The sequence below is a fragment of the Mytilus galloprovincialis genome, chromosome 14 (assembly GCF_965363235.1).
Source record: "Mytilus galloprovincialis chromosome 14, xbMytGall1.hap1.1, whole genome shotgun sequence".
Lineage (NCBI taxonomy): Eukaryota > Metazoa > Mollusca > Bivalvia > Mytilida > Mytilidae > Mytilus > Mytilus galloprovincialis.
In genome coordinates, this window is record NC_134851.1 from 16,783,930 (window position 1) to 16,856,018 (window position 72,089).

Consider the following 72,089-nt stretch of genomic DNA (forward strand, 5'->3'; position numbering starts at 1 on the left):
AATGATTTCTGGTAACACAGAATATTCGTACGCAATTATGCATTAAAATATAAATAATAAGAATTAGCATACTTTATTAACTTTTTTTGTTTCAAGCGTCACTGATCAGTCTTTTGTATATGTAGCTCCCATCTGGCGTACAAAATGTTAATCATGGTAACGATGATGAGTTTATAGTCCCCTTGATATTTAAAATATCAATAAACAATACATTTGCTACATACTAGTACATGTTGGAAGTAATAGTTTCTAAACTGTATATTTGCAAGTTTTCAAGAAAAACAAAATTCGAGATTGAATGACAGATGGATTGATTATTGTTATTCGGTCAACGATAACATTTTCATACAACGTCTTTAGCATGGCTTCAACAGCCACAAAAGGTGTACTGATAACCATCTTTTTGTAGCTGAGTTATAAATGACATTGATCACAAAATTAAGAATGAAATTTAGAAACAAACCTACCTTGCTGGAAGGCAGACGTTTCTTTTGTCTTTTCTTCCTGTGATACTTTTCCTACAAAATCAAAATAAGGGTAATATAAGAATAAGGTGATGTGGTACGGTTGTGAATGAAACTATTCAATACAGCACGTGAATTTGTTGATGACCCCTTAGTGGAAATCTCTGTTTTCTGCTCCTTGGTCGGGTTGTTTGTCTCTTTCAAAATTGACACAATCTCTGCTTCCATTTTCAATTTCAAGAACGCATTTGTAGGGCCTTGTACGCTATTTGACAATGAGCAAAACATATAACAGTAATACAAGCTATGAAATTTGACTCTATATGACACATTAATGATGATTAATGTTTAATAGATTAAGTGGGAAACCAAAGACCAGTTTTAAACAATAAGCTTTAAGCAAAAGTACAAAACAACTACAATACAGACAAGAGACACTATGATCTAGGAGTACTCAGAGGTTTTGTTTAATCCTAGTCCAAAGCCAATTATAACTTATGAATACACCAGGATTCTCCAGACTTTAAAAGTATCAATCAGTACGTATACACATCTTTTATCTTTTGGTGATTTCCTAAGACAATTTGCATGTTCCAAAGGTATTTGAATTTGATCATGTCTCAGAGATAGACAAGAGGTATGTATCAGTCTGATTTTAAAGAATGCAAACCCTTTGGATATGACTCCTCTGTGAATGCTAACTCTTCTGCATTACATGACTTCACTACTGCCATTCAGTGGAGTTTTCTTTGTTCAATCTTTCTTTTGTGTGGTTTTTGTGAACTGTTATTGTCATTTCGTTGTTTTTCTATGCTTTGTTCAATCTTTCTTTTGTGTGGTTTTTGTGAACTGTTATTGTCATTATGTTGTTTTTCTATGCTTTGAACAATGTTTCTTTTTGGTGGTTTTTGTGAACTGTTATTGTCATTTCGTTGTTTTTCTATGCTTTGTTCAATCTTTCTTTTATGTGGTTTTTGTGAACTGTAATTGTCTTTATGTTGTTTTTTTCTAATTGTTAGAGATGTTGTCTGATCGTATTGAATATTTTAATTACCACTTGGTATATTCTTTATCTGTTTAGTTGTCGTCATAAGTTGTATCTTTTAATATTTATTTATACACTAATTAATATGAAATACTTATCATAACCGTATATGGTAATAAAAATAGTAATGTTAACAATATGCTTATTGTAACTATATCATACACAAGTCATAAGTGACTATCACTATCATAGTAGATGACAATACAAACGATAACTGTTTAGAATGATATAAGTGAGTAATATGTGTTCTAAGATGGATAGAACTACTATTGCGATTAGACAAACAAAAAATAAAAAATGATTATAAAGATATGTAAAAATGTAATCATATTAATGGGCCTACACGAACAACAAATGTGTAAAAAACATATGCGAGTAATATATGTTCTTACCACTGGCTAAGACAGACAGAACCCCTATTGTGATTATACAAACAAAAAATGTCTATAAAGATATAAAGAAAATGTAGGCATATTATGGACCTACGTAACAAATGTCTTAAGAAAAATATTCAAGTAATATATGTTCTTCCCACTGGCTAAGACGAAAAGAACCACTATTGCGATTAAACAAACAAGAATATCTATAAAGATATGTACAAAAAAAGTAAAATCACAAAAATACTGAACTCAGAGGAAAATCAAATCGGAAAGTATCAAATCATGGCAAAATTCAAATGACAAAACACATAAAAAACGAATGGACATCAACTGTCATATTCCTGACTTGGTACAGGCATTTTTAAATGTAGAAAATGTTGAATGAAACCTGGTTTTATATGACAGTCTCATCAAATGCTGTTATATTTACATTGATGCGTGAACTCAACGACATAATAAATAAAATAGTTAAATTATGGGTACAGCAGTCATCATCGTGTTACAATTTTAAATGAAACAATTGCTTCGCGTGTCTGACTTCAGAAAATTTTATACGTCAAATTGTTTTGTCGTTCAATGTTTATATAAACAATTTAATAATTTCACATGGGCAATGTTAGCATACAGGGTTACAAAATCAAAAGTATGTAAGAATAAGTTTCAGAAATAGACTGAGATTTAAAATAGTCCAAAAGTTCTATAGAATTTATAAGAACCCACAAATGGTTCATTCCACTACGTGATTAAATAATTTTGACGTTTGTGGTTCAATGTATTTTCTAATTTATAATAGAAATATAACATAATGACATATTATAACACACTGACAGGATCTATTAAAGTACAGAGTCACGCCACAAGAACCAAAGAAACACAAAAAGTCGCATATACAAAACACACTATCAAGTACCAAAGTAGGCATATTATGTGCTTACACGAACAACAAATGTCTAAAGAAAAATATTCAAGTAATATATGTTTTTACAACTGACTAAGACGAACAGAACCACTATTGCGATTATACAAACAAAAAAATGTCTATAAAGATATGTGAGTTTTATATGTTCTTACAACTGACTTAGATGAACAGAAGCACTATTGCGATTATACAAACAAAAGTATCTATACAGATATGCACAAAAGTAGGCATATAATGTGCCTACACGCACAACACATGTCTAAAGAAAAGTGTTCAATTAATATATGCTTTCACCACTGGCTAAGACGAACAGAACCACTATTGCGATTAACACAACAAATGTCTATAAATATATGTACAAATATAGGCATATTATATGCCTACACGAACAACAAATGTCTGAAAATAAATTGCGAGTAATTTATGTTCTTAACACTGGATAATACAGACAGAACCACTATTACGACTATACAAACTATAAATGATTATAAAAATATGCGAGCAATATATGTCCTTGCCTTTTATCTAAGACGGACAGAACCACTATTGCGATTATACAAACAAAAAATGTCTATAAAGATATGTACAAATGCAGCATATTATGTGCCTACACGAACAACAAATGTGTAAAAAACATATGCGAGTAATATATGTTCTTACCACTAGCTAAGACAGACAGAACCCCTATTGTGATTATACAAACAAAAAATGTCTATAAAGATATGTACAAATGTAGGCATATTATGGACCTACGTAACAAATGTCTTAAGAAAAATATTCAAGTAATATATGTTCTTCCCACTGGCTAAGACGAAAAGAACCACTATTGCGATTAAACAAACAAGAATATCTATAAAGATATGTACAAAAAAAGTAAAATCACAAAAATACTGAACTCAGAGGAAAATCAAATCGGAAAGTATCAAATCATGGCAAAATTCAAATGACAAAACACATAAAAAACGAATGGACATCAACTGTCATATTCCTGACTTGGTACAGGCATTTTTAAATGTAGAAATGTTGGATGAAACCTGGTTTTATAGCGCCAAACCTTTCAGTTTGCATGACAGTCTCATCAAATGCTGTTATATTTACATTGATGCGTGAACTCAACGACATAATAAATAAAATAGTTAAATTATGGGTACAGCAGTCATCATCGTGTTACAATTTTAAATGAAACAATTGCTTCGCGTGTCTGACTTCAGAAAATTTTATACGTCAAATTGTTTTGTCGTTCAATGTTTATATAAACAATTTAATAATTTCACATGGGCAATGTTAGCATACAGGGTTACAAAATCAAAAGTATGTAAGAATAAGTTTCAGAAATAGACTGAGATTTAAAATAGTCCAAAAGTTCTATAGAATTTATAAGAACCCACAAATGGTTCATTCCACTGCGTGATTAAATAATTTTGACCTTTGTGGTTCAAGTTATTTTCTAATTTATAATAGAAATATAACATAATGACATATTATAACACACTGACAGGATCTATTAAAGTACAGAGTCACGCCACAAGAACCAAAGAAACACAAAAAGTCGCCTATACAAAACACACCATCAAGTACCAACGTGGGCATATTATGTGCTTACACGAACAACAAATGTCTAAAGAAACATATTCAAGTAATATATGTTTTTACAACTGACTAAGACGAACAGAACCACTATTGCGATTAACACAACAAATCTCTATAAATATCTGTACAAATATAGGCATATTATATGCCTACACGAACAACAAATGTCTAAAGAAAAGTGTTCAATTAATATATGCTTTCACCACTGGCTAAGACGAACAGAACCACTATTGTGATTAACACAACAAATGTCTATAAATATATGTACAAATATAGGCATATTATATGCCTACACGAACAACAAATGTCTGAAAATAAATTGCGAGTAATTTATGTTCTTAACACTGGCTAATACAGACAGAACCACTATTACGACTATACAAACTACAAATGATTATAAAAATATGCGAGCAATATATGTCCTTGCCTTTTATCTAAGACGGACAGAACCACTATTGTGATTATACAAACAACAATTGTCTACAAAGATATGTGAGTATTATATGTTCTTACCACTGACTAAGACGGAAAGTACCACTATTGCGATTATACAAACAAAAAATGTATAAAGATATGTACAAATGTAGGCATATTAAGTACCTACACAAACAACAAATGTTTAAAAAAAAAATAATAGGCGAGTAAGATATGTTCTTACCACTGGCTAAGACGGACAGAACCACTATTGCGATTATCCCAACAAAAAATGTCTATAAAGATATGTGAGTATTATATGTTCTTACCACTGGCTAAGACGGACAGAACCACTATTGCGATTATACAAACAACAGATAACAGTCCCAGTGCTAAAGATAAAGTCCTCCATTTTCTTCTATCCTTCAAAAGGGATTGTGTTCCCAAATCATCCTCCTCATTAACTAATCTGCTCATCTGAATTTCATCACTGCCTTTATACACAGTGTTGTAGGAATCCATCTTGTCGCATAGAATTCCTAAACCTGTGACATACTGACCAAAGCTAGTCTTAGTTAATGTGTACTTATATCAAGTACTTTCGTCAACTAGTATGTATATCCGATGTTTAAGTGTCTAGTATACGGTACTAGATATAGACATCTTGATTTTGTATCTTCATAAGAACCAAATGAATGTAATTGTTATGGTTTGACACCGTGTAACATAGGTTAATGTCCTACATTACAGATGATAGTTCAGTTAAAAATCACAAGTTTATCACAGTGATTGCTTGTGAATGTGAGTGCTTTACTCTGTAATATTTTTTATAGATTCAGTGATGTATTACTAGTATGAGTTATGACAAGTTGTACATTAGAGTGTTCATCACTCTAAATCACCTGCAATTAGTGGGCTTAACTCAAAGCCCTCAAAAGTTATTTTAATCAATTCAATTCAATTCTCTTATGACTTTGAGCAAATAATGCTCATCAGTACAAATATAATCTATATGCAATACAAATATATCATAAATACATACACAAAACATACATAACTGATAAATGAATACATCCTAGGACAATAATGATCTATATTAATTATTGGTAACTTATAACATGTCTGTTCTACGTTTAAATGCATGGAAAAGAAATTTACAAAGGTTACATATGTCTTTTACATTTTCTGTGCTCAACAACTGTATACGCTTAAGAATGTACTTAGGTGAAGTTAGGTAAAAATTAAGAAATTAAAATTGATACTATAAGCTGGTAGAGCATCAATTAAAGACAAAGATAAGCTAAAAATATTGATAGGTCATGGACCTCCTTTTCGAGATTTTTGAGATTTAAAATATGACGGGAAAAGGCTATCTCTGACTTTTACCTTATATTTGCAATGGTATTATTGGGTCTCAAAACAAAAGAAAGAAAATCAAGAATCTTCTAAAATTCTGGTAAAGGACTTTTCATGAGATATTAAGTCTTATATGAAAAAATAAATGGGTGTTATGGGGCAAAATATTTTACATTGTATTGTATGGAAAAACACCAAGGAGTCTGAACATTTGACACAAATTCCAAAACCTCACCTAAGTACATCCTTAAATGACGATGAACTCTTAAAATAGCATGGCTTAATATACTGTCTCCTTATTGGATTATAACAATCACACGGTAAAATGAAATGAAACTTGTCTTCTATAGTATTTAAAGTACAGAGGGTGCATTTTCTTTCTGATCTATTAACACCGTGATATCGTCCTGTTTCAACAAATAAGTTACATGTATGTGAAGACAATCTTAATATTCTCGTTAAATACACTCTAAAATTCACATGTTAAGTAAGGTAAAATTGTAAACAAACATTATTTACACAGTATTTATACAAAAAAAAAAAACACTTTGGCGAGCCATCCAATAATTGATTCAAGTATTGATTAGCTTGATCAAATTTTCTAGTTTTGATCAAATATTTAAGGTGGTAGACCTAGGTTAAGGGAAATAACTCTTAAAATCATCAGTATGTTTGTGTCAACCATTTTCATAAATATATTCTAAGCTTCTAGGTTACATAGATTATTTTCAATCTGTTTCATGTAAATGCTTGAAAAACATTGATGAAACTTGACTTTTACAAACGCTTAACTGATTTAAAGAGTTATCTCCCTGAACCAAGGTCTACCACCTTAAGAGTGTCATTTACAACTAAATCAAATGAGACATGATATTTACCTCAAAAACATCAACACAAATAAACACCCAAAGTTCAACAATAGATAGTGTATCTATACTAGTATAACAATCATGTGTTTAAAAATACGGGAAACACTTTTTATATAGAAATTATTAAAGATCTGGATTCATCACAATTGATCAATGAAAAAACAGGTAGACATTATCATTAAACTTTCTACGAGAAATGAGCATTGATTGCATTCTTTTTACTCTAAACTAATGTTATATAAAAGAGGAACGAAAGATACCAAAGGGACAGTCAAACTCATAAATCTAAAACAAACTGACAACGCCATGGCTAAAAATGAAAAAGACAAACAAACAACAGCACACACGACACAACATAGAAAACTAACGAATAAACAACACGAACCCCACCAAAAAACTAGGGGTGATCTCAGGTGCTCCGGAAGTGTAAGCAAATGCAAAATCACAAACTACAAAAAAATATTCTATCAAACGGTATACCCGAACTCCGAAACAGCGGTTACGTCCTCTTTACTACGCTACGTTGACTTTATGATAGTTTAGCGAAGCAACGTCACCACTGTTTCGGAGTTTGCGGTATACCATGCAACTATTACTGAAAGGAAAGGCTCAAAGTACATAATTAAACCATGCCGTCATATACTCATGAATTGACGACTCTACAGCAACGTCAATAACAGGAGAAGAAACTACACAACATTTTAATAGAAATACACAAAAAAAGGATTTATATTTAATCCTACTTTTAACTGCATATAAATACGCAATTTTGTTCAACCGCAATAAAGAGGAAAGGATTAAAACAACGATTGGAGAAGATGTATGTTGGATAGAGTCAGAAATGTTTTCCTATAAAGACCACATATCAACACCGCAAAGTGGTATTGCTTATTTGTAACAAGAAATTGGAAAATGAAAGGCGAAAGATAGTTGTACCTATGTATACATTCATATAACAAAAACCTGCCCAACTCATTAAATGGACACTCCAAGTGAGCATACTTTTGTAACCAGATAGTTCTGTAGGAGGTATATAAACTGAACTTTGGTTAATCACTTTATTTGATCTGTTTAAGTTAAATAATTGCTCGCTTAGTTATTCAATTATATCTCTTTTTTATTGAATACTGCCATTGAAGGGGAAATCCGAAGAAGACTTTTAATATTGTGCATGCCGGATACCACAGCTGAGAAGGATCTGGTTACCCTTCTCGAGCACCTATTTAAGATCAATCCCTTGGTTGTTGTTGTTTTTTGGTGGGGTTCGTGTTGTCCAGTTTAAAGTTTTCTTTCTTATGTTGTGTGTACTATTGTTCATCTTTTAGTCAATTTCGGGTTTATTATTGGTGGTTTTTGTTTATTTTTAACTGATGAGTTTGAATGTATCTTTGGTATTGTAACGTGTAACCAGGCGTTTATATATCAAAACAATTCGTTCCAGTAAATACTTGGATCCAAGTTGTCCATAAACAATACGGCAATACTAAAAACTACAACTATCTATGTTATGCACAATGAACAATGAACTAGAATATACACACCGACTCTTTGTCGATATAAAGTAACCATGGGACGGTATGTCACTATAAGATAATGTGGCTGATACAGCTTGTCCTCCGAATAGGACAGTCTGTCACTACCAGACTGTGAGTGTGGGCTTGTACAGTCTGTCCTTCGAGTGGGACAGTTTGCCTTGTCAATACTATCAAAGTGTACGTTTACTTTGTACCCAGTACAAAGTGTCCTCTGAATATTAAAGCTCTTCTAACACTTAATATAACCGACGTACGCTCGGTTGACTTATGACGGCTAATGACGGCTCGTCGACAGACAACCGACAACCTCGAGTACCGCTTCTCATTCTCTTATATACCCGTGGTCGAATACATTATTCCCTTGATATTGATGTTCCCTAAATGTTTCCCTTACGGATCGTAGATAGTCCCTTTTACGATCTACCCTATAACCTTCGACCATGCCACTAACTTTCACGCCAAACCTCTATATCTGCCTAACTCTACCTCAGGTGTAAAACAAGCATTGATACAACAAGTCTCTACTTGTTTGTAGCCATAACTACCAATTAACATTACAGTATGTTTCGTCTCTCTTTAGTTAACAATTGACTAATTAAAACTTTTTTAGCCGTATTTGGCACAACTTTTTGGAATTTTGGATCCTCTATGCTCTTCAACTTTGTATTGTTTGGCTTTATAACTATTTTGATATGAGCGTCACTGATGAGTCTTATGTAGACGAAACGCGCGTCTGGCGTACTAAATTAAAATCCTGGTACTTTTGATAACTTTTTACACGTTAGGTCATTTATAAGGTAAGAGTTTGCAGAAGTACATGTCACCTTAATTGTCCGTCAAGTCGTCAAACCCCCGACCCCTTTTCATCATAGTGATCACGAGACCTCTGAATCATTTTTTGTCTAGAGTAATAGGTAGCCTACATTCTTTTTTCGTTCCTAGTTTTACAATTATTTATCCTTGTAGACTATTCTTGCTTTTTCTCTTTGTTTTCTTTTATTCTGTCATGGCGCTTTCGATTAAGTGTCTTCAACTTAAAAGTTTGAAAATCCCTTTAATATCTCCCCTCTCTACCTTCTTATCAAATTCATTTATGTTACATAATAGCCTATTAGTATTTATATTTCAAAACAAATACATTTATTCATCCCATAACAACGCAAACCAATTATAAATATTTCAAAATAACCACTCAAGGTTAAGAATCGTCTTAAGTACCTGTAAAACCACTTAAAATAATAAGTGTTGTGTTCAACTGTAAGAATATGTCAATGTTATAATCTTCATTTTGGAATTTGAATTGTGCAGGATTGCGATTTTTTTATTCATTGTGATCTCTATTACAATAAAAGAGAGGCGAAAAATACCAGCATAAGTCTAAAATAAACTAACAACGCCATGGCTAAAAATAAATAGACCAAAACACAAACAATTGTACACAAAATACAACAGAGAATATAACAAGTGAGCAAAACGAACCCCGCAAATAAAACTAGAGGCTCTAAAGAGCCTGTGTCGCTCACCTTGGTCTTGTGCATATTAAAAAATGGACACGGATAAATTCATGACATTATTGTGTTTTGGTGATAGTGATGTGTTTGTAGATCTTACTTTACTGAACATTCTTGTTGCTACAATTATCTCTATCTATAATGAACATGGCCCAGTAATTACAGTGGGAAATATTTTCTAAAAATTTACAAAAATTTATGAAAAATGTTAAAAATTAACTATAAAGGGCAATAACTCCTTAAGGGGTCAATTGACTATTTTGGTCATGTAAACTTATTTGTAGATCTTATTTTGCTGAACGTTATTGCTGTATACAGTTTATCTCTATCTATAATAATATTCAAGATAATAACAAAAACGGCAAAATTTCCTTAAAATTACCAATTCAGGACAGTAACCTAACAACGGGTTGTCCGATCCATGTGAAAATTTCAGGACAGATATATCTTGACCTGATAAACAATTAAACCCTGTCAGATTTTCTCTTTATGCTTCGGTTTTTGAGTTATAAGCCAAAAACTGCATTTTACCCCTATGTTCTATTATTAGCCGTGGCAGCTATTTTGGTTGATTGGCCGGGTCACGCCACACATTTTTTAAACAAGTTACCCCAATGATGATTGTGGCCAAGTTTAGTTTAATTTGGCCCGGTAGTTTCAGAGAAGAAGAGTTTTGTAAAAGATTACTAAGATTTACGAAAAAATGGTTAAAAATTGACTATAAAGGGCAATAACTCCTTCAGGGGTCAACTGACCATTTTGGTCATGCTGACTTATTTGTAAATCTTACTTTGCTGAACATTATTGCTGTTTCCAGTTTATCTCTATCTATAATAATATTCAAGATAATAACCAAAAACAGCAAAATTTCTTTAAAATTACCAATTCAGGGGCAGCAACCCAACAACAGGTTGTCCAATTCATCTGAAAATTTCAGGACAGATAGATCTTGACCTGATAAACACTTTTACTGCATGTCAGATTTGCTCTAAATGCTTTGGTTTTTGAGTTATAAGCCAAAAACTGCATTTTACCCCTATGTTCTATTTTTAGCCATGGCGGCCATCTTGGTTGGTTGGCCGGGTCACGCCACACATTTTTTAAACTAGGTATCCCAAAGATGATTGTGGCCAAGTTTGGAATAATTTGGCCCAGTAGTTTCAGAGGAGAAGATTTTTGTAAAAGATTACTAAGATTTACGAAAAATGGTTAAAAATTGACTATAAAGGTCAATAACTCCTAAAGGGGTCAACTGACCATTTTAGTCATGTTGACTTATTTGTAAATCTTACTTTGCTGAACATTATTGCTGTTTACAGTTTATCTCTATCTATAATAATATTCAAGTTAATAGCCAAAAACAGCAAAAATTCCCTAAAATTACCAGTTCAGGGGCAGCAACCCAATAATGGGCTATCGGATTCACCTGTAAATTTGAGGGCAGATAGATCTTGACCTGATAAACAAATTTACCCCATGTCAGATTTGCTCTAAATGCTTTGGTTTTTGAGTTATAAGCCAAAAACTGCATTTTACCCCTATGTTCTATTTTTAGCCATGGCGGCCATCTTGGTTGGTTGGCCGGGTCACGCCACACATTTTTAAACTAGATACCCCAACGATGATTGTGGCCAAGTTTGGTTTAATTTGGCCCAGTAGTTTCAGAGGAGAAGATTTTTGTAAAAGTTAACGACGACGGACGACGGACGACGACGACGACGGACGACGGACGCCAAGTGATGGGAAAAGCTCACTTGGCCCTTTGGGCCAGGTGAGCTAAAAATGGTGGTGATCTCAGGTGCTTCGGAAGGGAAAGCAGATCCTACTCCACATGTGGCACCCGTCGAGTTGCACATTGTAACAAGAAAAATACGGCAGATCACATTCGGGTGAAAGCAGAATGATATGATTGTAATTATGACATTGGAACATATCCGCTATCATCTGTGAAACGGGTATTTCATAATATTTTAACCAACTCGTGGATGGCGTCCGTATAATTAACGAGGGGATGATTTCAACTTCACCACTTGGAATAATAATAATAATAAATTCTTTATTTAACGAATGTAACTCATTTAACATACAATTGTTAATCTGACAAGGCCTTCACACATTTAAATGAATAATTCATATAACAATCAATGCATATAGAACAATAATCAATAGATATGTACACAATTACAAATATATATATACACAAGCATGAAAACAAACTGTAGAACTAGCATGGCAAGAATGTCCAAAAAAAAGTTTGTCTACTCATTTTGTTTTATGATAAAGAGGTTAGCACATTTCATCTTAAAACTTTCTATATGTCTTAAATCCTTTATATCATTTGGCAAATTATTCCAAATGATTAGACCAGAATATTGAAAAGTCTTTTCGAAGTATTCAAACTTTGGCCTTGGTATATGAAGATGTCCAGATGTTGTTGACCTAAGAGAATAGCTGTATAGATCACTGCATGCAGTACTTGTAAGATAATCTGGCGCTAGTCCATTCTTGGTGTAATAGCTTCCTTGTGAGCAGCAACCATCTGTAAAGTATAAATCGTGGTAGAAAATGCAATATCGTATCAACTGGGAGATATATACTTCGTGTGCAGATTCTGCTGGCATCATGCTACATAGAAAAGGAAAGTTCACCATTGGGAAGGTGAAATCATCTCTTTTTGTTATAAAAGAATTACTTGATGTATAAAAAAAAGTTGTGGTGTGATTGCCAATGAGACAACTCTCCACAGAATTAAGAGACCAAATGACACCGAAATTTACAACTATAGGTCACCGTACTGCCTTCCATAAAAAAAAACACGAAGAAAGACAACAAAACTAGGATTCAGTAAAAGAATATCAAACAGTCTACTAAATACTACACAGAAAAAAATATTTTTGAGCAAATTAAACAACTGTGTGAACTCGTGCTAGCGGATGGTTAAATTATTCCCTCACGCACTGTGTTGCTCTCTTTATTAGAATAAATACAGCTCGTTCGGTTATTTTTAGGAAGAGTAAACGTCGTGATGTTTTCGCTACAAGTGCAACAAATGTGGGTTGATCTGTGACAAAAATATTCGATTCCGATAATTAAATTAAATCATAAAAGTGGACTACCAAAAGAGAGGCTAAGGATACCAATACCAAATTGACATTCAAACTCACAAATCGAAAATAAACTGAAAACGCAATAAAGGAAAAAAAAAACAAATTAGCAGTAAAAAAACAGCAGTACACAAATATAACACAGAAAACCAAAGACTGAGCAACACGAACCACATTAAAAACTGTAGGTTATCTCAGGTGATCTGTGAGGGTAACTTATCTTACACCACATGTGGCACCCGTCATGTTCGTCGTGTCCCTTTGATAAGGTAACTTCAATATTGAATATTTATTTACGTCGAATTGAAATATTTGCACATTAGTATACTACTATCGATAGCTGTAGATTATATAGGGAATGATACCACTGAAGCATGACTGTAGCCCCCCCCTTTTTGGGATCAGTCAGCGGGCCCCCTCATGAAAAGTTCTGGATTCGCAACTGGTCCCGAGGAAAATTTTAATGGGAAAGCCCATAATCAAATGCCAAAATTAAACCTCATGTAAACAAATCAAACGAATTTATGACAACACTGAGTCATATTCCTGACTTGGTTCATACTACATTATTGACATTATGAAAATGAAAATTTACATTGAGTAATGGGAGAAATTGTGTAACAGAATCTACAAAATAGTATTCATTCGATTTTTAGGAATATATAATATACAGAATTAACGTTTGCAAAGGCGGGTTTGTCAGTTTACCGCCGAAACTGGAGCAAACGGCGTTTTCAAGAAGGTAGAAACAAGTAACCCTGAAAAAGTGTCGTATGGTAAAAAACAAAGAAAACCGAAAGGAGGAAATAGAAATTTAGCGCCATAAACACACCAAACAACTCTGACATAGTATTTTGATCGTTCTCGATATTATAGATCTTGAAAAGAAATATAATAACCTTAGAGACGGTAAAAGTGTTTCACAATCTTAATTGATGAATTTATAACTTAAATCTGTAGGATATGAAGGAGGTTTCTTTGTTGTGATGATATTGAAATTTTAATTTCCCAAATTTTATTGTTCAAATCAATTTACGTAAACAAAGAGATCTGATATAAACCCAGCCTATATACATTCATTCTCATTAAAGATGTATAGAATAATACTTGTTTTAAAAGGCAAGACTACACGAATGAATTTTATTTTTACAGGACATTCGGTCTGGTAAGCATCCTAGCTTTACCAGACCGAATGTAATTTTACCAGACCAATTTTTTTTACATCTAATTGTATATTATCCGACAAAAAACAACAAACATATGACTTTGTTGTGCCCTACTCCTCCCCAAAATGCACAAATTAAAACAAAATGATGTAACTAGAGGGTATATTGTTATAAAAGTTGTGCGCAATTGCTTGAATGCATTTCAGCTGAGATTTCAGTGAAGAGTAATGTCCATTTTTATTGGATTTTGACAATGTTTGTGAACTAAAACATAAATTAGAGTTTCTGTATAAAATATTATTTCCTGTTTCTTCTTTCTTTTTCATATATCTTTTGGTTTTTAAAGGCAGTGCTTTAAGGCCTGACTTTTAAGTCATGAGGTTCATCTTTTCATACGCAATCTATGCTGGGGGTCTTTTGGCCAGAAATAGATCCGGAAATGTTCGAATTTCTCCTCTTCTTTTTATGGTATGATATGGTTTTTGTTTCTTTCATTTACATTGGGGACTAAAGAAACGATCAGTGTGTATTGTTCGTTTTATAGAACTTGTTATTAGTGTGTATTTTGCATTATAAGCAGTCAACCTGACTACAAACTATCATTATTAGTATATTCCGTGTGGAAAGAGGTCGGGTCAATTTCAAGTGTTATCTGACATCTAAAGATTCTTTAATTAGTTCAGACGTTGCTATAACAATGAAAAGTCGACTGAACATGATTAATATTGCACCTTCTATAATTCAAAGCGGAATTCGGTTTATGAACGAGAAACCGTAAAGCGTTTTCAATTTCGGTATTAGTTATGTATGTTGTCTACGTATTATCCTGGTTCCCGGTACTACGTTCCGGGTATTAGCTATTTGATATATTTGATGTGTAACATTACAATCGGGTACCAGCCAATCTACGTGTGTATGTGTACATGATTTACCGCCAAAATGACCGACTTAAAAAATAGTCCATAAACGTTCCGTATAATGATATGCAAATTCATAATTAATCGTAACTTTTTTTATCTTTGTATAATTAATATAACAAAATGGATTCCACAAAATTGAAAATAGCATTATTTTACGAGGATTTCTCATATTTTTTTCACTTCCGGGCGCAGTAATACGTATGTTTTAAAGAAGCTCGAAGAATTTGACAAAGTGAATTGAGAAGGAAACGGATAGATATACGTCCTTGCTATCAGGTAAAACAATTTAAATGTTCAGAACAAACACATTTACTTCACACAAATAGTACAGGCTTAAGCTTTTTATTGTCTAGCTTAAACACGACTGTAGTCAAGTGTTTAAACGACGGCGATGACCTACAAGGTACGGGTCATACTGGGTCAAGTCTAAATATGTAAACATATCCACGTGCTATTAGGTAGAACGCATCGTAATGCAATATCTACAATTTTTTCCTCCTTTATACATCGTTTAACCAGATATATTTCTCCTTTTTACATCGTTTAACCAGATTTATTTCTCTTTCAAATACACTTAAACACGGGTTGTATGTACGTATCTTTTCTAGTGTTTTAAAATTTCTTGTCCTTATTAAAGTTCATTTGTTGATGTTTAAATATTTTTGAACGACTGAACACAGGAGTGAATGAATGCAACAATTATATATACTGAAGACTTGGGCTGTACAATGATAGTGTACGTATATCATACTGATAATTATTCTAGCAGTAATTATGTTAATTTAGGATGTAATGTCTAATGACAGGAATTCATGAGCTATGCCTCAGGCTTTCTGAAAAAATATCAATGACAATGTAAACAGGAACAAAACATTGACACGAATGATGCTCTCTTCTATGTTATATTAATATATAGTTATTTAGGTATATGTGTTGCACAAGTTTCAAATAAACTTAAGTTATAAAACTTTTTTTCAGGGCACAAACCCACTTTAAAGAGACTTGTCTACTGCCATACCCATCCTATTTTTATGCACCATTTGCAAGCAAGAGACTGAATGGTTTGCAAAATTTAAAATCAGGACGGTGTCCAATTAAAACAAAAGAACTAAACTGGATGAATATTGTAGGAGAAATCTAGAGGAAAGTTTTGATTTGTGAAATTGGTTTTCCTGAAAAGTCATTCATCCTAGCCTGCAGAAAGGAACTATAACTGTCCACCACCAACTGACGAGCTAATGTTGAGCTTCACATATGGAATTACTCAAATACCATCAATGTCTAGATGTTTTCAGCACAGATTTCACAATTTATGACACAGCTGTGCTTTTTTTTATACCTGTTAAAGAGTTGTATACTAAATTTTATTTTTTTATCAATAAATATATATTATATTAATTGTGTCATCTAAGAACTTGTATTTTGCCAAAAGATGCATACTAGTGAATGAAAGTGGTGCAGTTCATTTTGCTTTGGTATATAGAATTGAATTACAATTGTTCATGTTATTGGAATGCATATAAAAATAAGGAGATGTGGTACACTGTATATGATATTTAGTGAGTTTATCAAGCAAAAGTGAATAAGAAATAGGTATAAGCAGTTACAGGTACTACTGTACAATCTCAAACAATGAGAAAAACTCGTACCGTAAAGAGAATTTCATATTTACAAGTAAGTTTTGTTTTTGCGTTGAATAATTTTCTTCTATTGTTTTAATTGCAAATATGGGAAGTGGTTAAAATGCTAATGAGACAGCTGTTATGGCCACAGAGCCTTAATTGAAAACTTCTTTTTCATTCATACCGGTAGATTTTGCCTGGAGTTAGAAACATATCTGCCAACTTTTCAAAATGCACATGGGGGTTTTACGTGAAAGATGGTTCATATAGTCATACAAAACCTTCAAGGGGGCCTTCAAATGGAAGCAGGACAAGTCGCCCCACTTTAAAAAAAACACCACAAACTGATTTATCAAATCGCCCCACATGTGAAATTGGTTAAATCATGTTTAATATTACTCCTGCCAACTCGCCCCACATGTGAAATTGGTTAAATCATGTTAAATAAGGGTTCTCGCTAAGGATTTTTGAAGGCGAGTCCAGGGACTCGTCATTTTTGGCCACGGTGAGTCATGGTAACTGGGTTCAGTTTATACAAAATATTTCAATATTGATGTATTTGTGGACTCACAAGTTTTGAAAATGGTGAGTCCAGACAGATTTTGATGAGTCCAGGACTCATGGACTCGCCTTAGCGAGAACCCTGTTTAATATTACTCCTGCCAACTCGCCCTACTTATAAAAAAACGGTAATTTTTAGATTAATATATATATATATAATTAAAAATAAAAACTCGCACCACTTTTATGAAAACTAATCTACACAGAATACAAACAAACCGAAAATTAATTTAATTACTATTATTGATATATACTGAATTTATAATTCTAAAAAAAAACTGATTGTTGAAGAATAAATGTAAGTTTTGAAGCTTAGTTATTTGCATAACAATTGAAAAGAAACCTGTTAATTGTATCATAATGCAATAGAAGGAATTGCACTAATATTCAATGGGATAACATCTTTTTCCATACATGGGGCGAGTTGGCATTACTAAATTCATCCTGGTTAATCAGTGGTCTCGCTAGCCCAAAATAGAAGGGCGCCGCGCCCTGGGTGCCCTCAGTCGCGCCCTGGGTGCCCTTAGCCGCGCCCTGGGTGCCTTCATCCGCGCCCTTCTGCCCTGACGTCTTTTCCCAAAATTATCTTGTGCCGTTTTGGTAAAATTACGTTTCATCGATTTCTGATCTCCAAGTTAATTACATATATGACACCTGTGTGATTGCCGGGCCCCCAGGTTAATCATGTCATTACAATCAATTACAATGATAAAGACTTCAAAGGTGTTAATAACTAGGTAATTTAATTAGGACAATGTATCTTTTTGTCATACTTTTGATGAATGTGTTAGCGAGTGTCTTTAGCTTGGGTCGGCATTTTCGATCTCCAAGTCACAATGGAAGAGCGTATATAAATGAAGACTTTCATGACTTTAGAATTGAATTTAAGTCATCAGAATAAAACTATGCCTTTACAGAAATGCCTTCCATCTCAACTTGTTAGCGACAAGCACAGTTTTTAATTAACCCAAACGTGGTGGAAATTGATTTTGGAGTTACTTCCCCTGTTTTAGCTTATTACAAATTTGTGCTCTAAAAATATTATCTAGTATCAAAAAAAGGAATAAATTACCAATTGAATATATAATAACATAATAATGTTACCTTAAAGATATTAACTGTCTTTGGACATATAAAAAATATATATTGCAATTTCTACTTGATAATTATACTTTTAGCAATCCATGTTCTAAACATTGTTAATTTAGTAATGCTCTCAATTTCTTGAGAAAAAATGAAAGCTGTAATTTTTATATAGATAAAAAAAAAACAACCCCACATATTCTTTGATAATGGGTAGAGTGAAGTTAAACTGTAAAAACATAATATGTTGATGAAGATGTACTATATCATTCATAACTACACAAACAATGAAATAAAGACTATAGTTGAAAAGCATCTTTATTTAAAAAAAACAAAACATATACAGTAAAAAAAAAAAAGAGATTCGTTAACTCGTGATACACACAGAAACGTAGACAAAAAAATGAGCAGTGCCTTTTCTTATCATAAAAAGTGCCCTGCCCTCCAATGGCACCCTGCCCCTTTTGATTTCTAGCTAGAGCACTGTTAATAATATATTTATCTAGATATCACCGATTTCCATTAGGTGGGACCAGTTGGCAGGAGTAATATTAACAGAATTTAACTTATATACAACGGGATAACATCTTTTAACATAAGTGGGGCGAGTTGGCATTACTAAATTCTTCCTGGTTAATAATATATTTATCTAGATATTATCGTTTTCTATTAGGTGGGGCGAGTTGGCAGGAGTAATATTAACAGGATTTAACACAGTTCACAAGTGGGGCGATTTGGTAATCCAGTTTGGGGCAGTTTTTTTTAAAGTGGGGCGAGTTAGTGAAAAAGTGGGGCTATTTGCTAATGGGGCAATTGTCATGGATTCCCTTCAAATATATTCTAATGTGGTTTTTGGCTTCTTCTTGCATTAACAAGCTTATAGCCATTGTTGAATTAATTGTTTTCTTTAAATAGTCGACAAAATTGCTCTTACAAAATTTCCATTTGGGAGCCTCGAGCTCGATGGGGGAAATACTCTGCAAATACTGACAGTTGGCAGGTATGGTCATCAAAAAAGTTGACATGTTACTTTGTACATTTACCATTATGTTACTTGATGTTCTTGCTATACACACAGTACAGAGACTAGTCAATCTTTGTGAACTATTTTTTATGGGAGTCATAGAATATGCGTATACAATCAATAATTAAAAATAGTCTATTTATATTGAAAAGGAAAAGTTCTTATATGTCTAAAGAAGAGGGACGAAAGACACCAAAGGGACAGTCAAACTCTTAAATTTAAAGCAAACTGACAAGGCCATGGCTAAAAATGCATTTCATGGCGAGGCACAGAAAATATACTGTAAACAGTAGACTATAGATATAGGTGAACTAGGTACAAAAGAACTCTAAATCTTAAATTCTACAAACCACCTCTGTTCTATGGAAGATAATGATATAACTGGACTAGAAATACAAACAACCTGTAATTAACTGCCTTTACAGCGCTTTCGCGCTTTGATCAATTCTAGTGTTTATATTTCATAGCTAAATTTTGTGATCTGCTTGGATTTTTATTCATTTATTGTATTTAATCGGCAAACCCGGAATTATCCTTATCCGTTCCCAGAATCTGATCTGGTTTTATTTACATTTCCGGTTGTGCCAATGATGGCATCCATTGTTGTTTTTGATAGTCAGATATGTTTTTACCCGGATTTACACATTACTGGTTGGCGATGTTCGGCATAAAGCTAGCGGTTGAACAAAATAAACATCGCTGTGATGAATAATAAAGATGAAAATGAATTTGAGATCATTTGGCAATTTTGCTAGAATGTTAGAAAAATCCATGAAAAAAAAACACCAGACATTTGGACCAGAATTCAACCAAATTTTACCAGACCGATCCATTATTCACCAGATTTGTCCGACGGTCCGACGTATTTCGTGTAGTCTGATAATTAATAATTCCCTCCACTCCCATTTCGATGTAATAAAACAAAACTCAACACATAAGTAATGATAATCATATTTTGGCAAAATAAAAAATTTACAATCATACATATGTCATAAATAATTTTTCATTTTAAGTCCATATTCTTGATATTTATTAATTTCCAAAATATATAAATGCACCAGTCACTTTCCAAACAGACATCACATTCATCAATCTGCATTATCTGAAAAAGACTAACTTCTTCGATTTAATAAGGTATAACTCATGTACAAAAATCAAATAATACAAAATAAAATGGGTGGGAGGGTGGGTAAATTTAACGTGTTGAATTGACCAGTCAACTATTCGAAATGACCATGGAATATTTGAAATATGAAAATTTACCTGGAGTGAACAGGTATTTCTATTAACCAATCAAATGCGGTTAAATTACGAACGATAAATTGTGTACAAACAGGTAACGAGTAATGTCGAAAGGTAATGAGTAATGTCGAAAGCATCTGAGATGGAATTAAGTATTTTTAATTAATTAAAAATTTACCAATGAGGTTTCACATTGAGTTGGAGTAGGGGACGCAAATTCTTCCTTTATGTTTTAATTGAATATATAATCATGATAATGGGAGTGGAAGTTTCCACTGGCTTCGTTTTCCCATTGTCTACCCAAGTACTGGGATATTGGACAAACTATGTACAACACTTAAATACATGTATAAACTAGATGTTTATTTAAAGGCATACATTATGGTTGAATATAAGTTACATACAGTACGCCCAGAGAGTATGTAATCGCGAACTCTAATCACTGATTTCCGAGTGTATCGGTGTGACACCGCGAATCACGGATTATACTCCCAATTTCCTCCAAAGATTCTCTCCCAACACAGGGGTTTATCTGGGTATTTTGGGAAAAAGGACCCTAGCCACTTTTGGGAATTTTTTTACGCGATTTATACAGAAATTGGGAAAACTACAAATAAACCAGAAGTCAGTTTTAGTATCATCTCATGTTTTTGTAATTGTCTTGTTAATGTAGGATGATCCCCTAAAATTACCCCTTTACTACTAAAGTCAGTTTTACCAAACGGAAATAACTCACAATATTTGCAGACGTATCCCTCTAAGGATTCATTATAGTATAACCATTTATATGTCATTTCATACCTCCTTGCATCAACAAGTCTTCTGTCTGATACATCATATACTTTTAATTTATCATTAAGAGCAGTTTTACTGTCAGTACTACCCAACACAGTCATGACTTTACTACTACTAGGTTTCGTTGTTGGTATTTCTTTATTTGGTTTACAGATTTCAGTTTGAGTTTGGAATTTACAAGCTTGGTCCTCAGTTTGTATCAGTAGCGAATCGGTATTGGTTTGACTTTGATCATTATTTGAAATTAAATTGTCATTGGAAGAAACATCAACAACATTGATAACATTTTCAATTGATTCAGTCTCAGATAATGCTGCCTCAGCTGACTCATTACATGCAGTTGCAGCATCGTCAATAACAGCTCTTGGTTTGAAAAAAGATAAGATTTTACGGGATTTGTTGCCGTCTGTGTTTTTCAATTTCTTCACATATATAGTATTTACTAATGTGAGACGACATGTTTACAAAAGGAAAGAAGTTAAAAAATATTTTATTTTATTATCAAAATTCGGGGCTTCTTAAAGCGCACATGTGATAAGGATTTCCCGCTTTTTTTTACCTTTAAAGTGAAGAGCGTAGTTTTGGAAAGGTTAAATTGCGGATTTCAATCCGGACTTTTTGACTACGTTTGGGAATTTTTACACCTGAAATTGGGAAAAATATAGGGGTTTTGCCATATGGAATGGGTCCGAATACCAGACTCAGTGGAATGCTAGAAAAATCCATGAGGCTAGGGTAATGGGGAATTCTTTTAAAAAAAGTTAACAATATTAGGTTCATAAGCTATTGTATTGATTTTGATTTTTTTTCTTACTGTTATTCAGGACTTCTTCCTCATATTCCTGAGGTTTGATTTAAAAAAATCTAAATCCCAATCTCCCGAAATTAGAAAAAAATGAATTCCCGGATCCCGAAAGGGTCAATCCCGAAAGGGTCAATCCGGAAATCTCGAGCTTAAAAACACCCAATCCCGGAGTCCTGATAAAGGTCCTATCCCCTCATATAAAAACTTATTAAAAGTATGAGTTACTACATGAAGATGACCTTCCTAAGGTTATTGTTGCATGTTGTTTTATTTATTATTATTTTTTCAGGCAATTTAATGCTGCTTGTTAAATAGCAATGGAGGATATAAACATTAAAGTTGAGCCTGTAGAATTAGAGACGTTAGAAAAACCACTGACAAGAGAACCACTTAAAAAGTCCAGAAAAATAGACTGGAATAAAAGGGTCAAGTCAGAATTTCTTAGAATTCATAATCTGAAGCGCTTCAAAAGAGCTGATGAAGTTACGGTAAACAAGTTTTAGCTATTGCTTGTATATAAATTAGATGAAATAAAACTCATCAGGCTTATAATTTAGTTACCAGGTGCCTTTTATGTTTTCAAAGCACTCATCAGTGACACTCAAATAAAAAAGAGTTGAACCACCAAATAACAGACTAAGATTAAAGCAAGGTTTCCAAACAATACAGCTAAGAAATCTATTTTCGAGTAGAAAATCCTCACTATTTGTCAGAGGCGGATTTAGGGGGGGGGTGGGGCAGGGTGCCCGGGCCACCCCCCCTTTTTGGGATAAAATTTGGTTGCTTATACAGGGAATCACTGAAGCGTGACTGGAGCGGGCCCTCTCTTAGGTCAGTCAGTGGGCCCCAACTTATGACAATTTCTGGATCCGCCACTATTTGGAGCAACTTGATCATGTTGATGTTATGTAAATATATATAATTTATATTAAATATTACCATATCAATGGACGTTCATGTCAACACATTATTGTTAATTGTAAACTCAAGTAAAGGGGTTTAATTTTGATAATTTTGTGAATGAGATTTGCTTTTGTAAATATAATTTTAAAGGAAGATTGGAGTTTGCAACAGCAACAAAAAAACATTAAAAAAACTGCATCACGAAAAAAACAAATAAAGCTTCTCAATAATCAAAATTAGCATTTGTCAAACTGCTATATATATGCAATAATTTATTCCTGTGCATTGTGTATTTCAAATTTATTTAAAGATTTATTATTTTGTTCAAATCTCATGACAATTAAATGAGCTAAATATATTTCATTTAAAGTGTTGGGTACCTTCCATAATAAGCTTAGTTAAATGTAATTTCTTTTTCAAGGCTGCTTTTGATGCAAACAGAGAAATTTTGAAGAAAGACTTGGAAGAGTTTAATGACTGGTTTAAAAAAGAAAATGTTCAACCTGTTCTGGTACCTGAAACAGTTGTAGATGCACCAATCAAAAGAAAGGTAAAAGTTTGAAGATAGATTTTGTTTGTAAATTATTGTTGAAAGTTTACAATTTTTAAGGTTTGCTGGAAAAATAAAAGGAAGGGGAAAAACAATTCAAAATACATTTTCCTGATACATGTTCTTAAGTTTTGTTTGTGTCTCCACTGATGCTGGGTTAACAACACAATTTATTTCAGTTCTTTTGTCAATATTTTAAACTTGGATATATATAAATGGTTGGATTTCAAGTTGTGTTTGATAAGATAGATTGATTGTTGTTTGCTTGAGATCCAAGGACCAACCTTCATGCATGTTTAGGATGGGATGGAACAAAATAAACAATATATCTAATTAGGTAGTGCAAAGTGGGATTGCCTTAATAGTTTTTGGAAATTTGCACTTGCACAGGGAAAAAGAATGAAATATAAGAAAGATGTACAAAAAAACATGACATGTTGATACTGAAACTTACGAAACCATGAAATCAAAATAATAACTGAATTACTTTTATTTATTTTTTGCAGTGTGAAATCAAAGGAGGTGGTAAAACACAGGCCACAACCCTTCGACTAATGAATGCCATTAAAGCCATCCCTACCATGTATACATGGTCAACTCTGACGCAAAATTATATGGTAAACACATTATCAGTATAGATCTAGTATTAACTTAATTAACATTGTATTTTGTCTGATAACTTACTTAAAGATGGAAATTATGTATTTTACAAAATGAAATATTTGTAAGTTTAATGATGTTGCAGTTAATGCTGTCAAGTAAGACTATATATATTATGAACTAATTGATTGTTTGGAATCCTAGTGAAATAGTACAATTTTTCATTCCATGTAAATTCTTTTGTTTGTTTCTAGATACACAATATCCCTAACATATAATTTATTATACCAGGTTGAAGATGAAACAGTCCTACACAACATCCCTTACATGGGTGACGATATTCTAGAACAAGATGGGGCCTTTATTGAAGAGTTACTGAAGAATTATGAAGGGAAAGTCCATGGTGAAAAGACCAGTACAGTTCTTGATGATGAGACATTCGTAGAACTTGTGAACTCAATGTGGCTTAACTATCCTGATCCAGAACTAGAAGATGATGAAAGCAGTTAGTGGTTTAATTATTTTGTGTAAACTCATAAATGTTGCATAAAATTGAGAATGGAAATGGGGAATGGGTCAAACTCAAACAGCCCAACTAATGAGCAAAAAAAAAAAACAGAAGTTGACCAATAATTATATGTCTTCAACAAAGCAGAAAAATCCCACAGCCTAAGGCGGGAATGTGTCAATAGCACAATAAACAGACCAAAAAGCAAAAACAAACGAAGTTGACCAAAGGGTCTTCGACAAAGCGAGAAAATCCTGCATCCTAATGTGTGCTTCAGCATTATTTATTTATTATGGTGATTGTTAAAAAATAGACAAAAATGTGCTGGATATGAGTTCATAAAATGTTGCCTCTTTTTACTGTCTAGACCATAAGTCATAAAAGTTATTAAAAAAAACAACATTATTACCTGAACAGAACAGCTACCAACAAGATGACCACTAAACCTGAACACGGAAATGAAAGAAAACATGTAGTTTGGGAAGCAGGGTCAAAAATTAAACTCAATTATTTTTGTTTTGTTACTATGACAAATGTCTTTCTTTTTCTTTGCCTAATTGTTTGTTTGAATAGAACAGCTCTTAATTTACGGACTCAAAAAAAAATGATTACATATGCTGACATTGTACATTATGTAAACCAAAATATATTTGATTACAGATGCTGACATGATAACATCAAATGATGAATCTAAAAAGAGCATTTTCCCAAGTAACTCTATATTTGAGGCTATATCAAATCAGTTTAAAGAAAAAGGATCACCTGATGAACTTAAAGAAAAGTAAGTCTGTAGAAACAATAGACCTAATCGCGATTTCAGAATCCACGTCACTCTAAAAGAGATTTCCTACAAATGAACTATTGGTGACATATAACAGTCTGTTATGCATTTGAAAAGAAAGTAGAAGAGAGCATTGTTAGATCCTTATTGGTAATGTGTAATCACAGAATCTGTAATTCAATTTGATAGGGACATCTAAATATTAAATTCACTCAGAGAGGTAATTGTAGATTCTTTATGGGATTTAATTGTACTGAATGTTTTTAATGGGATATAGAATTTGTGAGAAGTTCAGGATTTCAGACACTTTTCATGTATAAAAACATCTGCCCAAATCTCAATTTTGAGTCTCATGTATAATTTTATTGAAACCATACCCTAAAGAATAAACCTACTTATATTTTCAGGTATAAAGAAATCATAGAATCACGAGATAATCCTGTACCCCCAGAGTGTACCCCTAACATTGACGGAACACAGGCTCAGTCTGTACCCAGAGAACAAACCATGCATTCCTTTCATACACTATTCTGCAGAAGGTGTTATAAATATGATTGTTTTCTTCATCGTAAGTGATTGTTTATTTTTTTGAGATTTGTGACAGCAACTTAAAAATACAAGATTTTGGATTGATTGATTGTTATTATTTTAACACTACTTTCATCACTCTTGGCTGTTTCATTGCAAACAGTTTTGATTGGTTGATGAAACATGAGTACCTAGATAAAAACAGTAGACATTTGGAGGAATCTATGACAAGTGATAAAAAAATGTGCAAATTGGGTCTAGGACAAAACACCCCTCAGAAATAAGTCCCTAAAACAAAAGACACAAGGTAGTATTACATTGCCTCTAATCACTGCAGAGGGAGCTTTTGCCTGCTCTAATACAATCCAAACATGGCAAACATCTTGTTTTTTAAAGACAAGTTGGGATTAAATTTAGTAGAAACAACCAAAGATCAGACATATACTCAAGGTAGTTGATCAATATTCAAACCTCATAAATCAATTAGGAACAACATAGGAAAACTCTGAGATTTACATTATTGGATTATCAACAGCAGAATTTTTGTCTCACCTGCTATTCAATTTGCGGAAGGCTTTTTATGTCATAGTACAGTACCTTTGAATTATAAAATAATTAATAATGTTGAAATGTTTATTATGAAGTATGTTCGACGTGAATGTTGCATTTGTGATTCATTGAAAAAGGAAGTGTGATAGTTAAAGTGGTTCATGGTGTCCTATCTATATAAAAAAGAAGATGTGGTATGATTGCTGATGAGACAACTCTCCATAAGAGACCAAATGACACAGAAATTAATCTTGTTTTCATTTTGTAATAGCTTACCATCCAACACCTAGTATGCTAACAAGAAAAATGCCTGAAACAAAACTGGATACAGAACTATGTGGACCTTATTGTTACCTGAAAGAGGTAAAATTAATTTACTGTAAATGTGTTAATTTTAGTGCTGTGATCATTTTTGCTTATTTGGCAAGGGCATAATATGCAGCTAATATGCCCTGTGTTAATAGACTGTAGAAATTAATAACATTTATTTGAATTGAACTCCACTATTAAAAGTTAAGGCATAGAGATAGCAGAAGTATCCAGGTTTACAGTAATATCATTGAATGACCTTGAAGGTAACATTTTTTCCAGTTGAAGGCAGGGATTGGATTGACTGAAGAAACTGAGCCAGCCTGATCAGTTCTCAGTTTAATATCTGGTTATTTTCTTTTTCTTTTCAATAATCCTTGACAAAGAAAGAGGGGCAAAAGATACCAGAAAGTCAGTCAAACTCATAGATCCAGCATAAACTGACATCGCCATGGCTAACAAAGAAAAAGAAAAACAGACAAATAATAAACTTATATTTGGACACCACGTTCAGTCTTATTTTATTTTTTTATTTTACTCATATCAATTTTAAGGAGCAAAGTTTACAAGATGAATCTACTGTGAATAATTTTGTTTTTGTTTTTATCTAGATATTAATAACATGCCTTTATTCCAATAATAGATATATCCATTTCTATGCCATTAATCCTGTTTTGATTTGATTTTTCAGAAATCAGATGATAAGGAAAATACAATGGAAAGCACAAGTTTAGAACCAGGTTGATTATATTTAATTCTCTAATACTAACCCAATTTACATTATTAACGACCAGTTGGTCTTCAGTGATGCTCTTTCATTAAAAAAATAACGTTGTGCTGAATCTTTTCAGTTTCTCACTAAGACGATTACCAAGTTAAAAATAATACACCAAAATATCAGCTGTTTAGATTAGGGTAGATAGTACATTTCTTTACATTATCTTTTTTGTTACTCATCAGTTTCTACAACAAAATGAAACTAGATTATCATCATTGTCATACGGAGCTCTAAATAAATTGATTTGTAAATACTTTACCATTTTACCACAGTAAAACTTAAATAAATGTTGCAATGTATATACTTCAACTTGCTAGCTTGGTATATATATATAAATAAATATTCACAGTCAACAATAAAGTAAGTTTATAAATTTTGTAGGTTTTTTTTATCTATTTTCACAGTCAGTTATAATATAAAAATATGAAGATGGGATATGAATGCCAATGAGACAATTAAAGGCACCTATTTGACCTTCAACAATGAGAAAAATTTGTACCATATAGTTTGAATTAAAAGGCCTTGACATGAAAAATGTGAAACAATTCAAACAAGAAAACCGACAGTCTAATTTTTAACAAGGACAACCACAGACTCTTATCCCAGGACAGGCACATAAAAAATTGGTCGTGTAATGTTATAAATTATAATTTTGTTTATATTTTTTTGTATTTTAGAAAACAGTGTATGGACAGGAGCTGAAGAATCTTTGTTCCGTGTTTTGTTAGATATGTACAGGAACAATCATTGTAACATCGCCAAAATAATCGGCACTAAAACATGCACACAGGTTAGTTTTTGTCGAGCCTGCAACTTTTGTTGCAGAAAGCTCGACATAGGGATAGTGATCCGGCGGCTACGGCGGCGGCGTTAGCTAACTTCTTAAAAGCTTTATATTTTAGAAGGTAGAAGACCTGGACGCTTCATACTTTGTATATAGATGCCTCATGTTACGAACTTTCCGTCAGTCACATGTCCAATGTCCTTGACCTCATTTTCATGGTTCAGTGACTACTTGAAAAAAAAGTTAAGATTTTTTGTAATGTTAAATTCTCTCTTATTATAAGTAGTTGGATAACTATATTTGATATGTGCGTACCTTGCAAGGTCCTCATGCCCGTCAGACAGTTTTCACTTGACCTCAACCTCATTTCATGGATCAGTGAACAAGGTTAAGTTTTGGTGGTCAAGTCCATATCTCAGATACTATAAGCAATAGGTCTTGTATATTCGGTGTATGGAAGGACTGTAAGGTGTACATGTCCAACTGGCAGGTGTCATCTGACCTTGACCTCATTTTCATGGTTCAGTGGTTATAGTTAAGTTTTTGTGTTTTGGTCTGTTTTTCTTATACTATATGCAATAGGTCTACCATATTTGGTGTATGGAATGATTGTAAGGTGTACATATCTAGCTGACAGGTGTCATCTGACCTTGACCTCATTTTCATGGTTCAGTGGTCAAAGTTGAGTTTTTGAGTTTTGGTCTATTTTTCTAATACATTTGCATTTGGTCAACTATATTTGGTGTATGGAAATATTTTATGATCTATAAGTCTGTTACGCAGGTTTTATTTGACCATGACCTCATTTTCACGGTCCATTGCTAAGTGTTAAGTGTTTGTGTTTTGGTCTGTTTTTCTTAATTTATAAGCAATAAGTCAACTATATTTGTTGTATTGAAGAATTGTTAGCTGTACATGTCTGCTTGGCATGGTTCATCTGACCTTGACCTCATTTTCATGGTTCATTGATCAATGTTTCGTTTCTTGGTTAATGTTGAGTTTATGTGACAGTTGTAATAAAGCTTTATATTTAGGTCTATCAACATAATATGAATGATTAGTAAAGAAGGCGAGACATTTCAGCGTGTGCCCTCTTGTTGTATTATTATTCCATTCAGTGAGGTCTTGGTACTGTAGACCAAATTATTTTCAAAGAGAATATTTCAGGAATGTTCATGCATGGACTTGGTCATTCTGATCTTTATTTTGTGCAAGAATGATCTAGGATTAATTTGACATTAAATTTGTTTACATTTTCCCTACATACAAAATGTTTGAAAGATCAACATAATTGGATAATCAGAAGTTTCAGGTGAAAAAAATAGTGTCCAAGTCCAAACTCTTGAAACCAAGGCCACTCACCCCTATTTAATATATTTTGATGTTATTTTCAGGTGAGAGATTTTGCCATTAAAGAAGAAGCCCATTTATTAGATACCAGTGAAGACAAGATGCAGACTCCCCCAAGGAAAAAGTCAAAGAAAAAACACAGGTAGAGCAGGAGATATAATTGTTTACAGATATCTTTGTATCGAGGAAAAATGAAATATATAGTTTTTTGGTAAAAAATAACTTCTGTAAAGGTTAAAAAAAAATGCTGAACATTTTATTCATTACTTCACATGTTCCTGAATTAATGGGTTGAATATGGTCACTTGTTGTTTTTTTTGTGCTTGAATTCCTCGATTTTTGTTTTATTACCCTGACCTATGAAATGCTGAGACTTTAAATATTATACATTCTCACTTGTTTTCAAACAATGTCATTTGAAGAGTGAACTTACAGGATTCCATTTACATGTAGAATTAAGAGTGTAATTATTAACATTGTAAATACAGTCAATATTTGATGTGGTTTGATTGCCAAGGAGACAACTCTAGTCGATCTCCACAAGAGACCAAATGACACAAAAATTAATAACTATAGGTCAACATGGCTTCCAACAATGAGTAAAACCCATACCCCATAGTCCCCTTTAAAAAAACTGCTTCAGAGTCCATCTATATTAAACAAAAACATGTGTTCTGAAACTATTAATGTTAGGTCCCTCTGAAATGCATTTAATAAAGATTGAACTTGTATTAAAATACCATCAGCTCTCCCAAAAGTGGTCTCTTTAATATGTTTCACTGTAATCTTAAATATTTGGAAATATATTTAAAAAAAGATTATGATTGTTTAAGGGTATTTATTGATAAGATAGAGTTTGAAATAATTTAATATAAGAATTCATTGAATTAAGATTCTTCCCCACTTTAGAAGGCATGATTAACCGATGTTTTTACAGTGATTTCTTCAGATTATGGTCGATGCATTGCCGTAAGATCCAGTTAAAGAAGGACAGTACATCTAAAACTGTGTACAATTATCAACCATGTGACCATCCTGGACAGAGATGTGATGAGAATTGTCCCTGTATCCATGCACAGAACTTTTGTGAGAAGTTTTGTCAGTGTAGCGGTGATTGTAAGTAAAAAAGTGTCACAATAATAAGATTTTGCCTTTGCTGCCTTGCTATTATATGTTGAATTATAGATTTTGCATGAATTTAATTGTTAATGAAGTACACATCTCCAAAAGACTTAGGCAAAGCTATGAAATCAATTGTCTATGAAAATACAATGTTTTATTCCATCCAATAAAACAAATGAATCGACATTACTTTATAGATGTAATTTATGTTAAAAAGAAGATACCCTAAAAAAAGTGCTTACTTCTTTTCCTAAGGTTTTACACAACAATACAGGGAGATAACCCTGTAAAAATCAGCTGAATGTTTTAATTACATTCTATTGGTAACAAAATATTAAGCTTCTAAATGATGAAAATTAGTGTTTGACATGTTTGATAAAATGCCTTATATGCAATGAATATTTTCCTATAAAGTGTTTGGTTCTAGTTTTTAGAAATTTTTATATTTTTGTCAACAGGTCAAGGTAAATATTTTGTCAATATTTTATATAAATTTAATGAGTAAATGTTTTGTACCACATTAGTAATAAGTTCAGCTTTAACTAAAATCTCATCTTATCAAACTGTTGCATTGTTAAACATTGTGTTTGGTATATTTTAGGTGAGAATAGATTCCCAGGATGTCGCTGTAAAGCACAGTGTAACACAAAACAATGTCCATGTTTTCTGGCTGTCAGAGAATGTGATCCTGACCTTTGTTCAATGTGTGGAGCAGGTTTGTATAATAATCAGTGTTTCCCCTGGACCCTTATCCCTGACCCTTACTTTTGTTCTAAATGTGGAGCAGGTTTGTATACAAATCAGTGTTTCCCCTGGTCCATTATCCCTTAAACATAATTATAGACAAAAAAGAATGTGTCCCCAGTACACAGATGCCCCACTCGCACTTTCATTTTCTATGTTCAGTGGACCGTGAAATTGTGGTCAGAACTCTATTTGGCATCAAAATTAGAAAGATCATATCATAAGGAACATGTATACTAACTTTCAGATTGATTGGACTTCAACTTCATCAGAAACTACCTCGACCAAAAACTTTAACCTGAAACAGGACAGACGAAACGAACAAACAAACGGATGGACAAACGGACGAACGGACCCACAGACCAGAAAACATAATGCCCCTCTACTATCGTAGGTGGGGCATAAAAAAGCATGAATTTTTGTGATTGGGTAATCAGAATATTCTGAATATAACATGGCCTTATGTTTAATTACACATTTGCAAATAGTGATAATGTGTAATACAATTAAATTACAACTCTCAATGTTACAGTTGTTAATCAACACAAATGAAAACTTTTCCCTCTATAGTTTGTTGATTCTACAACTCAATAAAATAATTTATCAGCAATTTGAACATTTTCCGTTTTGTCCTTCTGTTTGATAGATTATATCATGGACAGGTTGTTATTCTTGAAAATATTTGTTTTTGTTAATGACATCACATAATGATACTGAAAAGTTGTGACAATCCATCTCAATTAATGGAATATATACTGTCAATTCAGAAATGATTGTGTGCATTTATTATTATGATTTTGTCATTTTGGACAAAAATACCATTTTAATTTTTGCAATGTTTTGCGAAAGTGAGAAAAGTCCTGTTTAGTTCATATTAAAAATTTCCAAATGTGAGTTTGAATTATCCTGATTATAACCCTGTTGCATTTTTTGCAATAATAAAACAACATAATAATTTCTGAATTTGCAGTAATGTACACAACTTTATTCATACAACCAAGCACCTATGCAATGCTATAGTTTTGTTTGTCTAAAATAGTTATTTTATTTCATGTTATTTCATATTATTTCATATCTGAAATACACAAGAGACAAAGTGCGGAAAAAAAGTTTTTTACTTTTGATACGTATACTGACTTCATTTACTTGAATTTCATCCCCCCCTCATACTATTCTTGATAGAAAGTCAGTCTTAAAACCAAAATGTTATTATTCTATGTATATCGCATTGAAATTGAATTCAAGGTAAATAAAATAGTATAAGTTATGAAACAATAATAAGCAAAGCAGTTAAATCGTAATGAAACTTAACCATAGATTAAAAAAAAATCCTATTTTAGAATAACTTGAAATAATTATGATACTTTACTATGTTACAGATCAGTTTGATACAGCAAAGATTTCCTGCAAGAATGTCAGTGTACAAAGAGGCATGGGAAAGGTAAGTTTGAGAAAGAGAAATATAGATTCCATAACTGCAACATGAATGTTATGATATTTCTCCACTCGAGACAATTAAATTTTGATAATTAAAGCAAGAGGCTTGTGGAGCTTTTTAAATATTTAGATTTTACTGTTGAGAGTGAAGAAATTTCGTATTACACAAGTTATAGTGGTGGAATCTGTTTCTCTGATCATTTTTATCCCTCCTTTTCAAACAGTTGCTAAAAGTTGTTTTTTCTATGGGTTGTCATCAGACATGGTCGCCTTTTTTTAGGACGTCACAATAGGAAAATTGAGAAGAAATCAAGAAATTGTAATGTCATAATCGAGTTTCAACCAATCATTTGTTGCGAATAGATATTTCACTAGTGATGAGAAATTTGTTCTCACACTGTTTAGGAAATGTGAAAATAGCACAAAAAATAGAGAAATAATGTTTTGGAGACTTAATAGAGATTTTGATAGTGGAGAAAATGTGAAATCAATACAAACCTGTCTTTTTTTAAGGTATTTCTAAAAAGTTATTTATATGCCCATAGTTAAAGAGCACTTTAGGGTGAAAATATCAACTGTTAAGTGTCAATCTATCTGCCATTTTTTGTTGTATTTTATATATAACTTGTATGTAAGTAAACGGATCTCTTTGAAATTGTACCATCAGTTCAAGGCTGGGATTGAGTTTGGAGGTAATTGCATTTTGCCCCTAATGGTCAGCAATTAGGGGTAAAAAACAAGCATATTTCAGACAATAACTTTTTATACGACCGCAAAATTTGAAAAATTTTTCGTCGTATATTGCTATCACGTTGGCGTCGTCGTCGTCGTCGTCCGAATACTTTTAGTTTTCGCACTCTAACTTTAGTAAAAGTGAATAGAAATCTATGAAATTTTAACATAAGGTTTATGACCACAAAAGGAAGGTTGGGATTGATTTTGGGAGTTTTGGTCCCAACTTTTAGGAATAAGGGGCCAAAAAGGGCCCAAATAAGCATTTTCTTGGTTTTCGCACTATAACTTTAGTTTAAGTGAATAGAAATCTATGAAATTTTGACACAAGGTTTATGACCACAAAAGAAAGGTTGGGATTGATTTTGGGAGTTTTGGTTCCAACAGTTTAGGAATTAGGGGCAAAAAAAGGGCCCAAATAAGCATTATTCTTGGTTTTCGCACAATAACTTTAGTTTAAGTAAATAGAAATCTATGAAATTTAAACACAAGGTTTATGACCGTAAAAGGAAGGTTGGTATTGATTTTGGGAGTTTTGGTCCCAACAGTTTAGGAATAAAGGGCCCAAAGGGTCCAAATTAAACTTTGTTTGATTTCATCAAAAATTGAATAATTGGGGTTCTTTGGTATGCCGAATCTAACTGTGTATGAAGATTCTTAATTTTTGGTCCCGTTTTCAAATTGGTCTACATTAAGGTCCAAAGGGTCCAAAATTAAACTTAGTTTGATTTTAACAAAAATTGAATCCTGGGGGTTGTTTGATATGCTGAATTTAGAAATGTACTTAGATTTTTAATTATTGGCCTAGTTTTCAAGTTGGTCCAAATGGGGGTCCAAAATTAAACTTTGTTCATCAAAAATTGAATAAATGGGTTCTTTGATATGCCAAATCTAACTGTGTATGTAGATTCTTAATTTTTGGTCCAGTTTTCAAATGGTCTACATTAAGGTCCAAAGGGTCCAAAATTAAACTAAGTTTGATTTTAACAAAAATTAAATTCTTGGGCTTATTTGATATGCTTTATCTAAATATGTACTTTGATTTTTGATTATGGGCCCAGTTTTCAAGTTGGTCCAAATCAGGATTCCATATCAAGTATTGTGCAATAGCAAGAAATTTTCAATTGCACAGTATTGCACAATAGCAAGAAATATCTAATTGCACAATATTGTGCAATAGCAATTAATTTTCAATTGGAGTTATCTTTCTTTGTATAGAATAGAAGTTGATAATATATGTTGGAAATTTGCCAGACATGACTATGATGTCATTTTCTATTTTTATTTGCCAATAACTTTATTTAAATAACTTCATTGGAAATTTGCCAATAGAAAATGTTGCTGATGAAGTTTTTTTCCTTATCTTATCTAAAATGTTTTTAGATAATGTATGTTGGACATTTGCCAGACATGACTATGATGTCATTTTCTATTTTTATTTGCCAATAACTTTATGTAAATAACTTCATTGGAAATTTGCCAATATAAAATGTTGCTGATGAAGTTTTTTTTATTGTTTTATACAATAAACAATGTATATTCACTTTTACTACCAACCAATCTTTACCATTCAGTGATAACAAGCACTTTATTTTACATTTTAATATTTTATGATGTATTTAAAAGAGTAGTTATTGTTGCAAACTCCATTAGAAATTTGAATTGATATCAGTTTTGGAAAAAGGGAAACGGGGATGTGAAAAAAAAGGGGGGGGGTTTAAATTTTTCTCATTTCAGATTTCATAAATAAAAAGAAAATTTCTTCAAACATTTTTTTGAGAGGATTAATATTCAACAGCATAGTGAATTGCTCAAAGGCAAAAAAAATATTTTAAGTTCATTAGACCACATTCATTCTGTGTCAGAAACCTATGCTGTGTCAACTATTTAATTTTAGATTTAAAAAGTTTGAAGAAGAAATCTTTAATTGATTTGTAAAATCTTGACATTTGTTTTGTGTAAAAAAAAACATGTAATGTCAAAAATTTGATCACAATCCAAATTCAGAGCTGTATCACGCTTGAATGTTTTGTCCATACTTGCCCCAACTGTTCAGGGTTCGACCTCTGCGGTCGTATAAAGCTGCGCCCTGCGGAGCACCTGGTTTTTAAGTGTATAAATCTCTCTGAAATTGAACTACATGGTTGCATTCAACAAAGGGAAGGCTTGGATTGCAAATTTTGTAAAGGGGGGGGGGGGGTATTTTTTTCTCAATTTTTTCTCAATTTTTTTTTTTGGGGGGGGGGGGTAATTTAGTTTTTAATTTTTGGGGGTTCTAACAAAGTATTGCTATTTTGGATATGAGGCACCAGTCATCTATCAGTGATCACCATCCATATTTTGTTGTACTTTTTCAGCATCTTCTTTTAGCCCCATCAGAAGTTGCTGGTTGGGGAATCTATACAAAAGAAGCTGTGGAGAAAAATGATTTCATCTCAGAATATTGTGGAGAGGTAAGGTTTTCTTAACTGATATTAGTTGTGTTTATACCTCAGTATATTTTTTCTATGTAAAAAGTAATGATAATAGTTGTGTTATTTCATTCCACAGACAATATGCCAGTCAATAGTTTCAAAGACTATTACCCTGATGAATAGTTTCATAATCATATTTTTGTACATTTTCATACTTGTTTTTCATTGGACAATAATGACGTCATTGGCTATCCTGCTTGGATTTGCACTTGGCAACTCAAAATCTAATATCATTAACCGCATAATCTCTTTTGTGTCTATCCTAATTTCAAATTAGTATATCGCTTACCAGAAGCAGTTATGAAAGAGAAAGAAAATAATTTACACACATTTTAAATGATCTAAACTGATAAAGTAAATGTATGTCCTTGTCTTCATAATCTTATTTGCTTTCAGCTGTGTACTTTAGCTAGAATTTATTATATGAACAGAAGTTATAACAAAAGTATTCCTAGTCTTGATTGAAGTTAATGACATACTTACAAATACAACACAGACTATAAAAACACTTAATATGCACATAAACCAATGTGAGCGACACAGGCTCTTTAAAACCTCTAGTTTCTCCCCCTCATGATTAACAGAGAAAAAAGAGAAAATATTCAAGATTTGTTTGTTTGTACTACTCTTTATAAATGGATGTGAGAGGGGGGAAAGTGACTTCAGTATTGTGCAACAACCAGCATACATTTTTTTTTTACTTTTAATATTTTTTTTGGCATACAATAAAAGATATACTACCATTGTAGAAAAATAAAACCTGCTTCCATACCTTCTCCCATCCATTTAAAATGGAATCTCTATGCATAGTGTTACTGTGTTAAATTACAGATGTATATATTTCAGATTATTTCTCAAGATGAGGCTGACAGAAGGGGAAAAGTTTATGATAAATACATGTGTAGCTTTTTGTTCAACTTGAATAATGGTAAGTGAGTTTTCAGTTGACATAATATCTCATTTGGTTAGTTCTATAAGTATAAAGCAATAGTGTATATATGAATCCAAACAGATGTGAATTTGAAATACATCATACTCGCTAGCTTGATGTGAATATTAGTTATAAAAGGTACTTTTAACATTTTTAAATAAATAAAAAAGTGTGCTTGTTTTCTTGGGGTTATTTTTGGGGGGGTTGGAGGGGAGGCAGATCTAGGCCAATTTGAAGAATTTCTGAAAAAGCATAGAAATAATCTAAGAAAATTCCCTTTATGTATGTATGTATGTATGTATGTACTGGTAAATGCCTCCGATATCCGAAAAACCCCTCGAAAGCTGCGAGGGTACAGTGGCATCCATGTACACTCCCTAATATTCAGAAACAATCAGAAAAAACAGTTTTTTTTTCCATCTTTGTTATTTTAAAATCTTTGAATAGGGGGGAATTTTAAAATATTTCATGAATACTTGTGTCTCTCTGCAGACTTTGTTGTTGATGCTACCAGGAAAGGGAACAAAATCAGATTTGCCAATCATTCTGTAAATCCTAATTGTTACGCTAAAGTAATGATGGTCAATGGTGACCACAGGATTGGGATATTTGGGAAGAGACCTATACATGCTGGAGAAGAACTGTTCTTTGATTATAGGTATTGTTGTTAAGCTAACAGAATTATATTTTAACTGATTCAATAATAATAGTTTAATATCATATCTTAAAAGCTGGATATTTGAAAATACCATATTTAACCAAATTTGAGTACAAGTTTTTAAATTTAAAAATGTATGTTCTCGATATCTTTTTTAAAAACAATGTTCATTATGGTATCATTATTGACATGTGTCACTATATTATTTAAGGAATGACTGTAATACTTTTTCTGTCTACGAAGAAATAGCATCAAAAATGTGGTGCACACTGAATAACCAGCGTAGCTGTGCATGTATTTTAAAGTGTGCACCACATTTTTTTTTATGTTATTTCGAATAGACAGGGAAAATATTACAGTCATTCCTTATAATTTAATTCTAAATTCCATTTTAAATTGGAGTAAATCATGAAAAAACATTGAAGACGTCATGGTCACATGACTCAATTATGTCTTTCAGGTGATAGAAAAAACGCAGTCAGCCAATCAGAAGACACATTACATCCAAAATTAAATTATTTATAGATAACCACATCTTTCAAGAAAATATTAAAGGGTCATAACTGGTCACATTTTAATTCATTCAGGAGACAAAAATTATCCACTCAAGACAAAACTATCATCAAATAAATAAATTAAATTTAAACAAATTATTCTTTTACCAACACATGATTTGTTAAAATCAAACACTTATATTTTTCTTTATATGTGTTTTTATTTAAAACTTAGAAAAAAAACAAATACTTATAACTATACACAAAAGGCCATTGTTATAAAAAATGAGCAAATTCAGTGAGATTTACAAAAATATCAAGCAGGAATTGTCATCTTTCACATGAATTTCAAAATGCAAAGAGGAGAAACATACTTTTATACATATAGAAAAGAAAGGACCCTTCATGCATTGGGTTATTTAGGAAATCTCTCTCTGTAAACTGATATATTTCCTTCAACGCATTGTTAATGCTAAATCCTAGCCAACATCACAGTAAAGTAATCCATAACATGTAATTTTCTAATTTTTCTTTGTGTACTTATGTAATTGAAGATCTAATCTCTAAAGCCGAAAAAAATGAATGCATTCATAGTATTTTATTATTTTTAACAGATATGGTCCAACAGAACAGCTGAAGTTTGTTGGTATAGAAAGAGATGAAAATTCATAAAAGACACGTAGATATCATCCAAAAAGCATAAAAATTGACTATTTGAATGTTTAAAAGTGACTGATCAAACTGGTTTAAGAGACAATAACAGGAAAGTGAAAAAATGTACTTTGTTTACCTTCAACAAAAAGAAGAGTTTATTCTTTGTATAAGAAGCCGGCATGACCTGATTAAAGATTTTAATGTTAAGAATGTCTTCTTTTTTAGCTCACCTGGCCCGAAGGGCCAAGTGAGCTTTTCCCATCACTTTGCGTCCGGCGTCCGGCGTCTGTCGTCGTCGTCCGGCGTCGTTAACTTTTACAAAAATCTTCTCCTCTGAAACTACTGGGCCAAATTAAACCAAACTTGGCCAAAATCATCATTGGGGTATCTAGTTTAAAAAATGTGTGGCGTGACCCGGCCAACCAACCAAGATGGCCGCAATGGCTAAAAATAGAACATAGGGGTAAAATGCAGTTTTTGGCTTATAACTCAAAAATCAAAGCATTTAGAGCAAATCTGACATGGGGTAAAATTGTTTATCAGGTCAAGATCAATCTGCCCTGCAATTTTCAGATGAATCGGACAACCCGTTGTTGGGTTGCTGCCCCTGAATTGGTAATTGTAAGGAAATTTTGCTGTTTTTGGTTATTATCTTGAATATTATTATAGATAGAGATAAACTGTAAACAGCAATAATGTTCAGCAAAGTAAGATTTACAAATAAGTCAACATGACCAAAATGGTCAGTTGACCCCTTTAGGAGTTATTGCCCTTTATAGTCAATTTTTAACCATTTTTCGTAAATCTTAGTAATCTTTTACAAAAATCTTCTTCTCTGAAACTACAGGGCCAAATTAAACCAAACTTGGCCACAATCACAATTGGGGTATCTAGTTTAAAAAATGTGTGGCGTGACCCGGCCAACCAACCAAGATGGCCGCCACAGCTAAAAATAGAACATAGGGGTAAAATTCAGTTTTTGGCTTATAACTCAAAAACCAAAGCATTTAGAGCAAATCTGACATGTAGTAAAATTGATTATCAGGTCAAGATCTATCTGCCCTGAAATTTACAGATGAATCGGACAACCTGTTGTTGGGTTGCTGCCCCTGAATTGGTAATTTTAAGGAAATTTTGCTGTTTTTGGTTATTTATCTTGATTATTATTAAAGGCAGTGCTTTAAGGCCTGACTTTCAAGTCATGAGGTTCATCTTTCCTTACGCAAATCTTTGCTGGGGGTCATTTTGCAAGAAATAGATCCGGAAATGCTTAAATTTCTCCTCTTCTTTTTGTGGTATGTATTGGTTTTTGTTCCTTTCATTTACATTGGGAAATAAAGAAACGATCAGTGTGTATTGTTCGTTTTAAAAATCTGTTTATTAATGTGTCTTTTGCATTATAAGCAGTCAATCTGATTACAAACTATCATTATTCGAATTCCGTGTGGAAAGAGGTCCGTTCAATTTCGAGAACTATTTGCGATCTAAAGATATTTTAAAATCATTTCACTCGTTGATATAACATGATATTATAATTAAAAGTCGACTGACCGTGAATTATATTGCATAATATACAATTTAAAGTATTTCTGTACGTGAAGCCGTATGACGTTATAGTTATTTCGGTCTCAGTTATGTAAAATATGAAATTATCGTTCCTGAATAGGGTTCCACTAATTAAAGACAAGAAGCGTCAAAAAGTGATAAGAAGCGACAATAAAATTAAAATAGCGATAAGAAGCGACAATATAATTAATTTAGCGAGAAGAAGGTCAAGAAGACTATATAGCGACTATACATAAATAAAAAAAATGTCATTGCAACAACTTATTCCCCATAGATATTAAAAAAAACATGCATTATTTTTTATTATAGGGGCGGTTATAAAACGTTTTTTATATTACTGTACATAGATAGATGAAAATATGTTTTTATTAAGAAAAAAGGGATTAGTTTTTATTAGATATAAAAAAAAAAATATTTTATGCACACGCTAAAAATTGGCCATCAAAACAAAAAAAATTCAATTTCCTTTTAAAGAATTTATTGAATCAAAACCATGCAATATCATTTCCTTTCTAACAGTGAAATTCTTCTTTTTCATAGGGACATATTTGATAGGTGTAGCTTCACCCTATCACATCAAATGAGAATAGCCTTGTGAGAGAATTACAATTCGCTTGTCCCTTGTTAGTTATTGTCGCTTCGTCACTAAATTAAACTTCTTGTCGCTGTTTGTCTCTAAAATTCTTCTTGTCTCTTATTAGTGAGACCAGTCAGTTCCGTCCTTAACTTCCGTTTTTGCACTGCAAAACAATCACACAATTAACGATGCCTAGTCCTTGTTGGTGTGTACCTGAGTGTCATTTAAGAGGTGGACTTGCATTTCTAAATGACTTAATAAGAAGGAAAAGTTGGATCAACGCCTTGGCTCAAACGTAGATTGTCATGTGCGATGCAATCGTAGAACCCATATCAATCAGCTGTTGTTTGCAAGGCACATTTTACTGAAAACGACTACGTTCAGGAAACTATTCATGGTAAAACTTTATTTTCTTTAAGAAATATATACTTTTATTTATATAATCGCCATGCAAGTAAACCAAAGTCTGTTTGCAACCGCAATTATCGTTTTAGAATAAAAAGGGGGGTGAATTCAAGACGTCATAACTTTTGGGATTACGATTCAATATCATCTGTTTGACATTTTTTGGTTAATACTACAATTGTATGGTTTTTCTACAAGAGATATATTATACTGATAATTATTTTAGCAGTAATTATGTAAATTTCGGTTGTAAGACAAGAATTCATGAGCTATGCCTCGGGCTTTCTTGAAAAATATCAATGACAATGTAAACAGGAACAAAACATTGACATGAATGATGCTCTCCACCTATGTTATAGTTATTTAGGTATGTGTGTTGCACAAGTCTTTCACAAGTTTCAAAAAAGCTAATGTTATAAAACTTTTTTCAGGGCACATACCCACTTTATAGAGACTTGTCTACTGCCATGCATTCCCATCCTATTTTCATGCACCATTTGTAAGCAAGAGACTGAATGGTTTACAAAATTAAAAATCAGGACGGTGTCCCGTTAAACCAAAAGAACTAAACTGGATGAATATTGTAGGAGAAATCTAGAGGAAAGTTTTGATTTGTGAAATTGGTTTTCCTGAACAGATGTACATTCATCCTGCAGGAAAGATTTATAACTGTCCACCACCAACTGACGAGCTAATGTTGAGCTTCACAGATGGAATTACTCAAACACCATAAATGCCTATGTTTTCAGCACAGATTTCACAAATCATGACACAGCTGTGCATTTTTATGCCCCACCTACGATAGTAGGGGGGCATTATGTTTTCTGGTCTGTGCGTCCGTTCGTCTGTTCGTCCGTTCGTCCGTCTGTCTGTCCCTCTTCAGGTTAAAGTTTTTGGTCAAGGTAGTTTTTGATGAAGTTGAAGTCCAATCGACTTCAAACTTGGTACACATGTTCCCTATGATATGATCTTTTTAATTTTAATGCCACATTAGAGTTTTTACCCCAATGTCACGGTCCACTGAACATGGAAAATGATAGTGCGAGTGGGGCATTCGTGTACTGGGGACACATTCTTGTTTATACCTGTTAAGAGTCGAAAACTAAATATTATTTTTATATAAATAAACATATATTGTGTCATTTTAGAACTTATATTTTTCCAAAGGATGCATGAATGAAAGTAGTGAAATTCATTTTGCTTTGATATATAGATTTGAATTACAATTGTTCATGTTATTGTAATGCATATAAAAATAAGGAGATGTGGCACAATGTAAATATATGATATTCTGTGAGTTTATCAAACTAAAGGGGATAAGAAATGGGTATAAGCAGTTACAGGACTGTACTACTGTACAATCTCCAACAATGAGAAAAACTCATACTGTAAAGAGAATTTCATATTTACAAGTAAGTTTTGTTTTTGCATTGAATAATTTTCTTCTATTGTCTTAAAAGCAAATATGGGAAGTAGTTAAAATGCTAATGAGACAGCTTTTATGGCCACCAGATGTCATTGTTACCTTGATTAAAAACTCCTTTTTAGCTCACCTGACCTGACTCATCACTTGGTTTCGTCGTCCATAAACTTTTACAAAAAATCTTCTCTGAAACTACTGTGCCAAATTTAACCAAACTTAGCCAAAATCATCATTGCGGTATCTAATTTTAAAAATGTGTGGTTAGACCCGGTCAACCAACTGAGATGGCCACTATGGCCAAAAATAGAACATACAGGTAAAATGTAGATTTTGGCTTATAACTCTGAAACCAAAGCATTTAGAGCAAATCTGACATGGGTGAAATTGTCTCTTCAGTGAAGATCTATCTGCCCAGGAATTTTCAGACAAATCTGACAACCCGTTGATGGATTGCTGCCCCCAAATTAGTAATTTGAAGGAAATTTTGCAGAGTTTGGTTATTATCTTAAATATTATTATAGATAGAGATAAACTGTAAACAGCAATAATGTTCTGCAAAGTAAGATCTACAAATAAGTCAATATGACCAAAATTTTAAGTTGACCCCTTAAAGAGTTATTGCCCTTTATAGTCAATTTTTAACAATTTTCATAAATTTTTGTATTTTTTGTTAATTTTCAAAAAATATTTTCAACTGTAAATACCGGTCCATGTTTATTATAGATAGAGATAATTGTAGCACCAAGAATGTTCAGTAAAAAAAGATCTACAAACACATCCCCATCATCAAAAACACAATTTTGTCATTTTATATGTGTCCGTTGTTTAATATGCACATAGACCGTCCAAGGTGAGCGACACAGGCTCTTGAGAGTCTTAGGTCATTAATACAGGTAGATAACTTTATCATGTTTATACTGAAAAATAATTTTGCTTGGAGGGAGAATTTTAAAAAAGTTCTGTCTTCAAAAGAGTTGACATGTTACTATGTACATTAACCATTATGTTACTTGATGTTCTAGCAATACACACAGAACGGAGACTAGTCAATCTTTGTGAATTATTTTTCATAGGATAGGAGTAATTGAATATGTGTCAGAGATGCAACTAATCGTCGGACCCGTCGGACCTAAGGGGCAGAATTTATGCAGGTCCGGCAAAACTCGTAGCTGTGCAGGACCTGATGACCGGCAATATTTAAGTCCGCTTGGGTCCGCCAAAACTGAAATCCCCGTCGGCCCCGGCAGAGTATTTTGTTTATAAAATTGCGATCATCTTTAATAAAAGTAAATGTCCTGTTCCCCCGCATTTTCTAACTCCGGGAACCAGTATTTCCGCCCAATAATAGTCTTTCGTACCTTGTCCATCTCGCCCGAACAATTCTCCGTATTTCCGTCATGTTTTTTGTTTTAGAAATTCGCTCTCTAGGAAGGAGGTCTATTAAGCATAGTTGATAAGTTCAGGAAATATGTCATGGCCGATAAAATTTGTAAGTGGGTCGAAACCCGGTAAAAGACCAAACCAGTCACCTATTCAAGTTGATAAAGCTGTAAAGCGGTCTTTGTACGACTATGAGTCAGATTTTGAATTTGAACAGAATGAAACTACCAATGACTATCTTGTTTCCAAGTACTCTTGTGAAGAATAACTTTTAATCAGATCAATATTATGTAATGTATTATTCAATGAACTACAATTGTTATGAATCACAGGTTATTTTAAAATAATAATAATATCAACAAAATCAAAATTAACGTTTGTTCAATAGCATAATTTCATTTGATTTTTGAGTGAAAATATGGGTCTGGCAGAAATTTGATGGGTCTGGCAAAACTTAGTACCCTGTAGGCCCCATTGTCTGACAGGAAAAAAAAACTGTTTGCATCTCTGATGTGTATATAATCAATAATTAAAAATAGTTTTATTTACATTAAAAAGGAAAAGTTCTTATGTCTTAAAAATGCATTTCATGGCGAGGTACAGAAAATATACTGTAAACAGTAGACTATAGATATAGGTGAACTAGGTACAAGAGAACTCTAAATCTTAAATACTACAAACCACCTCTGTTCTATGGAAGATAATGATATAACTAGACTAGAAATACACACAACCTGTAATTAACTGCCTTTACAGCGCTTTCGCGCTTTGATTATAGATAAAGATAAACTGTAAACAGCAATAATGTTCAGCAAAGTAAGATTTACAAATAAGTCAACATGACTGAAATGGTCAGTTGACCCCTTTAGGAGTTATTGCCCTTTATAGTCAATTTTTAACCATTTTTTGTAAATCTTAGTAATCTATTACAAAAATCTTCTCCTCTGAAACCACTGGGCCAAATTAAACCAAACTTGGCCACAATCATCATTGGGGTATCTAGTTTAAAAAATGTGTGGCGTGACCTGGTCAACCAACCAAGATAGCCGCCACGGCTAAAAATAGAACATAGGGGTAAAATTCAGTTTTTGGCTTATAACTCAAAAACCAAATCATTTAGAGCAAATCTGACATGTAGTAAAATTGATTATCAGGTCAAGATCTATCTGCCCTGAAATTTTCAGATGAATCGGACTACCTGTTGTTGGGTTGCTGCCCCTGAATTGGTAATTGTAAGGAAATTTTGCTGTTTTTGGTTATTATCTTGAATATTATTATAGATAGAGATAAACTGTAAACAGCAATAATGTTCAGCAAAGTAAGATTTACAAATAAGTCAACATGACTGAAATGGTCAGTTGACCCCTTTAGGAGTTATTGCCCTTTATAGTCAATTTTGAACCATTTTTCGTAAATCTTAGTTATCTTTTACAAAAATCTTCTCCTCTGAAACTACTGGGCCAAGTTCATTATAGATAGAGATAATTGTAAGCAGCAAGAATGTTCAGTAAAGTAAGATTTACAAACACATCACCATCACCAAAACACAATTTTGTCATGAATCCATCTGCGTCCTTTATTTAATATTCACATAGGCCAAGGTGAGCGACACAGGCTCTTTAGAGCCTCTAGTTTGTGTCTTCAAATGTTTATGTACTTATAGTACATTTTTGGATTTCATTTATTTTCATTTTTTTGCGTTCTTGAGGGAGGTAAATCTAAGCGTTTCGGACTCATTGATATTATCTTCAGTGTTTTCATCTGTTTACTTATTATTTTTAAGGTGAAATTAGATAAAAAAAAAAAGATATGAGACAACCAACCACCAACCACAAAAACTAAATAAGACATGATGTGTTCCATATCAGTGGACGAACTGGTGACAAAATATTATCTCCCTTGTAAACAGTGCGCTCTTCTGACGTAATGCTAGGCGAATGCTAGAGAGGTAATCGGTAAAGAAAAAGGGATGATGCTGTAATTGTTTAGCTTGTTTATAATGAGCTAGCACAAACGAACTAAGACGTGTCAACATAATGTGAATATGATAACGAATCAGGTAAAATATTTCTTGTTAAGTTTATCACCTCATCGTATCATCATATGATAGCTATAGGTAAATGCATGAATTTTCGATTTTCAGTGTCGTCAGGGTTCAAACTTGTAATGATGCCATCCTTTCATTATTTTTTTTTTAAATGCTATCCAATTTAAAGTGGAATACCTTGATTTTCTTCCAATTTGTAAAGTTGATTATGTTACATAATATATATTTTTATCGGGGAAAAAAATGTATATGCAGCAAAGATTGGCAGTTTTTAATTTGTGTTGCTATGTGAAACAAAGTGAGGTAAATTAAAGTAAAAGAAGGCGCACTTTTCAAATAGTAAACAATTTAATTCAGATACATAGAATTTGTCAAATTTGTAGAAACTTACTAGAAATTCATTTAATTTATACAAGATATACAACATGACATACTGAAATCTGAAAAAAGGTAAAACCACCATACCTAGAACAAATTCAACGGTTAAGAGGGGGGTGAAAATGCTAAGAAATTTAGATTATATTTATCTGGGTCGACAACCAAATGATGATGGGACATTGCAACTAACTACTTTTTCAATTTCATTGTAAGGTAAAATGGCTGTTATTTGGTTTTTTTTAGCTCACCTTTCCTAAAAGGAAATGTGAGCTTTTGCCATCACTTGGCGTCCGTAGTCGTCGTCATCGTAAACTATTTCAAAGATCTTCTCCTCTGAAACTACTGAACCAATTTAAACCAAACTTCATCTGATTGATTCCTAGGGTATCTAGAATAAAGTTTGTGTTTTAATTCCCATTTCAGCAAAAAACATGGCCGCAATGGCTAAAAATAGAACATAGGGGTAAAATGCAGTTTTTGGCTTATAAATCAAAAACCAAAGCATTTAGAGCAAATCTGACGTGGGGTAAAATTCTTTAGCAGGTCAAGATCTAACTGCCCTGAAATTTTCAGATGAATCGGACAACCCGTTGTTAGGTTGCTGCTCCTGAATTGGTAATTTTAAGGAAATTTTTGCTATTTTTGGTTATTATCTTGAATATTATTAAATAGTTATCAAAAGTACCAGGATTATAATTTTATACGCCAGACGCGCGTTTCGTCTACATAAGACTCATCAGTGACGCTCAGATCAAAATAGTTAAAAAGCCAAACAAATACAAAGTTGAAGAGCATTGAGGACCCAAAATTCCAAAAAGTTGTGCCAAATACGGCTAAGGTAATCTACTCCTGGGGTAAGAAAATCCTTAGTTTTTCGAAAAAATCAAAGTTTTGTAAACAGAAAATTTATAAAAATGACCATATAATTGATATTCATGTCAACACCGAAGTGCTGACTACTGGGCTGGTGATACCCTCGGGGACGAAACGTCCACCAGCAGTGGCATCGACCCAGTGGTGTAAATAGTTATCAAAAGTACCAGGATTATAATTTTATACGCCAGACGCGCGTTTCGTCTACATAAGACTCATCAGTGACGCTCAGATCAAAATAGTTAAAAAGCCAAACAAATACAAAGTTGAAGAGCATTGAGGACCCAAAATTCCAAAAAGTTGTGCCAAATACGGCTAAGGTAATCTACTCCTGGGGTAAGAAAATCCTTAGTTTTTCGAAAAAATCAAAGTTTTGTAAACAGAAAATTTATAAAAATGACCATATAATTGATATTCATGTCAACACCGAAGTGCTGACTACTGGGCTGGTGATACCCTCGGGGACGAAACGTCCACCAGCAGTGGCATCGACCCAGTGGTGTAAATAGTTATCAAAAGTACCAGGATTATAATTTTATACGCCAGACGCGCGTTTCGTCTACATAAGACTCATCAGTGACGCTCAGATCAAAATAGTTAAAAAGCCAAACAAATACAAAGTTGAAGAGCATTGAGGACCCAAAATTCCAAAAAGTTGTGCCAAATACGGCTAAGGTAATCTACTCCTGGGGTAAGAAAATCCTTAGTTTTTCGAAAAAATCAAAGTTTTGTAAACAGAAAATTTATAAAAATGACCATATAATTGATATTCATGTCAACACCGAAGTGCTGACTACTGGGCTGGTGATACCCTCGGGGACGAAACGTCCACCAGCAGTGGCATCGACCCAGTGGTGTAAATAGTTATCAAAAGTACCAGGATTATAATTTTATACGCCAGACGCGCGTTTCGTCTACATAAGACTCATCAGTGACGCTCAGATCAAAATAGTTAAAAAGCCAAACAAATACAAAGTTGAAGAGCATTGAGGACCCAAAATTCCAAAAAGTTGTGCCAAATACGGCTAAGGTAATCTACTCCTGGGGTAAGAAAATCCTTAGTTTTTCGAAAAAATCAAAGTTTTGTAAACAGAAAATTTATAAAAATGACCATATAATTGATATTCATGTCAACACCGAAGTGCTGACTACTGGGCTGGTGATACCCTCGGGGACGAAACGTCCACCAGCAGTGGCATCGACCCAGTGGTGTAAATAGTTATCAAAAGTACCAGGATTATAATTTTATACGCCAGACGCGCGTTTCGTCTACATAAGACTCATCAGTGACGCTCAGATCAAAATAGTTAAAAAGCCAAACAAATACAAAGTTGAAGAGCATTGAGGACCCAAAATTCCAAAAAGTTGTGCCAAATACGGCTAAGGTAATCTACTCCTGGGGTAAGAAAATCCTTAGTTTTTCGAAAAAATCAAAGTTTTGTAAACAGAAAATTTATAAAAATGACCATATAATTGATATTCATGTCAACACCGAAGTGCTGACTACTGGGCTGGTGATACCCTCGGGGACGAAACGTCCACCAGCAGTGGCATCGACCCAGTGGTGTAAATAGTTATCAAAAGTACCAGGATTATAATTTTATACGCCAGACGCGCGTTTCGTCTACATAAGACTCATCAGTGACGCTCAGATCAAAATAGTTAAAAAGCCAAACAAATACAAAGTTGAAGAGCATTGAGGACCCAAAATTCCAAAAAGTTGTGCCAAATACGGCTAAGGTAATCTACTCCTGGGGTAAGAAAATCCTTAGTTTTTCGAAAAAATCAAAGTTTTGTAAACAGAAAATTTATAAAAATGACCATATAATTGATATTCATGTCAACACCGAAGTGCTGACTACTGGGCTGGTGATACCCTCGGGGACGAAACGTCCACCAGCAGTGGCATCGACCCAGTGGTGTAAATAGTTATCAAAAGTACCAGGATTATAATTTTATACGCCAGACGCGCGTTTCGTCTACATAAGACTCATCAGTGACGCTCAGATCAAAATAGTTAAAAAGCCAAACAAATACAAAGTTGAAGAGCATTGAGGACCCAAAATTCCAAAAAGTTGTGCCAAATACGGCTAAGGTAATCTACTCCTGGGGTAAGAAAATCCTTAGTTTTTCGAAAAAATCAAAGTTTTGTAAACAGAAAATTTATAAAAATGACCATATAATTGATATTCATGTCAACACCGAAGTGCTGACTACTGGGCTGGTGATACCCTCGGGGACGAAACGTCCACCAGCAGTGGCATCGACCCAGTGGTGTAAATAGTTATCAAAAGTACCAGGATTATAATTTTATACGCCAGACGCGCGTTTCGTCTACATAAGACTCATCAGTGACGCTCAGATCAAAATAGTTAAAAAGCCAAACAAATACAAAGTTGAAGAGCATTGAGGACCCAAAATTCCAAAAAGTTGTGCCAAATACGGCTAAGGTAATCTACTCCTGGGGTAAGAAAATCCTTAGTTTTTCGAAAAAATCAAAGTTTTGTAAACAGAAAATTTATAAAAATGACCATATAATTGATATTCATGTCAACACCGAAGTGCTGACTACTGGGCTGGTGATACCCTCGGGGACGAAACGTCCACCAGCAGTGGCATCGACCCAGTGGTGTAAATAGTTATCAAAAGTACCAGGATTATAATTTTATACGCCAGACGCGCGTTTCGTCTACATAAGACTCATCAGTGACGCTCAGATCAAAATAGTTAAAAAGCCAAACAAATACAAAGTTGAAGAGCATTGAGGACCCAAAATTCCAAAAAGTTGTGCCAAATACGGCTAAGGTAATCTACTCCTGGGGTAAGAAAATCCTTAGTTTTTCGAAAAAATCAAAGTTTTGTAAACAGAAAATTTATAAAAATGACCATATAATTGATATTCATGTCAACACCGAAGTGCTGACTACTGGGCTGGTGATACCCTCGGGGACGAAACGTCCACCAGCAGTGGCATCGACCCAGTGGTGTAAATAGTTATCAAAAGTACCAGGATTATAATTTTATACGCCAGACGCGCGTTTCGTCTACATAAGACTCATCAGTGACGCTCAGATCAAAATAGTTAAAAAGCCAAACAAATACAAAGTTGAAGAGCATTGAGGACCCAAAATTCCAAAAAGTTGTGCCAAATACGGCTAAGGTAATCTACTCCTGGGGTAAGAAAATCCTTAGTTTTTCGAAAAAATCAAAGTTTTGTAAACAGAAAATTTATAAAAATGACCATATAATTGATATTCATGTCAACACCGAAGTGCTGACTACTGGGCTGGTGATACCCTCGGGGACGAAACGTCCACCAGCAGTGGCATCGACCCAGTGGTGTAAATAGTTATCAAAAGTACCAGGATTATAATTTTATACGCCAGACGCGCGTTTCGTCTACATAAGACTCATCAGTGACGCTCAGATCAAAATAGTTAAAAAGCCAAACAAATACAAAGTTGAAGAGCATTGAGGACCCAAAATTCCAAAAAGTTGTGCCAAATACGGCTAAGGTAATCTACTCCTGGGGTAAGAAAATCCTTAGTTTTTCGAAAAAATCAAAGTTTTGTAAACAGAAAATTTATAAAAATGACCATATAATTGATATTCATGTCAACACCGAAGTGCTGACTACTGGGCTGGTGATACCCTCGGGGACGAAACGTCCACCAGCAGTGGCATCGACCCAGTGGTGTAAATAGTTATCAAAAGTACCAGGATTATAATTTTATACGCCAGACGCGCGTTTCGTCTACATAAGACTCATCAGTGACGCTCAGATCAAAATAGTTAAAAAGCCAAACAAATACAAAGTTGAAGAGCATTGAGGACCCAAAATTCCAAAAAGTTGTGCCAAATACGGCTAAGGTAATCTACTCCTGGGGTAAGAAAATCCTTAGTTTTTCGAAAAAATCAAAGTTTTGTAAACAGAAAATTTATAAAAATGACCATATAATTGATATTCATGTCAACACCGAAGTGCTGACTACTGGGCTGGTGATACCCTCGGGGACGAAACGTCCACCAGCAGTGGCATCGACCCAGTGGTGTAAATAGTTATCAAAAGTACCAGGATTATAATTTTATACGCCAGACGCGCGTTTCGTCTACATAAGACTCATCAGTGACGCTCAGATCAAAATAGTTAAAAAGCCAAACAAATACAAAGTTGAAGAGCATTGAGGACCCAAAATTCCAAAAAGTTGTGCCAAATACGGCTAAGGTAATCTACTCCTGGGGTAAGAAAATCCTTAGTTTTTCGAAAAAATCAAAGTTTTGTAAACAGAAAATTTATAAAAATGACCATATAATTGATATTCATGTCAACACCGAAGTGCTGACTACTGGGCTGGTGATACCCTCGGGGACGAAACGTCCACCAGCAGTGGCATCGACCCAGTGGTGTAAATAGTTATCAAAAGTACCAGGATTATAATTTTATACGCCAGACGCGCGTTTCGTCTACATAAGACTCATCAGTGACGCTCAGATCAAAATAGTTAAAAAGCCAAACAAATACAAAGTTGAAGAGCATTGAGGACCCAAAATTCCAAAAAGTTGTGCCAAATACGGCTAAGGTAATCTACTCCTGGGGTAAGAAAATCCTTAGTTTTTCGAAAAAATCAAAGTTTTGTAAACAGAAAATTTATAAAAATGACCATATAATTGATATTCATGTCAACACCGAAGTGCTGACTACTGGGCTGGTGATACCCTCGGGGACGAAACGTCCACCAGCAGTGGCATCGACCCAGTGGTGTAAATAGTTATCAAAAGTACCAGGATTATAATTTTATACGCCAGACGCGCGTTTCGTCTACATAAGACTCATCAGTGACGCTCAGATCAAAATAGTTAAAAAGCCAAACAAATACAAAGTTGAAGAGCATTGAGGACCCAAAATTCCAAAAAGTTGTGCCAAATACGGCTAAGGTAATCTACTCCTGGGGTAAGAAAATCCTTAGTTTTTCGAAAAAATCAAAGTTTTGTAAACAGAAAATTTATAAAAATGACCATATAATTGATATTCATGTCAACACCGAAGTGCTGACTACTGGGCTGGTGATACCCTCGGGGACGAAACGTCCACCAGCAGTGGCATCGACCCAGTGGTGTAAATAGTTATCAAAAGTACCAGGATTATAATTTTATACGCCAGACGCGCGTTTCGTCTACATAAGACTCATCAGTGACGCTCAGATCAAAATAGTTAAAAAGCCAAACAAATACAAAGTTGAAGAGCATTGAGGACCCAAAATTCCAAAAAGTTGTGCCAAATACGGCTAAGGTAATCTACTCCTGGGGTAAGAAAATCCTTAGTTTTTCGAAAAAATTAAAGATAGAGATAAACTGTAATAGAAAAAATGTTCAGCAAAGTAAGATTTACAAATAAGTCAACAGGTCCAAAATGGTCAGTTGACCCCTTTAGGAGTTATTGCCCTTTATAGTCAATTTTTAACCATTTTTCGTAAATCTTAGTTATCTTTTACAAAAATCTTCTCCTCTGAAACTACTGGGCCAAATAAAATCAAACTTGGCCACGAACATCATTGGGGTATCTAGTTTAAAATATGTGTCCAGTGACCCGCCTTACCAACCAAGATGGCCGCCATGGCTAAAAATAGAACATAGGGGTAAAATGCAGTTTTGGGCTTATTACTTAAAAACCAAAGCATTTAGAGCAAATCTGAAAGTGGGAGAAATTGTTTATCAAGTCCAGATCTATCTGCTCTAAAATTTTCAGATGAATTGGACAACTGGTTGTTAGGTTGCTGCCCCTGAATTGGTAATTTTAAGGAAATTTTGCTGTTTTTGGTTATTATCTTGAATACTATTATAGATAGAGATAACCTGTAAACAGCAATAATGTTCAGAAAAGTAAGATTTACAAATAAGTCAACATGACTGAAATGGTCAATTGACCCCCTAAAGAGTTATTGTCCTTTATAGTCAATTTTTAAAAATTTCCATAAAATTTGTAAATTTTTACTTACATTTTCCACTGAAACTTCTTGGCCAAGTTCATTATAGATAGAGATAATTGTAAGCAGCAAGAATGTTCAGTAAAGTAAGATGTACCAACACATCACCATCACCAAAACACAATTTTGTCATGAATCTATCTGCATCCTTTGTTTAATATTCACATATACCAAGGTGAGCGACACAGGCTCTTTAGAGCCTCTAGTTTTTTTTTGCATCTCTGTTCAAACGTTGGTCTAATATTTTCAAGTTCTCTTTGGATTGCCAAATAATATTATAATCACCTAATTTAATGTTCAAATTATTTTGCAGAGATGTGTTCTGTATGGAAAAAAGACTGTCATAAAATCAAACAGTTCCGGATGGCCCTTTTAACTAATTACTTAACATCAATAACGATGTAAGATTCAAGTGTCTAATCCAGCACAAGTTTAACCAGGTTTTCCTTGTAATTGTGGCAGAAAAAACGCTAGACAGTGTCTGGCATTGAAAAGATATCAAACCGATGTTTTATGGAATGATTTTCACGTACATATGACATTCATATGCATAGGAATGTGGAGCTAGTCTCTTTCATGCAGCAAATTTTAATTTCCAATATAAACTCTGAAAAGACAAGAGCATAGAAATGTACATCAATGAGGAACATTCTTTGTGAATAAAATCATTCCAAAACTTAAATGTGTTATTAGTTTGGCATTATTTATCAGAAGAGATAATTAGATTCCAGTAAGATTGCCCAACTGAAGGTTTTTGTTGGTAATGTTTTGTAAATCTTGACTGTTTTGCAAGTGTGAGACAATATTTTGTTAATTATATACGAAATCACTGACACAAGACTGGAGCGGACCCCCTTTTTAGGCAGTTAGTGCAAATCCCCTTAGGTTTCAACCGTACCATTACATGCATAACGGGGGACTGGAGGGGGGATTTTTTTTTTTTACCAAGTCAAACGTTTTTCATTATAATACATTGAGATTTAACATATACTTTCCTATATGTAGTGTTTGTATTAAAGTATTGCCAACACAATTCGTCAAAATTGTGATCATAATATTGTTTAAGAAAAAAACCTTACCCCCTGTATATCATAAAAGTCTTCTTTAACACATGTGCATGATTAATTTGGATTACATATTTTCTATTTCAATATAAGAATTCGAAGGTTCATATGATTTACAATATCACTCAACATTTTTCTGGGATTTTTTTTTTACTATCAGCGTTGAACCTGGAGATTACATTGTAGTAAAAAAAAATCCAATAAAATCGTTGAATGTAAATGATATGAACCTTTAAAGTTTTATATTATAGGACTCATGCTTTTCAAAAATAATGTTTTGATCAATTATGTTATGATGATTTTAATAAACTTCACATTAGGTAATTTGTCACGTATATTGATTACATTATATCGAGTTGTCCCAACGATACACTTGTCGTTGTGTTCTATCAAACGAATTTACGGACATTCATATAGACAAAATTACCCAAGTTTGAAAAATTCTTGTGACGAAACTACATTTCGGAACACGTTAAAAATTGGATACCCAGAAAGCTACATTATTAAGGTTTGATATGTATTTAAAAAAAAAAAAAAATATGCAGTCAAATCTGGCAGTTTTTTTACACACCCCTATGTTGAACAATAGATTGTTCAATTAACAGCATGTTTGGCAATTAAAAAATCATATATTAACAAATTTAGCTTTAACATATACTTTACTTATAGTGGTTGTATAATATAAAAGTTATATAATTGTTTTGTGTTTTAAGAGATATTCATCCTTATGCATATCGGTTTTTATGTGTAAATTGTCTCTCCTTTTTATTTACCTTTTCTATCTCTTTCATAAAAAGAGTGACTTTTCTATTGTTAGTGTCACTGGAAATCCCACTGAAATGTTTAAATAGTGACATGGTATTAAAAATTCCAACATGAAATCACCACTTCTGGCCCTACACATACCTCCCCAACAAGATTGTATGCTCTTTATGTTACTTTAATAGTTCACAATAACAATAAAATTGAGAATGGAAATGGGGAATGTGTCAAAGAGACAACAACCCGACCAAATAAAAAACAACAGCAGAGGGTCACCAACAGGTCTTCAATGTAGCGAGAAATTCCTGCACCCGGAGGCGTCCTTCAGCTGGCCCCTAAACAAATATATACTAGTCCAGTGATAATGAACGCCATACTAATTTCCAAATTGTACACAAGAAACTAAAATTAAAATAATACAAGACTAACAAAGGCCAGAGGCTCCTGACTTGGAACAGGCGCAAAAATGCGGCGGGGTTAAACATGTTTGTGAGATCTCAACCCTCCCCCTATACCTCTAACCAATGTAGAAAAGTAAACGCATAACAATACGCACTTTAAAATTCAGTTCAAGAGAAGTCCGAGTCTGATGTCAGAAGATGTAACCAAAGAAAATAAACAAAATGACAATAATACATAAATAACAACAGACTACTAGCAGTTAACTGACATGCCAGCTCCAGACTTCAATTAAACTGACTGAAAGATTATGATTTCATCATATGAACACAATAACAAGTCTTTTTTTTACATCACTTTGTGTCCAACCATTTAAATAATAACAATAAAATATCAAATTGCACTAAATAGAAAGAATTAGAAAGAAAAAAAAATTTGAAAAAAGAGTATGTATTAGTATAAATAGGATTTGTTCTGGAATCCTCACATCTCATTCAACAATTAATCCCCCCCCCCCCCCCCAAAAAAACAACAACACATAACTTCCCCACAAGGATGTATGCTCTTTATGCTTGTAATTAAACATAAAAAGTTCACACATACCGTCTATTCTTTTACATCATTTTGAGTCAAAAATATTCTAAAGTGGAAATACTCGATATAACTGAAGAATCTTATAATGTACAGCTACTGTGTCTCCATACATATTTAGGAACTGAAGATATATTGTTTTTGTCATGTCTGTCTTCTGTCTTGAAGTTTGTCAACACAATCAAACTAATATGCATGCAACAAAACTTTATAAACTTTTTATTCATGACATATTTCCAGGTTCTTTTTCTTTAGATTTTGCAAACAATTGACTTAATCATTGCTTTAAGTATTTTCTGTTTTTATAACACTGCCAAAAAATTTTGCGGTCGTATATTGGTATGATGTTGGCATCGGCGTCATTGTCCGAAGACGCATTGTTTTTTGCACTACAACTTTAGTTTAAGTAAATAGAAATCTATGAACTTTAAACACATAGTTTATGACCACAAAAGAAAGGTTGGGATTGATTTTGGGAGTTTTGATCCCAATAGTTTAGGAATTAGGGGCCAAAAAAGGGCCTAAGTAAGCATTTTTCTTGGTTTTCGCACAATAACTTTAGTATAAGTAAATAGTAATCTATGAAATTTAAACACAAGGTTTATTAACACAAAAGGAAGGTTGGGATGGATTTTGGGAGTTTTTGTCCCAACAGTTTAGGAATTATTGGCCGGAAGGGTCCAAAATTAAACTTTGTTTCATTTCATCAAAAATTTAATAATTGGGATTCTTTGATATGCAGAATCTAATTGTGTATGTAGATTCTTAATTTTTGGGTCCGTTTTCAAATTGGTCTACATTAAGGTCCAAAGGGTCTAAAATTAAACTTAGTTTGATTTTAACAAAAATTGAATCCTTAGGGTTCTTTGATATGCTGAATCTAAACATGTACTTAGATTTTTTATTATTGGCCCAGTTTTCAAGTTGGTCCAAATTGGGGTCCAAAATTAAACTTTGTTTGATTTCATCAAAAATTGAATTCTTGGGGTTCTTTGATATGCTGAATCTTAACATGTATTTTTGATTATAGGCCCAGTTTTCAAGTTGGCCCAAATCGGGGTCCAAAATTAAACTTTGTTTGATTTCAACATATGAGGTTCTTTGATATATGCTGAATCTAACCATGTATTTAGATTTTTGATATTTGGGCCCGGTTATCAAATTGATCCATATTGAGGCCTAAAGGATCTAAAATTGAACTTTATATGATTTCATCAAAAATTGAATATATGGGGTTCTTTGATATATGCTAAATCTAACCATGTATTTAGATTTTAGATATTGGACCATATTATAGGTAAATGTCCAATTTAAAAAATTTTAAGTTTAAGTTCTTAGACCACATTCATTCTGTGTCAGAAACCTCTGTTGTGTCAACTATTTAATCACAATCCAAATTCAGAGCTGTATCAAGCCTGAATGTTGTGTCCTTAAATGCCCAACTGTTCAGGGTTTGAACTCTGCGGTCGTATAAAGCTGTGCCCTGTGGAGCATCTGGTTGTTGTGTGGCAGAAAGCTTGACAAGAATAGTAATCAGAAGGCGGTGGCAGCGTTCATTATATACTGAAAGCTTCACATTTTGAGGGAATCGAACATGGATGCATCATACTTTTTATTTAGATGCCTCACGATATCAAGTTTACATCTGTCATAAGTCCATTGTTCTTGACCTCATTTTGCATGGTTCAGTGACCAGTGACTATTTGATAAAAAGTAATTTTTTTTAGTATTCTTAATTTTACACTTATAATGAGAGAGAGGATAATTATATTTGGTATGTGTATACCTTGCAAGGTCCTCATGCAGGTCAGACAGTTTTCACTTGACCTCGACCTCGTTTCATGGATCAGTTAGCAAGGTTAACATGGTTAAGTTTTCGTGGTTAAGTCTATATCTCAGATACTATAAGCATTGGGTCTACTATATTTGGTGTATGGAATGATTGAAACGTATACCAGTCAAACTGGCAGGTATCATATGACCTTGAACCTTTGGTGATTTGTATATAAATATATATAAACATGAGCTCCCTATTGTTTTTCATAAAATTTAGATTTTACGTTTCCAAGAAATGGGGTTTTTATTCATTAAAAAAAAAAGGTTTTTTTCCAGTTTTCGCACAATAACTCAAAAGTGATTTCTACAATTAGCAACTATTATATCTATTGATGTGAGCTCCCTTTAGATTTTTAATTTTTTTACATTTAACGTTTCCGAGTAATGGGTTTTATATATTCACAAAAAATGTTGTATGCAATAGGTCTACTATATTGGTATCAGGTCCGTTCGCGCCCAATATACTTTCGCACCCTACACGTTCGCACCTCGCACATTCGCACCCAAGGTCCGTTCGCACTCTACACGTTCGCGCCCAATTTAAATTCAAATTCCAGTTGAATATTTGGAAAATCATGATTGTTGTTTTTAATTGATTTGATGTAAATACTGAATGTATTTATAGCTTGGTATGAGTAAAAGATTGAATATTTTAACTGAAAAACCCAAATGATAATTGTTTTTAACAGCTTGGTCCGATCTGAAACAATGAAATGATAAAATATAGCAATACACTATTATTTAAACTAAAACATGATAAAATTTATTCAACTCACAAGAAAAAAATCGTAGTCAGAATCTCACTTCAAATCAATGAAATAAAGTTATAGGCAATACACTAAACAAAAGTTAAACATGATCAGAGACATATAAATACATGACATGATTAAGTGTTATCCAACACAAAATAAAACGTTGACAGATTCCCACTTAAATTAGAAAGGAATATTATTATTTTAAACAATACACTCTCAAAAACATGATTAAGATTTATTCAACACATACAAAATTGCAAAGTTATTAAATACAAAACCAATTAGAATTGGGCGCGAACATGTAGGGTGCGAACAGACTTTAGGTGCGAACATGTGGGGTGCGAAAGTGAAATGGGGCGAACATGAGTGGGTGCGAACGTGAATGGGCGCGAACGGACCCGGATTCTACTATATTCAGTGTATGGATTGATTGTAAGGTGTATACTTGTCCATCTGGCAGGTGTCATCTGAACTTGACATCATTTTCATAGTTCAGTGGTTAAAGTTTTTTGTGTTTTGGTTTGTGTTTCTCATACTGTAAGTAATAGGTCAACTATATTTGGTGTATTAAATATTTTACATTGTAAAATTGAGAATGGAAATGGGAAATGTGCCAAAGAGCATAACACAGCCGATAGCATCAATGGGTCTTCAATACATCGAGAAAATCCCGCCCTCGGAGGCTGCATCCAGCTGGCCTCTGAATAAAAAAGTATTTTAGTTCAGTGCAAATTTACGTCATACTAAAATCCAGTATTTATAAATGAACGTCCCGGATGAAAATAAATGGTGGATGAAATTTTTTTCTCTGGTGGAATATTTTAAAGTTTTATAATGTCTTATTGAGTTATAACGACTGGAAAAGGTGTTGGTGGAGTTCGTTTACAACCACTGATCTACATACAATACTTTTATGCAGTAAAACCACATTCCTAACGTAAAGTGATTGAAATTTTTATGAACACTTGAACATTAACTTTTCCGTATAACTATTCATAATACCGACCAAAATTATGTAGTCCGAGACTCAACAATCAAAAAGCATCGTTGTACACCTCCCATCTGTGTGGACTTCCCTTCCCCCTCTCCTCATCCTCACATCAAAACATCAACCCATGTCAAATAAAAGACTTATTGACTTCTTACAAAAAGAAGACAAGAGTGCACACACTGAAATGTCTCGCCTTCTTTACTTATCATTGATATTATGTTGATAGTCCTAAGTAGAAAGCGTTATTACAACTGTCACATAAACTTAACATTAAACAAGATAGTTAAACAAAGACCAATGAACCATGAAAATGAGGTCAAGGTCAGATGAACCATGCCAGGCAGACATGTACAGCTAACAATGCTTCCATACAACAAATATAGTTGACCTATTACTTATAGTTTAAGAAAAATAGACCAAAACACAAAAACTTAACACTGTCCAATGAACCGTGCAATTGAGGTCATGGTCAAATAAAACCTGCGGGACTGACATATAGATCATAATATATTTCCATACACCAAATATAGTTGACCTTTGGTATATAATATTAGATAAAAAGATCAAAACTTAAAAACTTAACTTTGACCACTGAACCATGAAAATGAGGTCAAGGTCAGATGACATCTGCCCGCTAGATATGTACACCTTACAATCATTCCATACAACAAATATAGTAGACCTATTGCATAAAGTATGAGAAAAACAAACCAAAACCAAAAAACTTAACTATAACCACTGAACCATGAAAATGAGGTCAAGGTCAGATGACACCTGCCAGTTGGACATGTACACCTTCCAGTCCTTCCATACACCAAATATACTAGCCCTATTGCTTATAGTATCTGAGATATGGACTTGACCACCAAAACTTAACTTTATTCACTGATCCATGAAATGAGGTCGAGGTCAAGTGAAAATAACAATAACAGCAATGATATGGCTGAATACTTCAACCAAAGATTCAAGCGACTTCACAGGAAGCTTGCAGATGTTGTATTCGACTGTATTGACAAACACATAGACAACATGCAATTAGATAAGGCTACTCATACAAGAGAAGAGAAGACAAGCCAAACACCTCTGTCAGCGACAAAACTGAAGAGGCCAAAACTATATCGGCAGACTACTCACCAGGATCAACGACAAACTAGGACCCTTCCAAACTCCATGGCATACCTTTAATATACAGCAATCCAAACAAGAAAGCTGCTACAGGAGCATGTCAACAGAAATCTGATAACACCCACAAGACTGGAATGGAACGAAAAAGGCACATGTAGAACACCCTGGTCCCAGCGTACTATTACCACCAAGACTACACTACTATGTCAGAAAACTAGAGCCACAAACCCCTCCAACGCACCATCTTATTAATCACCAACCGTTATACAACATGGCAACAGGTGCTGCTCGTGGAAGCAACCCTTTTTTAGTGCTGAGCAATCCCCAACGAAACAACATCAACCGATATTAAACACTAAGGACAAATCCATCAGCATAGCCTCATACAACTGCAAAAATATCAAAACATGTGGACACTCCATCAGCGAAATTCTACAGGAAAATGACATCATCTTAATTCAGGAACATTGGCTTTTTCATTCACAAATACATATGATATCTGACATCAGCTCTAACATAAACTTTGCAGCCAAGGGAGTGGATATGAATGAACCAATTCTTCCAGTATCCATGCCCAGAGGATACGGTGGCGTGGGAATCATTTGGAACAGAAACATAAATCATCTCATTAGGCCTCTTCACGACGGATCGGAAAAAATACAGTGTATTGAACTTGAGAACCCGGTTAGTCGAATATTGGTCGTTACCGTGTACCTACCATCAAACGGGAGCAAAAACCATCAAATAGAATATCAAGAGTGCATAGACGAACTGCACGAGATATGCCAAGAATACATCAGTACTAACCACATTGTTATAGGTGGAGACATTAACAAAGACCTTAACGCTAGAAAACCAACGAACCAGAGAAAGGAGTACCTGAAGAAATCTATAAATGAAATTGAATTGAAATTTGACAACATTGGACATACATTCATCAACTCGAAGGGATGTGAATGCTCTAAAATTGACTATTTCCTACACAACATAACACCAGACATACTAGAGAAGGGAAAATCAATCCTTAAATGCCAAACCAACGCCTCATACCATTATCCAATCAATATGAGTATAAAATGGAAGCATGAGAAACTTGATATGAACCAGAAAGCCCGTCCGAATTTCAAAATTAAATGGGATAAGGTAGACATGGATCTGTATAAAGCAATGACAGACAACGCGGCGCTGAAGCTGCAAGAATCAATGATTTCAGATTCATCAGAGTCACAAGAAGTAATTGAGCGGATGAATGATATACTCACAACAGCATCACAAAATTCATCAGGAAATAAAACAATTTACCAATCGAGACCAAAGCTCAAAGTATGGAATGGTGACATAAAGAACGCTTTGAAGGAAAAACAGATTACGTACAACGAATGGCAAAAAGGTGGGAGACCAAACGACCCAATAAATCCTCTAACACTCAGAAAAAAGGAATTTAGAAAATCAGTACGCATAGCAGTAGCAAGGCAACTGGAGGTAGAAAAAGAGAGCATCATGGAAGCAAGATCTAATAACATGGAGGTCTTCCACAAACTAGTCCAAAAGAACCGCAGGAAGGGAACAGATTACATACAGGATATAAACGTTAGCGGCGCCACATTCTCGGGAGACAAAGTCATAGAGGGATTAAAGGAACACTTCTGTACCCTGTCTACACTTACAGAAGGGGCATTCAGCAACCCGGAGTACCACTCCCAAGTGGAAATGGAAATAAGCAATATCTGCAAAATAGTAGACCACGATTCGATACGCCCTGTCATAGAAAATGATGTCCGCAAAGCTATATCTACAATAATTAGAAAACAAATCTGCAGACTACCATAATATAACCATAGGTTTTCCCGTTTGAATGGTTTTACACTAGTAATTTTGGGGCCCTTTATAGCTTGTTGTTCGCTGTGAGCCAAGGCTCCGTGTTGAAGGCCGTACATTGACCTATAATGGTTTACTTTTTTAAAATTTTTATTTGGATGGAGGGTTGTCTCATTAGCACTCACACTACATCTTCCTATATCTATTGAACATTTCATATATGCTGGAGATAATATCCTATCCGCCCTCGTTTGACTTATTAACATGAAATTCTCAGAAGGAGATATACCAAAAATTTCTCCTGTATTTAAGAACAAAGGCAGCAAAAACGATGCATTAAACTACCGAGGGATAACTATTTTACCCGTAGTGAGCAATACTAACGAATACTGTTATATCTAATGCAGGGCAAGCTCATGTTGATTTTTCATAAAATGTATTGATTTTCGAGTTTCAGTTAATTTCATGTATCTAAGTGGATTTTCGAGTTTCAGTTAATTTCAAGTATCTAAGTGAACGATTATCGAAGTAACAATACAGAAATTGGACAAATATGCCATTAAAACATATGTATGTGACAAATCAACATAAGCCTGCCCTGCATTACATGTAACAGTATGCGTCCATACCAATTCTAAGCAAATTAAGTCGTCTCGCAGGCCTCCAGATTTTTTTGAAAATTTGGTGTTCATCCCAGAACCGGTTTGGCCTCAACATAACAATTTCAAGTTTATTTACAATTTACACAGTTTGTATATGTAAAATGTGTTTAAATGAACATATGTTCTCATAGTTTATGACTTTATTCATTATCTAGGTTGACAAATACAGGCAAAATTTAGATGTTTATGAAGTGTCCTATATTTTGACTTTAGTTGAACCTTATAAATACCTTTTTTTAACCAGGCAAAGCTGCTCTATATATATATATATTCCGTATGTGAGGACATTTTACATTTTAGATTATAAATGATTAATAAGGCGCCGCTTTTATACATTATCATAAAACCCCGTGTGGATAGACTTGTTTTAACATTGATAAAAATCGCCATGAACTTTTAATTATAACATATATGACTTTTAAATCATAGTGTCGGGAGGAGTCGTTGCGGATTGCAAATATTATCTTTATCGATATTCATATAAGTAAATAATGTACATAATGGTGGAAGGATGATCTAAAAATTTATGGAAAAATTATGGTGATGGGACCCACAGACACAGCACCATTGTAAATAAGGAGCACCTCCACCCAAAGCACCTGTTCAACACACATAAATTGTGTGGTTCTCCTTTGAAGGGGGTAAAGATACAGAGGTAAGGTAAGGTACTAACATTAGAATTCATACAAGACCAACAAAGGCCAGAGTTTCCTGGTTTGAGACAGGTGCAAAAATGCGGCGGGATTAATCAAGTATTGTGAGATCTCAAAACTCTCCATATACCTCTATATGTCCGTCTTGCATAGTTCATTTTAACGGTTCATTACTAAATGTTAAATTTTGGAGTTTTTCTGTTTGTTTTTGGGATACGATTGCTTTTAAGCAATCTGTAGACTTATACCATTGACTCAGGGCCATGCCCTCACGTCAACCGTTTTATTCTAAACATCAAGGAACATCTCAGAAAATTAGGAACACGTTAGAGGGAATTCCCCAGTTTTGATAACATGCGAGAGTTGTCTGAATTCCGATCGATGAATCTATTTCTGTCATATAAGAACTGAAATGGAGTTTTCTTATATGTCACCGTTATGAAACTGATATTTGATATTGTACTTTCGTAAAGAAATGGAGGTTGTTTAATTAACATTTAATATGCGTCCTTGGTACAAATCGCAAGTCAGGGTTTGTTTAGGTAAGTATGCGTATAGTTTTCTTGACTTGAAGGGGTATCAGATTGAAAGGTTGCTCTGGATTCCCCACTCCATCCTTTCTTTGTCTGTCTGCTATTGGGGGTTATTGTTGTTGCATAATTTTAAATCATATGCATCATTTAGATTAAAATAAATGTATTCCACACCGTAAAGGTGTAACTAGAACACCCCTTCAGCCAAAATGGAGTCTCCCATATTATCACTTCGAGTTGTCTCCCTTCCGTAAGTAACTTTCGTCAAAAGATACGCCGAGAAAAATCAACTCGTTCTGTCGATAGACGTCGTATTATATTTAAACCGATCACAATTTAAACAGAGGAATGTGTACGGAAAGCAGTCAGCCCACTGACCCAAAGGAAATTAAATATTTAAAGAGTTAGAAATGGGGTTCAACCTAGAATTCACGTAGGAAAATAGGTGATAAGGTACGAATTGAAATACCTTCTCTCACTCTCCGTGACTGCTGTGGAAAGTAAACTTGGAATTGCTAGTACAAAAAAAAAAAACACAATAAGTACATTTTTCATACACTTGTATCGAGGATTGGCTATTTTTAAAGTTGAATAACTATTCAGATTACGTAAATTACATTTTACCATATCCAACTATAGCAGTCATCGCGTGACTTTGACGACGTCACACATCACCCGTATTAAGCCAAAGTAAAATGTATAAAAATGCACGGGGGCTTTAAAGAATCGATAAAATAAAGTACTTTAAGTTCATGATAAATATATATATAAAGTTTGGGAATGTATAGTAATTCCTCATATATTTAGAAATATATTTATGCCTTTTGAAAAAGTTTAAAATTTGGTCTTCTCCCTTCCAAATGCTTTTGAAAATTTTCTTGTTGCCTCGATAAGTTCACACTGTCAATCATCCAACTCCGATAAATATTGGATTTTCTGTCGTGTTAAACCTAAAATTGCGATTTAAACAAAACAGATGGAATAATTGTGGGACGACTGTAATATGTGCTTATTACTATATTCATAAATATTTGAAATATCGTATATGCAAAAATAGTTAATTTTTTATTATGTCCCTTCCAAATTGATTTGAAAATCAGTCATTTTCAGAAAATCTGGTATTATTTTTCAAGATGGTGACCTCATTGACAGCGTGGGACGACATGGTAAAAATATATTTTGTAAGATTGTTACATTGAAAATCAAATAACCGTTGGATGCTCGCGTTTTCAGTCATTGTCTTACCTTAAAGCAGCAAAGAATCAAACATTGGTTCCTTTTGATAAAGCTGTTACATGCTCTTTATTTTATAAAATTTTGAAAAAAAATTGCGACCAAATAATTTTCAAACGTGGACGATGTTCGACACTTATTTTGTACATGCACATAATTCAATTTAATTTCACTGTTTACATTGCAATTAAATATGACATGTTATATATATATATATAAAGTCACTATAATGATAGCCAAGGGCATAGCTAGATTAAGGAGATACTCATTAAGTCATACCATCAACGTGATCAAAGATCGAAAACAAACATGGCACCTAATGACGATGTAAGTTTTGACAATATACCTATATATAATCAATAATAATAATACCAATGAAGATTAGTGTTCTCGATGAAATTCATTACGATATTATTTTATATTCATAAAAGAAGACATCAAATGGATATTAAATAACCGAGGTGAAATAAATTTAATTGTTTAATATTCTTTAAATCATTCATCGAGTAACCAGTAAATTTTACATAATCCTAATTAAACCAGTAACATGCAGAGTTATCGAACGTAATTATGACTGGAATAGTTGCATATGGCCGGAGCATTTTACACGTGCAGTTGAATTATTTTTGAAAATAATACTAATACATACATGTATCAATGAAAACAATGGCAATCGTATTCCTCAGAGCAATCTGCTCTATTATTCTAATTCTATTAGCAAAGGGTCAACTATATTTAATGTGTATGAAATGATACCAGTCTGCCAATTATCATCTTACAATGCCCTCATTTTCATGATTCATTGGTAAATTTTTACCTGTTTTAGTTTGTTTCTGAGTTGATATATTCAAATGGTCAACTTTATTTAAAGCATGTAGGGATTATATTGTGTAAATGTTTGTCTGGCAGGGTTCGTCTGACATTGGCATCATTTAAATGGTTCAGTGGTCATAGTCAAGTTTTCGTGTTTTGGTCCTTTTTTTCAAATATTTTATTCAATAGGTCATCTATACTTAAATAATTTGCTTATGTAAATACTTTACGATGAACATGTCAGTTTGGTAGGTTTTATTTGATCTTGACTTTATTTTTAAGGTTCATTGTCTATGTCAAATTTTCGTGTTTTGGTCTGTGTTTCTTGAATTATAAGCAATTGGTCCACTATATTTTATATTAGTGTATGGAATGATTTTAAGTTGTATACTGTAAATTCAGAAATTATTGCGGGCATTTATTATTGTGATTTTGTCTAAACAATGTGATTTTATTTTTTGCGATATTAAGAAAAAAATCCTGTTTAAATCATACAAATAATTTCAAAATGCGAGTTGAAAGTATTTTGATTATAAATCTGTCGCATTTTTCGCAATAATAAAAACATCACAATAATTGCTGAATTTACAGGATGCCTATCTGACAGGTATCTAATCTTGACCACATTTTCGTGGTTCGGTGGTTAAAGTTAAGTGTATGAATTTTTTTTCAATGAACATGTCAGTCTGGCAGGTTTTATTTGACATTGACCTTATTTTCACGATTCGTTGCTCAATATTAAGGTTTAATGATTTAATCTGTGTGTCGTGAACGATAAGAAAATAAACTCATCATATAAACCAGTATTGAAATTTAGATCAACTCAATCTTGTGTATGGAAGATAGTGATATGTATGTCTGTCTGGCATCTGAACTTTACCTCATTTTTGGGGAAAGACGGCTTCAAGCCGTCAATACCCTATGTTGGTGGCCAGAGTGACAAACCCTCACGTCAATCGTTTTGTTTTGATAGTTTGGAACCCCCCCCCCCCCCCCACCACCACCACCACCACCACCCCAAAAAATAAAAAAAATATCTTACTGAGATTGATGGGAAGTAGACACAAACATGAATAAATTGAATGTAAACACTTTTTCTCACATTTCCCTTCTGTTTCTTGTGAAATTGTCATTTAGCTCTCCCTTACACTATATACGTTTCTTTTACAATCCGGAAAAATCTATATTTCGAAATGTTCTAAATATATCAACCCTATTATAAATATAACTGACGTCAGTGTTGGAATTCTACACTACGTAGAAGCAGGGATATCCTTTAGAGGACGACCATTTGATATTCTGGGAGGATTCTGAAAATAAATAACTCGGCCTTGATAATCAGAAAAATAAATGGTTTGTTCTGTGGTAGTTTGTAAATAAATTACCTGACTTGCAATGTATTGAAAATAAATAAATCAGCAGGTCTAATCGAAAGTATGAGATGGCACCAGATTCTTCATAAATTCATCTTTTTTTTCAAAAACAAACTCGCCTTCGGCAAACACTGCCCAAATTGTTTTATGATAAAAGTATTTTGTAATTTAGTAATTTTGTTATTAACTTGATCAAGAGTTTAAAAAACAGAAGCCCCAGACTTCAACTATGTGAATTACATTTTTGCTTTATCGTGCATATTGGTCTATTGATGTTGTCCCAAAAAACTGAAGTCTTACACTGAATGTATACATTTAACTTTGAGACCAAAAATAAGAAAGGGTCTGTGGGGAACACCCAGAAAGTATGATTTTGCATCATTTCTTCTAAAGCTTCTTGTGCCTTCAATGGCTCCAAAACCCTTAAAAAAAAATTTTTTTTTAAATTTGCCTCGCTCCGCTCGGCGTACCATGTTTTGCCAATACTTTTATAATAGGCTAGCTACAATCAATAATTTTGTATCCCCCCAATAATATCAAATGGTTGTCCCCTTACTGATTATTTAAACGTTCTCAGAATTCATGCACTAATTTAAAATCGGTATTTGTTTACAATTAACATAATTATGTTTGCTGTAGATCATCCAAACATCAACATGATGCAATGATAAGTTTCTAGGTCAACTTGCAATTTATATAATTACTGGGGATACATGAGATTGGGGAGAGAAACGGCAGTTATAATTTTTTCTGTAAAAGTCTGTTTTGAGAATCTTCCTCCAATACAGGAGCACCTCAATTGATGAGTAATTATCCACTAAAATAAAAGTTGATGTATCTGAACACTTAAAATGTGACATTCAGTATATGATAAGTAGTCTTCCATTTAAACCAAATTTTGTGTACCAACATATTGATAAATCATTGTAATGGTGAAAAAAACAAGAAATTAAAAATGTTTCACTTTGTAGTTTAAACCTATTTATTCATGCAATTTACAAATATATCAAAATGTAGGATCTGGAAACAAGCTTCACATAGCTTCCATCAATCATATTGGTTTTTATAAGTGCAGGTATCCCTATATAGAGTTGTAACTGGAACTTTATCAATGGACATTTAAAACTTAATAGATTTTTCAGTCCTTACTTGAGAAAAAAGATTAAAAATCTTAAATTACTGTCACAAAAAATGGTGAATGACCTAGCCTACTGTTCAGTGTTACACAATTAAAATGTTGTTAAATGATAGAATTCAGTTGATTTTAGATAATTAACTTTCAATTTTAATCAAATGTTTTGATTGAGAAGGTGCAGATCTCTTCCATCGGTCCAAATTGACTCCATGATGAATTCTTAACTAAGGAAAAAAATAACATCACACAACAATTGATTGCACTATTGTCAACCTTTCTACATGTTCTAACTGTTCTTTTGTTCATTCTTTGTATGTAGAATGTAGTATGTATCAAAAGATACAACCCCCCCCCCCCCCCCAAAAAAAAAAAAGAAACAATTGCCGTCTTTCTCCCCAGAGATCTTCAGCTCTTTGATTATTGAAAATTGTCAACTGTTAAGGTTTCTTGGTTAACTTTGTTTCTTGGATACTACATACAATAATTCAATTATTTTTTAAGCATGGAATTATCATCGGGTGTACATGTCTGTATGGTAGGGTTAATACGACCTTGACATTATTATGGTTTATTGGTCAATACAGAATTTCGTGGTTTTGAATGTTTATTGTATACTTCAAGCAAAAGTAAGTATATTTGATGAATCGACTGGTTGTAAGGTGTACATGTATTTCTGGTTTTGTTGACCTGACCGTAACCTCATTTTCTTGGATCATGTTGAGGTACTGTGATACTTGACGTAAACTTTATATGTAGGAGTAACAACATAATATCAGTAAAGCAAGTGAGATATTTTAACGTGTTCGGTTTTTGTGAATTTTTCCTTAGTTTGTGCATTTTTGGTTATCTAACTTTTTACAAACAACACAATTTGTGAAATTCAATTTGAAAAAATACGAAATTTATTCTAGTAAATGAACAATGATCAAACGGCATATTGTCCTATATGTATAATTTTTCATAAGCAGGTAATAAAAGGTTTCTGAATGTACATGTTATCCATAGGATAAATTAAACTTTGTCAGGTTTGTACCAGAGCCTCCACAAACATAACCTGATGACTCATTATGTTTAACACAAATACATTTAGAATTATATAATCCATTATCTTTCCTTATCAGTTCTTTACTATCCTGTCCATCATTTGATATTACTATTATTCTAGTATTCGATCCATTGTCTACCACAATAATGTTACCATAATCATCTGTGCAAAGTCCTTGTGGTACTGATAAATCTTGTTTATATTGCCAGATCTGTTTACCTGATTTGTCAATACAGGTAACTGCTGAGCCTAGAAAGTCACTATAGATTAATCTGTCATTATGGTAAACAATGTTTAACAGGTTTGATTCACTCTGAACTTGTATTATATTCTGTGTATTTCCTTCCAAGTCTATGATACGGAATTCATCATTATCTAATCCTACAGCCAGAGATTTATTTGAGAACGATATTCCCCAGCATGTTTTGGCTAATTCTATAAATTTGGTTACTGTTTCCTTCTCAATATCGTAGATCTCAATGCCTTCGCTAGGAAATGTCATAGCAATTGTATTCTGATTGGTTTGTGTAACACTCCAAGCTACACAATCTGTTGGTAATTGTTTCTGAAGTTTCCCATCAGCTGTCAGAAGGTTAACTTGGCCATCCGAATTAACTAAAATTACTCTGCCATCTGTCAAGAAAATAACGTTCCTTATGGATTCCCCCATGTTGGTCATTGTCTCAATATTCATGGTCATGTTGTTTATGTTGGACTGTTCACTCAATTCTACTTGAGCTTCCCTCTTCACTCTTGTTTCTCTCTTTAAATCTATTTCTGACTTTACAACCATTACTTCACCTAAGGTCTTTATTGATCCCAATTTTCTTATTACCTTTTTAATCTCATCATTTTGTTTCATGGTGATATCAACTTCTTTGACCCTCTCGTCATTTTCCAGTTTATCAGCATACCTTTGAAAGTGGTGTACTTGTTGTTCAATCTGATGTACACCTAGAAATGACTGAAGTTTCGAGGTATTGTGTTCTGTAATTGTATGTACATTTTCTTTTATTTCTTTTAAGTTTTCTAATTTCCTTTCAACTTCAAAAATAAAATCAGTTGCTTTTGATTTTTCCTGCTTCCAAATGGTATCTGTTTCTTCGCATAGCTTCGTCTCCAGATGGTCTAAATGTTTGTTTATTTCCTTTCTAATTACTTTAACTGATCTCTTTATACCTAAATAAGTATGTTCTCCTGATTTGATGTTTTTTGATTTGGTGTCCACTAATTTGTCCAGAAATTTCAACATAGAACTTATCTCTGTGTCTATAGATTCCTTTGACTTTTTAATGTTGGTTTTCTCCACTACATCTGTTAAACGTTTTGGTCTGGTACATTTTAAATGAATAGAAGAAATGCATTCCTCACAGCAAG

General features: G+C 33.4%; 2 protein-coding genes and 3 long non-coding RNA genes across 5 annotated transcripts in view; 4 read left to right on the forward strand and 1 right to left on the reverse strand.

Moving 5' to 3' along the window:
- The window catches only part of LOC143058048 (uncharacterized), a 13,323-nt gene extending 7,760 nt beyond the window's left edge, over nucleotides 1-5,563 (reverse strand). The window contains exons 1-2 of the mRNA XM_076231513.1: nucleotides 5,142-5,563; nucleotides 468-518 (exon numbers count right to left, since the gene is read on the reverse strand). Of these exons, the coding sequence (XP_076087628.1) occupies nucleotides 468-518; nucleotides 5,142-5,334 (244 nt within the window). The 5' untranslated portion in view covers nucleotides 5,335-5,563. The remainder of the gene's footprint in view (nucleotides 1-467; nucleotides 519-5,141) is intronic.
- An 8,424-nt stretch (nucleotides 5,564-13,987) lies between these two features.
- On the forward strand, nucleotides 13,988-39,501 carry LOC143059617 (histone-lysine N-methyltransferase EZH2-like). Its single transcript, XM_076233134.1, has 18 exons — nucleotides 13,988-14,096; nucleotides 22,695-22,893; nucleotides 23,730-23,858; nucleotides 24,365-24,475; nucleotides 24,750-24,963; nucleotides 25,627-25,747; nucleotides 26,155-26,315; nucleotides 27,096-27,187; nucleotides 27,825-27,873; nucleotides 28,589-28,701; nucleotides 30,090-30,187; nucleotides 30,983-31,161; nucleotides 31,769-31,882; nucleotides 33,291-33,352; nucleotides 36,438-36,533; nucleotides 37,401-37,482; nucleotides 37,978-38,143; nucleotides 39,252-39,501. The coding sequence occupies exons 2-18, from the start codon at nucleotides 22,723-22,725 to the stop codon at nucleotides 39,307-39,309; spliced, it is 2,016 nt and encodes a 671-aa protein (XP_076089249.1). The 5' UTR covers nucleotides 13,988-14,096; nucleotides 22,695-22,722; the 3' UTR covers nucleotides 39,310-39,501.
- Nucleotides 14,692-16,671, forward strand: LOC143058714 (uncharacterized). The gene is made up of 2 exons (XR_012973206.1): nucleotides 14,692-15,549; nucleotides 16,252-16,671. It is a non-coding gene; the product is annotated as an uncharacterized LOC143058714 (long non-coding RNA).
- Nucleotides 39,502-41,284: 1,783 nt separating the features above from the next.
- Nucleotides 41,285-42,981, forward strand: LOC143059791 (uncharacterized). The gene is made up of 2 exons (XR_012973606.1): nucleotides 41,285-41,831; nucleotides 42,271-42,981. It is a non-coding gene; the product is annotated as an uncharacterized LOC143059791 (long non-coding RNA).
- Nucleotides 42,982-45,419: 2,438 nt separating this feature from the next.
- Nucleotides 45,420-54,606, forward strand: LOC143059793 (uncharacterized). Its single transcript, XR_012973607.1, has 2 exons — nucleotides 45,420-46,701; nucleotides 54,238-54,606. It is a non-coding gene; the product is annotated as an uncharacterized LOC143059793 (long non-coding RNA).
- Nucleotides 54,607-72,089: the final 17,483 nt, after the last annotated feature.

Coding starts and splice junctions, on each gene's coding strand:
- LOC143059617 (XM_076233134.1), top strand. CDS start 22,723: ATGGAGGATATAAACATTAAAGTTGAGCCTGTAGAATTAGAGACGTTA. Junction 25,748..26,154: donor CCTGATGAACTTAAAGAAAA/GTAAGTCTGTAG, acceptor TTATATTTTCAG/GTATAAAGAAATCATAGAAT. Junction 28,702..30,089: donor GCACTAAAACATGCACACAG/GTTAGTTTTTGT, acceptor TGTTATTTTCAG/GTGAGAGATTTTGCCATTAA.